The sequence below is a fragment of the Sebastes umbrosus genome, chromosome 12 (genome assembly GCF_015220745.1).
Source record: "Sebastes umbrosus isolate fSebUmb1 chromosome 12, fSebUmb1.pri, whole genome shotgun sequence".
Lineage (NCBI taxonomy): Eukaryota > Metazoa > Chordata > Actinopteri > Perciformes > Sebastidae > Sebastes > Sebastes umbrosus.
The window spans coordinates 33,149,436-33,221,524 of record NC_051280.1 but is presented as its reverse complement, the minus strand read 5'-3'; the positions used below and the strand labels follow the sequence as shown (position 1 = coordinate 33,221,524).

The 72,089-nt window shown below is 36.5% G+C and overlaps 6 protein-coding genes and 2 gene segments (V, D, J or C); 5 read left to right on the top strand and 3 right to left on the bottom strand.

The window, feature by feature from the left end:
* LOC119499314 overlaps positions 1 to 10,421 on the top strand; it is an 843,332-nt gene extending 832,911 nt beyond the window's left edge. Inside the window, exons 2-7 of the mRNA XM_037788587.1 lie at positions 3,111 to 3,344; positions 3,437 to 3,760; positions 6,509 to 6,643; positions 9,647 to 9,955; positions 10,088 to 10,162; positions 10,273 to 10,421. Of these exons, the coding sequence (XP_037644515.1) occupies positions 3,122 to 3,344; positions 3,437 to 3,760; positions 6,509 to 6,643; positions 9,647 to 9,955; positions 10,088 to 10,162; positions 10,273 to 10,421 (1,215 nt within the window). The 5' untranslated portion in view covers positions 3,111 to 3,121. The remainder of the gene's footprint in view (positions 1 to 3,110; positions 3,345 to 3,436; positions 3,761 to 6,508; positions 6,644 to 9,646; positions 9,956 to 10,087; positions 10,163 to 10,272) is intronic.
* A 5,256-nt stretch (positions 10,422 to 15,677) lies between these two features.
* Positions 15,678 to 24,100, bottom strand: LOC119499313. The gene is made up of 6 exons (XM_037788586.1): positions 23,704 to 24,100; positions 23,291 to 23,611; positions 20,399 to 20,542; positions 16,957 to 17,265; positions 16,750 to 16,824; positions 15,678 to 16,639 (listed from the first exon to the last, which is right to left on the bottom strand). Exons 1-6 carry the CDS (start codon positions 23,924 to 23,926, stop codon positions 16,491 to 16,493), a joined length of 1,221 nt encoding a protein of 406 aa, XP_037644514.1. The 5' UTR covers positions 23,927 to 24,100; the 3' UTR covers positions 15,678 to 16,490.
* A 5,468-nt stretch (positions 24,101 to 29,568) lies between these two features.
* On the top strand, positions 29,569 to 30,712 carry LOC119498487. The segment is given in 2 exon segments: positions 29,569 to 29,882; positions 29,975 to 30,712. Coding segments are annotated over 2 exon segments (555 nt in total).
* Positions 30,713 to 33,043: 2,331 nt separating this feature from the next.
* On the top strand, positions 33,044 to 37,105 carry LOC119499306 (immunoglobulin lambda-1 light chain-like; the record flags this gene model as incomplete). The annotated part of the gene is made up of 4 exons (XM_037788581.1): positions 33,044 to 33,191; positions 35,660 to 35,968; positions 36,101 to 36,175; positions 36,286 to 37,105. Coding segments are annotated over 4 exons (681 nt in total), but the record flags the coding sequence as incomplete, so codon positions are not given.
* A 4,543-nt stretch (positions 37,106 to 41,648) lies between these two features.
* Positions 41,649 to 50,066, bottom strand: LOC119499303. Its single transcript, XM_037788580.1, has 7 exons — positions 49,649 to 50,066; positions 49,228 to 49,556; positions 46,950 to 47,095; positions 45,874 to 46,007; positions 42,944 to 43,252; positions 42,737 to 42,811; positions 41,649 to 42,626 (listed from the first exon to the last, which is right to left on the bottom strand). The coding sequence occupies exons 1-7, from the start codon at positions 49,869 to 49,871 to the stop codon at positions 42,478 to 42,480; spliced, it is 1,365 nt and encodes a 454-aa protein (XP_037644508.1). The 5' UTR covers positions 49,872 to 50,066; the 3' UTR covers positions 41,649 to 42,477.
* A 5,883-nt stretch (positions 50,067 to 55,949) lies between these two features.
* LOC119498486 lies at positions 55,950 to 57,214 on the top strand. The segment is given in 2 exon segments: positions 55,950 to 56,358; positions 56,451 to 57,214. Coding segments are annotated over 2 exon segments (555 nt in total).
* A 432-nt stretch (positions 57,215 to 57,646) lies between these two features.
* LOC119499300 lies at positions 57,647 to 64,552 on the top strand. The gene is made up of 5 exons (XM_037788578.1): positions 57,647 to 57,667; positions 58,964 to 59,057; positions 62,943 to 63,248; positions 63,381 to 63,455; positions 63,566 to 64,552. Exons 1-5 carry the CDS (start codon positions 57,647 to 57,649, stop codon positions 63,712 to 63,714), a joined length of 645 nt encoding a protein of 214 aa, XP_037644506.1. The 3' UTR covers positions 63,715 to 64,552.
* Positions 64,553 to 68,158: 3,606 nt separating this feature from the next.
* The window catches only part of LOC119499298, a 9,555-nt gene continuing 5,624 nt past the window's right edge, over positions 68,159 to 72,089 (bottom strand). Inside the window, exons 4-6 of the mRNA XM_037788576.1 lie at positions 69,503 to 69,811; positions 69,356 to 69,370; positions 68,159 to 69,245 (exon numbers count right to left, since the gene is read on the bottom strand). Of these exons, the coding sequence (XP_037644504.1) occupies positions 69,097 to 69,245; positions 69,356 to 69,370; positions 69,503 to 69,811 (473 nt within the window). The 3' untranslated portion in view covers positions 68,159 to 69,096. The remainder of the gene's footprint in view (positions 69,246 to 69,355; positions 69,371 to 69,502; positions 69,812 to 72,089) is intronic.

The following is a 72,089-nucleotide window of genomic DNA, read 5'->3' as shown; positions in this document are numbered from 1 at the left end:
ATCGCATTTCAACGGAATTGCAACAGAATTGCGTTGCCTGGCAACAGTTTGGGTCCATGTTTACTTCCTGTCAGCTGATGACATTCACATTACACTGCAACCAGTAATAAACTGGGACACATTTGTTTCAAACGCACAGTTTCTGAATACGGGCTGTGTATATTTCTCTGTATATTTGAACGCTTCGATATTTTCACAGTATTTATAAAACACTTAAACCTACTCTATAACATAGATGAAAATCTTACTTTTTACAATACGGGACCTTTAAGGTTCCTCTGTTAACAGGGACAAAACAGACAACTCACAGCTCTGACTGGACAGTGGTGGGATGTAACTAAGTACATTCACTTAAGTACACATTTGAGGTACTTGTACTTTACTCGAGTATTTTATCCTCATGTAACTTAACACTTCTAACTTTACTCCATTACATCTCAGAGGGAAATATACTACTTCTTACTTATTTATTTGACAGCTTTAGTTACTTTACAGATAAATTATTTTTTTAAAAACCAAACATATGAAAAGATTCCAGATAAAGTTTGGAAAGAAAGGTTCCAGATTTAATAATATTAATGTATTAATAATAATAATGTTAATGTTTTAGTAATAATGTTAATTATTACTGCATTTCCTACACTTTTACTTGTTACAGAGTATTTTTTACAGTGTGGTATTACTACTAGTTACTGCAGTAAATGGATCTGAATACTTCCTCCACCACTGCTAAATGCATTAAATAAACGTTGAGTGACTTTTGATCAATACGTCATATTTGATCCACCAATGTAACATGTTTATTTTTTTTATGTTTTTTATCACTAAATGTATTGCAACATTACAATAATGTTCATTTTATACTTTCTGCTTTTTTAAATTTCTATAATATTTTTAAGACATTTAAATTCATTTCATCAAGCTCTGTGCATCATTGTTAATATATATATATATTTAAAAAAAGGGATTTCATGATTTTCTCTACACTCTGAAAAATGTAGACATAGATGTCAGTCTTCATACAAAAAAAATATAAAATATGTTGTTTTTTATATTGTAATTTTAATGTTTAATGTCTTTAAGGACGAGTTGTGGAAATGACATGTTTGCTAATATGTCAGATAAATGTCGAGGTGTGCTACGTACGTTAGCTTTGACTCTCAGCATCTAATATACACATTTACAGTGAGACCCAATTAATGTAATTCAACACTGTGTAGGGACCCCAGCATGCAGAAATATTCAAACACACCATTTTAGAATAGAATAAACTATCATTTATACTGCATGTGATTATCATAAAGTGGGCATGTCTGTAAAGGGGAGACTCGTGGGTACCCATAGAACCCATTTACATTCACACATCTGGAGGTCAGAGGTCAAGGGACCCCTTTGAAAATGGCCATGACAGTTTTTCCTCGCCAAGATTTAGTGTAGGTTTGGAGCGTTATTTAACCTCCTTCTCGACATGTTAGCATGAAAATGTACAAAAGGAGAAAATGAAATGCATGAATCTGAACACAAATGAGATCACTGAACAGAAGGAGATAAAAAAAAGAAACTTGTGTCACAAGATAAAAGTTCTTTGAGGAACAGACAAAAGGTTTTAGGCTGCTGTGTGTGTTTTTATCCACCAGATGTCACTGTGGTTCTCATGGCGACCATCATCAGCATCATCAGCATCATGTGGATGATGTCACACATGTTAGTCTGCTGATGAAGCTGCAAGATGTTGTCTGTCTTCAAACTGTTCAGAGTTATAGAACAAAAATTAAAAATAACTCAGAAAACATTAAATAAGCAAAAATAATTATTTTGAATGAAGAAAACTATACTTTATATACTACTACTGATAATAATAATAATAATAATAATAATAATAATAATAATAATAATAATAATGATAATTGGGGAGATGGTAGATTGTATTCATTTCACAAAATAGCTTCAGTTAATAAATTTAGATTATACCAAAACTAAATTATTCAGATTGTCCAAATATATTTAATTAAACTAGGGCAATCGATCAAAATACTTATTCACAAATAATCGAAAATTATTTTTTATTTTGCATATTGTTTTATGCTAAATGCAGTACCTGTGAGGGTTTCTGGACAATGTTTGTCATTGTTTTTTGTTGTTAATTGATCTCCATTTTTCAAATTTATTTATTTATCTATCTATTTATTTATTTTTTATCTATTCCATTTTCATTTTTTCCATTTATTTATCTATTTTGTATTTTCCATTCTTATTTTTATATTTATTTTTGATTTTTTCCATTTTTTTATGTTTATTTATTTATTCATTTTTCCTTTCAATTGTTATTTTTTATAGTTAATTATCTATCTGTTTATTTATTTTTATATTTATTTATTTATGTATTTCTATATATTTTATTATACATAAGTAAGTACATATACATATACATACACATTACACAAAAATACATGTGAGGGTTTATGGACAATATCTGTCATTGTTTTGTGATGTTAATCGATTTCCATTTATTTATTTATTTGTTTATTTATTTTTTCCTTTCAATTTTTATTTTTTATATATTTATTTTGTATCCGTTTATTTATTTTTTTATATTTATGTATGCATTTATATATTGTATTATACATAGGTAAGTACATATACTACATATACATTACACATAAGCACCAGTGAGAGTTTCTGGACAATATCTGTCATTGTTTTGTTAATTGATTTCCAATAATAAATATATTAATTTATTTACATAAAGCAGCATATTTGTCCACTCCCATATTGATAAGAGTATTAAATACTTGACTAATCTCCCTTTAAGGTTCATTTAGAACAGATAAAAAATGCATGATTAATTTGCGATTAATTTGCGATTAAATATTTTAATTGATTGACAGCCCTAATAAAAAATAAAACAATGATTCAGTACTTTAGAATACAGACAAACCAAAGCAGGTTTATAGGCGAGTGACTTTAGCTTATTACTCTTAAACACTGAAAATGAAAGAAAGAAACAAAATGAAATATGTTTCCTTTCTAAACTATTCCACAATAAACTCCTGTAACTGTTCTAATCTTTATTTTTAGTACGTTAGTAGTAACTTTGCTTTTCCTTCTAGGACGAGTCAACATGTCTGCAGTTGTCAGACAGCAGCGTTATCTGTCCACCGCAGGGGCTGATGGGAGGTGTGAGGAGCCTTCAGGAACCACGTGGCCCTCGTCTGATCTCACAGCTCGTCCTTGTTTGGCCTCAGCTGCATCAGAGCGCCACTTCTCCCCAGGTTCACCAGAGGAAACACCACTGCACACAATGCTTTTCCTCCCAGCTGCTGCTCTGTGCTGTCTGTGTTCAGGTGAGTGTTTCCAGCCAATCAGGAGCCAACAAAGTCCACCTGTAACAAACACTGTCACACTCACCTTCATCTACCTGTCTGTCTCTCTACAGCGCTGGTTGCCATGGCAGCAGAGCTGATTCAGGAGGATTTAACATTGACCAGGAGAGTTGGTGGGAAAGTTTCCTTCAGATGTCAAGGAACTAACCAGTGTGGTGATAATTTTGTATTCTGGTACCAGAAGAGAGACACAGAAACATTCACATTGATTCTGGTTATTGATAAGACAAATGGTGAAATAGCTTCAGGTTACAATCATCCTCAGAAAGATGATTTCTCAGCTGTGAATAAACAGAACGGCTGGGAGTTGGAGATCCAGAAGGTTAAACTCAATCATTCAGCCTCCTACTACTGCGCCTGTTGGATAGCTCTCCACAGTGATAAATGATGCCTGCAGCCTGTACAAAAACCATCAGAGGAACAGATGTCAAACAGTGGTTGTGACAGGAAGAGAGCAGTAAACCACAGCCCAGGTTCACATATTTCACCTCCATCTCAGCCACAGTCACACACACACTGAACTGAGGGATTCATTAGATTTGATATTCATTCATATTTCTATCAGATATTGCAGCAGGTTTATTGTTGTTCCACACAGTGAGGACAAACTAGTGGCACAGAGGCACAAGGATGAAATCATTTAAAGACATCAGACTAATAAATGGGATCAGTCCTCACTTATGTTGCTTAATGAAAATGAGAGACAAGATCCTGACCGACATATATCTATTTTGAAGTTTTCAACCAGTCTTACTTATTTGGGCATCAAAATAGTACCTCAAGAAAATATAGCCTTAATAAATTATGACCTTATAATGGATTCAACATTCAAATGTATAGAAAGATGGAAGCCTCTGCCTATTTCTCTGACAGGGAGAATAAACATATTAAAGATGAGCATATTACCTAAATTCACAAATGGATTTCAACATATCCCTTTGGCACCACCGGAAGGAATGTTTGTGAGAATTACGTCTCTCATTACAAAATGTATTTGCAATAAGAAGTGTCCTAGAGTTCGCTTGTCTCTGTTGTATCTTCCATTTGACACAGGGGGGTTGAAGTGCCCCATCTTTATTGGTATTATCTGGCTGCACAGCTGAGAACTATAATGTTCTATTTCTCTATTGCAGAGACTCCATCATGGGTGGATATAGAGGTGTGTGCCGTTCAGATACCATTAAATCTGTATCTGTACTCAGCCACTCCAAAACATCTAAGAGCTCAAACTACCCGCCCCATAGTGCTTAATATGATTAATGTCTGGTACGAGGTAAAGACATATATGAATACAGCTAACTCCTTGTCACAATATAGTCCCATTTGGGGAATGTTTCCTTCAAACCAGGCAAGCTGGATGCTGGATTCCAGTTATGGGCAAAGAAAGGGCTAAGTAAAATACCTGACCTTTATAAAGAAGAGGTTCTAATGACCTTTGAGGAACTCTCTCTAGTACATAACATCCCAAAGAAGCATTTCTTTAAATATGTGCAATGGAGAAGTTGTATCTCCTCTATGCAGAACCAGTCATTAGTAATTCCTGCACTTTCATCCTTAGAAGAAATTATTACCAAAAACTGCAATAGTAATGTTTTAAGTTCATTAATATACATCTGGCTTGCATCTGGCTCCAAGGAGACCTCAATATCCAAACTTGACGCATGGAGGTGGATTTAAAGGAGGACGTCTCAGATAATAATTGGAACATAGTCTTCAAGGAGGCTCAGACACAAACAGCCAACACTAATTTGAAGCTACTTCAATACAACTGGTTGATGCAGACTTATATAACCCCTGTCAAACTGAATAGATAGAACAGTAATATACCTGACTCTTGCTTTAAATGTAATGAGGCTCAAGGAACACTTATACATTGCATTTGGGAGTGTGACAAAATGAAGAAATTCTGGAGGGAGGTGATCAATAAAATCAGGATCATTGTGTCTGTAAACATTCCACTAGACCTCCAAATGATATTGCTACATCTGTACCCATCAGATCTCAATCTGAGAACCAGAGAATGTAAATGTATTGATTTAGCTATATTGCAGGCAAAACGAATGATTGCTTTTAACTGGAAGAAATCCGACGCACCTACATTGGACGCTTGGATTAAAAATATACACACTGTATGTCAATGGAGAGGATAACATATACCTTGAAAAACAAACTGTGTGTTTACGAGGAAATATGGAAATCATTTACTGATTTCATAAAAGTAGTGATATTGGAGAGCTTCTACAGGAGGAATAATTAAGATAGGATACGTACAAATTCACAATAGTGGTCGACCCTCAGAAGGGAATGAACTCTTGTTTTTGAAAATCTTTTTATTTTATTTATTATTTATTTTCTACATATTTACTTTCTGTTTATGTGTATCTTCATTTTGTTAAAGGTGCCATTTAACTGTTTAACTGTATGATTGATACTGTGAAGCTGTGTATTGATTTTGGCCCTGTGAGAAAGAGAACAGTAAAGAGAGAACGGGTGGGTGGGTGTGTGGGGGATGTTATGTTTGTTAAAGTAAATCCTGTAGTGAATATATTGCATAACAAAAAAAACAATAAAGACATTGTTAAAAAAAGAAAATGGGATCAAAACATCAACAAGTCCTTTTTGAAAAGCAGCGTCTGATTAAAAACATACATTAAAACAAAATGATCAAAATGATGAAGACAACAACAAGCTTCATCATTATGATGAAGATTCAAATCCTCTGCTTTGACCTGCTGCAGGAATAAAGTCCATTCCTCCTCACAATGCTGATCTGCTCTTAATGCAAACACTTCCTGTGTCTCCTTCACAATAAAAGCCTTCCAGACCAACTCTTTGTGCTCCAAATGAAAACAAGACTACAGTTCAACACACACTGGCTGTGTCACCAAGCGTCCTGTCATTTGATGCACAGACGTCATAAATCAAAGTAATGGACAATTTCAAATGTGACCTGATGATGGTGCTGGATAAAACCTGACCAAAGTCAGTAGGATTCATCCTCTGAGGAACATGAACGTGTGAACCAACGATCCACGGAGACACTCTGCTAGTGTGTCTAAAAAGACAATAAAAGAAGAGACAGTCATGTTAATATGAACATTAGAGGAACACATCATGGAGCTGAAATATCATTCTGCTTCATCATTTGGACTCGTTCACCTCAGCTGACACGCTCAACAGCAGACAGGTTTTTGTATTACTCTGTTTCACTGTGGGAGGATACGACATCTTTGGCTCTGGAACTCAACTTTATGTAACAGGTAAGAACAAACATTCATCTTCCTTCAGTTGTTTTATTGAACAAGTTGAAAATGTGTTTTAATGAGTTAGTTTTTTCATCATTAGTAGAGAGTTCTTGCAGCCATGCAGCTGTTGTTACATTAAAAAGGTTCATAATTGCTGAAACGATGTTTAAATCTCACTGAACAACTCAAGTTATTCTTTATTTCTGCAGATTAAACTGATTTATAGAGAAAAAGGTTGAAATATAAAAAGCGAATAACTTTAAATATGTTGTATTGAAAATTGATAAATCATCTTTAAATAATAAAATATACCTCATGTAGTACAAAATAAATGGTGGTAAATACTATGTATAATATTATATTATATTATATTATATTATATTATATTATATTATATTATATTATATCTTATTATTGTTTTACATTTGATCTAACATATCACTGTAGTTACATATAAAAGTTAAAATTGTTATGAAAAATGTTAAAAACTATTGATGTAATTATGTTTCTTTAGCAATTAGAGTAAAGTATATTAAATTGAAAATTGTGTTTTATGTGAAGATAAATGTTTAATTTATTATAATATGTGTATTAAGTTAATGAGAAATGAAAGGAAAATTGTTTTCATAATTCTTTCTTTTAATATCATCAAATCCTGTTATATTATATTATATTATATTATATGTCAATTTCATAATATATATATACTATGAAAATTATACAATATTTTTTTTTACTATTTATACTATTTTATACTAATTTATACTAAAATTATACGTATTATAATCTTAAAAATTACAACTCTATTTCACTTGAAAGTGAATCTATAATTTATTTTAAAAGTTCAGTTAAACTTGTTATGAAAAAAGTAATTAAATTATTGATGTGCTGATTTATTTCTTAAACCATTACAGTGATGTATATGGTGGTAGTAATAAGTATAGAGTATATAGTATATAGTATATAGTATAGAGTATGGTCTAAGACCTGCTCTATATATAAAGCATCTCGAGATAACTTCTGTTATGATTTGACGCTATATAAAAATAAATTGAAATTAAATTGAATTGAAGTAATTTATTATAATATGTGTATTAAGTTAACGTGAAAGGAAAAAAAAAATGTTCCTTTCTATTAAAATTAATACACTCATCTCCTGTTATATTATATTATATTATATTATATTATAATAAATTATATTATATTATATTATATTATATTATATTATTTACTAAAATATCATTGTAGTTTTGTATAAAAATTAAAATTGTCATGAAAAATGTTAAAATCTATTAACGTATTTTGTGTCTTTAGAAATTAGAATAAAGAATATGATGGTAAATATGTTAAATGGTCTATATTATAATACTTAAATTTATAATTGTGTTTTATGTGAAGATAAATGTTTAATTTATTATAATATGTGAATTAAATTAATGAGAAATGAAAGAAAAATTGTTTTCATAATTCTTTCTTTTAATATCATCAAATCCTGTTATATTATATTATATTATATTATTATATGTCAATTTCATAATATATATATACTATGAAACTTATACTACATTTATTTACTATTTATACTATTTTATACTAATTTATACTAAAATTATACGTATTATAATCTTCAAAATTACAACTCCATTTCACTTGAAAGTGAATCTATAATTTATTTTAAAAGTTCAGTTAAGGGCGGCTGGTTAGCTCAGTCGGTAGAGCGAGCGCCCATGTATCGCCAAGGCTCTGTCCCTTGCAGCGGTGGACCCGGGTTCGAATCCGGCCTGTGGTCCTTTCCGCATGTCAATTCTCTCTCTCCCCCTTTCAACACTGTCCTATCAATAAAATGCTTAAAAAATGCCCCCAAAAAAATAACATTTAAAAAAAAAAAGGTTCAGTTAAATTTGTTATGAAGAAAGTAATTAAATTATTGATGTACTGATTTATTTCTTAAACCATTACAGTGATGTATATGGTGGTAGTAATAAGTAATTTATTATAATATGTGTATTATGTTATTATATTATATTTAAATTTCCCCAGGGGGATCAATAAGGTTTTATCTTATTTTAAATAGCATTTTGTATTCACATGTCATATATCTTAACACGTCATTGTAGTTGTGTATAAAAGTTACAAATATATTTTAAAAACACTATTGATGTATTTATAGGTTTGTTGCTATACTATACAGTGGTAAAATATATACAGTATTATGATCTATGTATTGTAATCTATAAAATGTCACTTGACTCTATTCTATGTGAAGGTAAATATGTAATTTATTATATATTATTATCCCTAATATAAGGAATCAAATTTCTAATTATTATGAAATTATAGTGAATGAAGTTTGTACATAGAAATAAAGAATTATTAAATAAATAATGTTCTTTTGTCCCCATATAACCCATCAGAGCCGGCCCGCGGCATAGGTGGTATAGCTGAATGCTGGGTCTCTTTTTATCCAGAGGGGAGCCCCGATTGAGGGAAGACAAAAAAATCTAAATTTATAACTTTTACTATTTTTTACTAATATTATTGTAATACTATTATTTCAAAACATAACAAAAAGCCCACAACATCATCAGTACATAGTGTATTAAATAGGCTGTATTTTCTGGGTGGCCCGCAGCATCACCCCCCATCATTTTGAGCTACACAGTTTTTCTTGAGTGTGATCTGCATCGCTTAATGTCAAAACATGAAGCTCTGTAGTTTCTGTGTGAGTGTATGAACACAATGGTTGGTGGTGGAATGGGCTGCGATGCGAGAGGCACTGGCTGATCTCTTTCCTATGGCACCAGATTGGTCAGGACCGGCTCTGTAACCCATGCTGCCATTAGATGCTGAGTGTGTTCCATATGAAGCTGAATACAGTAGACTGTATGTAGTGAACTCTGAGTAGTTTAGTGATCACAGTCCATGTAGTTTCCAGGATCACACTGAATGCAGTGCAGTGCTGTAAGCTGACTGTGTCAATGTGTGTCTGTGCTGCTTGTTGCTGCTGTCAACCTTCAGATGAGCCGGTAGTGAAGCCCGTGGTGAGCGTGTACCCAGCAGCATCCAGAGCCCACCTGGAGGGGAAGAGCTCCCTGCTGTGTCTGGCCTCAGCCATGTTTCCTCCTCTGGTCCAGTTCTCCTGGAAAAGACGAAAGGACAACGGTCTTCTGGAGGAGCTGCCCCCTGCTGAGGGAGAGCAGCTGGAGCTCAGAGAGTCGGGACGCACCGCCGGCATCTTGCTGATCCGTCAGCCAGAGAACAGCACGTATAAATACCGCTGCTCCGTCCACCACGAGGGGGGCACAGTGGAGGCCCCAGCAGAACAAGGTAATGAAGGCTCGCTGACTGTGTTCAGCAGTGATTCAGCTTCATGTGGAGACGCTGTCAAAGAGAGCAGAGGAGCAGAGGACTGACATTTCTCACTGCAACTCCAAACATGTCACTCCTTTTGTGTTTTAGAGGTTCCAGCTCCAGCAGCCTCCTGTCCTCCAGAGAGAGAGCCAGCACACCTGCCAGCTCTGCAGCAAGCTGACTGTAAGATCACCTGCTGCCTCTCCTTCAACCACCATGTTTCCTTCAGCACTTCACCTTTTATTTCCAATGCTATCATTTAAAGTGTCTGTGTGTCTGTCTGTGTGTGTCAGTGTCCTTCCAGTCTCAGTGCAAGGTGAAGCTGCTCTGTGTGCTGTACACAGTGCTGATAGTGAAGAGTCTGGTGTACTGCTGTGGACTCTCTCTGCTGATGATCCTCAGAAACAAGGGACCGTCCACCAACTGCACACATGCTGACTGACTGGCCTTTTCTCACCATCAAATCTCATCAATTCATCTCATTCATCACTTTGATCACTATTCACATATATCAATGATGACGTTGAGGCGACCCCTGCTGTCGCCTATATAGCAGGGTTCCTGTTAACCTGCCATTAGGGCCTTCTGGGAACACCTGGGCCCAGTGTTCCCAGCCTATAAAGCCTAGGCTCATGACTCATTCTCTCTCTCTCTTTCCCCGCAGACACCATCGCTGGGCATGTGGCGGCCTTAGGTTCTCCTCGGTTAATCTTTTACTTGTTTTATACATTTTACAACATGCACACACCATTTATATTCTCAATGCACACCTTACACTACTGATACTACTGATATTCACACTCCATACCTTTTGATCCTTTTGTTCTGCATAATTTACTCTACTTTTGTTAAATAGATTAATTGATTTTATCGTCACCACGGTGTGTCTTCCTATTTGTCATGGCCTTGAGAGCCAGGTTGTGACAAATTGGGGGCTCGTCCGGGATTTGAACCCGGGACCTCTCACACGTTTTAAAATCTTTGTATGCAGGTTAGATACTGTCATCCTAAAAATATAAATACACACACAAACACACACACCCACACACACACACAAACACACACACACACACACACACACACACACACACACACACACACACACACAAACACACGCACACACACACACACACACACACACACACTCATATACTTGCAGTTCCTCTGTATAAATTCTGTGTAATGTTATTTTGATCCGTTTTATTTTCAATTTCTTTTAATTGTGACTTGTATAATAATAGAACATTAAGATGAATCATTAGCTGTCTGGTAGATATTTGATTGTTTACAGTGTTTTTCTGTTCTTGTGTTTCTTTTTAATACATTATACAGAATCAGATTTGTCAAATTCATTCAGTGTAACATTCTCAATAAAGTGTCTGTGTGTTATAAACATACTGTGTTCGTGGATTTCAGTTTGGCTTCATAGCAAATAATCAGAAACAGAATCAACGTCGTCGGCCGTGTTTGTTGACACCTACAAGTGATGTGACTCTGGTTTTTAGTAGCTCTGAATGCACTTTCACACAGCGCCAAGAGAGTGGAATATAATTACAATTCCCATCAGACAACTAAACACCTATAGATCTTTCAGTACCCAATTAAAACAATGGATGATTAATACATGTCAACACTAAACTCTCTTTTTGCTGCTTCTATCTGGATGTCCTGCTTGTCTGTAATGTCGTTTTATATGTATAAATGTCACTACTGTTTCTACTGCTTTAACAACTTTGTGTCCTTTTACAACTTTTAAACTGCATGTCCTGTTTTATGTTTTTGTTCTGATGTATTTTAGGATACCTTCTGTTACACCTTGGCCAGGAACAACAGATGGAAAATAGCCTTTTGACTAATTCTGGCATTGTTTATACCATGTGTATTTATTAATTAGCTCTGTCCCTTCACACATGAACTAAACTAAAGAACAAGGAAGACATGAATATAAGCATACTGCTAAACAATGACAACAAAGCTGAACAAAGAGCAAATATATACACACAGCTCTTCTATATGAGTCAGTAGGTGTGGGTGTCCCACCAGGTTCAGTGCTGACCCCCTTTTATAACTGTGTCAGTGTGGATGTAAACCTCTACACCAGCGCTGTCAAACTCAATTTCATCCCGGTTCACATCAGCATTATGGTTGCCCTCAAAGGGCCGGTTGTAACTGTAAGACTATATAAATATATCTACTCTTTATCATATTACATAATTGCCTCTGCATTCGATTATTATTGGTTTTAGTAATAACTTAATTAATAACTAGCTCTGAAAGCAGAAGTCTAGGAACTATTATTGCAAGCAGACATTCAAGTGTACAACTATTGTACAATTTATTTAAAAAATGAGTTCAGTAACAAAAACACATGATTGTGCATCGATATATATGCATGTACGTAGACAGAAAAATACTGAATGTGGGCACACACACACACTCACATTTCTACGTGTTATTATAACATAGATCCCATTAATTTATGAGATTAAGAAACCCTCATCATTACTCATCCATCAAAGATCAAAATTTTCACATGAATGATAAAGTTATTTTTTTTTGGTCACAGTTGAGAGCGGCAGAACGATGGTACAACAATGTGACGGAGTAGCCGTCACTGACGGTGGGCAGCGCACACACACATACCCCCAGGCCACACACACCAACATTTCTCCACTCTCTTCCTGATTCACTAAGGAGTTAAAACACCTTGCGACATATCCCTCTCCCCTAAACTGTTTTTCAGTAGTGAGACCAAGGGTGCACACTTGATTGTTCAGCTGTTTCCTGTACGCATATATTCACACAAACATTATTCTTGGACATTTTGGCGACCACATCACTCTGCTAGAGTGCCGCTGCTGGAAATGGCTGATACTGAGACGCTTCAGTGTGCAGGTAACAAACTCGAGATGCATTGTGGGACATGTAGTTTATGGACACCGTACTTCTGTAATGCAGCATAGAATTGTATGATAAGCAAATGATATTCTTTGCAAGCTCTCGCGGGCCATATAAAATGCTGGATTCGGCCCGTGGGCCTTGAGTTTGACACGTGCTCTACGCTGATGACACTGTTGTTAACACACATGAACAAACAGCAAAGCTGCTTTGAAGCTACAACTGCTATAAAATGATGACACATCGGCTCCATAAGTCGGGATGAAGGCTGAATGTTAAATTTAACTTTGGACTAGTTTTATTTTCTAGTTGAGACAAACCTTAAATCATTTCATTGGACATATTTGATGTGGATTTTATTGAAAATGAAAGAAACTTGCTGCACTGTAACAAACAGAACAACTGACTTAATATTGAGCATGTTGTTAATATGCATCAATAATAATTCACTGCAAATAATGACATGACAACATAGCTTCTGATTTTAAATGGTTTATATTTCACAGTTCTTTGTGCTGTGAAAATGCTCTCAGGAACTATCTAAAGCTCCTGATTTAGTTCCTGAGTTCAGCTCCTGGAGCTCCTCACTTCTACGACTATTTGATCAAAAAGCATTTAGAGCTGCTGAACCTGAACAATAATCTATTTGCACGACCACGGTCCTCCAACCAGATGGTTTAAGGGACCAAGCAGACGTTAACCGTTGATGGACGGCCCGGTGGAAAAAAGGCTTCCAGACAACAAGAGGAAAGACAAAGAGCTGCAGAGAGGAAGAGGAGTTGATGAGTGTGTACAGCAGCAGATATGAATCTGTTCTCAGTGGTTATTAGGACTCGTAAAAAAACTGTTGACAGAGAATCAACACTTCCTTTCCTGCAGCAGACAGGCTGTGTGGGTTTCCGCTCTGCAGTCTTTCTCACATTAATAACACAACGACAGTTACAACCATCCACTCTGGTTAAACAATCATTCCAGGAACTACAGCTTGATTTCAGCGCTCAGTACTCTCAGTCTCAGCTTTGGGCCCTGTCTACACCTATACAGATGTTTCTAAAAACTGATCCTCTCCGTTTAAGACAATCTGTCCACATGACCTTCGTGTTACTAAATATCTCCGTCCACACTGGAACGCAAAAACGACTCCAAATGCTCCACAAAGTCACCACCAGTGAGATCACAAGTTAAGGGTCAAAGGATTTAGTTAGCACCCTTCTCTCTCCCTTTCCTTCAGCTTCATTACAGTCAGTGTGATAACAGTCATTGTTGGTGGGGGAGATTCCTGTCATCACTCTGCTGTCATCAACTGTCTCTTTACATGATAAATGAGGAAAGGAGTCATACTCTAAGGATTTATCTAACATTGAGTCTGTTGAGATGTCTCAAGAGTCAACTACCAACTTCCTGTGATTGATTGTTGATGAGAGCTCGAGTTGGAGAGAACAGATTGACTGGGTTAGTAGAAAGATAAATAAATCTATTGGTATAATAAGAAGGGTTAGTCCTCTTGTCACCACAAACTGTCTCCTTACTCTTTATCACAGTCTAATTTATTCCTCCAAAAATGTTTTGTGAGGATTACAACTCGATCAGAGTCACACATCTCCTCTGCTCCTCTATTTCACAAACTCCACATTCTTATTATTTATCACATCAATATTTCTCACATAAGTGTTTTTATTTATAAGATACTTTCTGGTGGGAATATTCCTGAGCAGTTGTTTCAGAGCAAATTCTCAGGTCCATTCTTACTCAACCCGTCAGTCTCTAGATCTTCATCCTCCTAAACTCCTCACTAGTAGAGGTCAGTTTTTGATAAGATTTAGAGGAACCACATTATGAAGTAGCTTTTCACATCTATCATAAAACTGTTCATCTATTAAATGTTTCAAAAGATGCTTAAAGGGTCATTTAATTACTGTTTTGTAATTGCTTTTCTTCATGTTGTCCATGTATCACCACACTCATAGTGTGATGTTTGATTTCTATTGTCCAGAAGTCAATGTGGATGTTTAAACCAATATCTCCCTCACAAACACAAACCATACACTTACACACATCACGCACATTTCTTGTCTTTTTTTTATATGTTTATTGTTATTGTTGTTATTATATATATATCATGTTCTAATTGTTTGTCATCACTATTATGTAGTCATATATTAACCTTGTCTCTGGGTGAAGTCTTCAGATAAACCCAGTGGGTTTTCTGCCTCTTCCTTCACTGTATATTATTTATTTATTTATTTGTTATGTTTGTGTTGTCTTCATTTGTGCAAAATAAATAAACAATAAACAATAAGGGAGGTCATTCAGGTTTATGTCCATCTCCCTTCTGAGTGCTCCAAACCTCTCCTTCAATCCCCATTCAGCCTCCACATGTTTAATGTGTTCCTGCTTTGGCCTCTTGTGACTGGAACATGTTTCAGATGTAAAGTAGTAATTAGTCCGAGCAGTGCTAACAAAACTTTAAAAATAAGCCAATAGTCCGCCGCTCATTACACAAAGCAGCAATGGGCGCCAAATGAGGAGAGGACACCATCGTTTCTCAAACGCTCCGTTTTACACGTCCACACAGATACGAAGTAACCGCAGTTTTTAAAAATTAAATTTAAAACAATCTGTCCACATGACCTTCATTTTACTAAATATATCCATCCACACTGGAACGTAAATACGACTCCAAATGTTCTCCAGAAAGTCACCACTAGTGAGATCACAAGTTAAGGGTCAAGGGATTTAGACATGAAAACAAGTATGTTTATAATACACAGACACTTTATTGAGAATGTTACACTGAATAAATTTGACAAATCTGACTCTGTATAATGTATTAAAAAGAAACACAAGAACAGAAAAATACTGTAAACAATCAAATATCTACCAGACAGCTAATGATTCATCTTAATGTTCTATTATTATACAAGTCACAATTAATAAACAGCATCAAAATAACACCACACAGAATTTACACCGAGTAACTGCAAATATATGTGTGTGTGTGTTTGTGTGTGTGTGTGTGTGTGTGTGTGTATGTATTTATATTTTTAGGATGACAGTATCTAACCTGCATGTAAAGATTTTAAAACATGCGAGAGGTCCCGGGTTCAAATCCCGGACGAGCCCCCAACTTATCACAACCTGGCTCTCAAGACCATGACAAATAGGAAGACACACCGTGGTAACGATAAAATCAATTAATCTATTTAACAAAAGTAGAGTAAATTATGCAGAACAAAAGGATCAAAAGGTATGGAGTGTGAATATCAGTAGTATCAGTAGTGTAAGGTGTGCATTGAGAATATAAATGGTGTGTGCATGTTGTAAAATGTATAAAACAAGCAAAAGATTAACCAAGGAGAACCTAAGGCCGCCACATGCCCAGCGATGGTGTCTGCGGGGAAAGAGAGAGAGAGAATGAGTCATGAGCCTAGGCTTTATAGGCTGGGAACACTGGGCCCAGGTGTTCCCAGAAGGCCCTAATGGCAGGTTAACAGGAACCCTACTATATAGACGACAGCAGGGGTCGCCACAACGTCATCATTGATATTTGTGAATAGTGATCAAAGTGATGAATGAGATGAATTGATGAGATTTGATGGTGAGAAAAGGCCAGTCAGTCAGCATGTGTGCAGTTGGTGGACGGTCCCTTGTTTCTGAGGATCATCAGCAGAGAGAGTCCACAGCAGTACACCAGACTCTTCACTATCAGCACTGTGTACAGCACACAGAGCAGCTTCACCTTGCACTGAGACTGGAAGGACACTGACACACACAGACAGACACACAGACACTTTAAATGATAGCATTGAAAATAAAAGGTGAAGTGCTGAAGGAAACATGGTGGTTGAAGGAGAGGCAGCAGGTGATCTTACAGTCAGCTTGCTGCAGAGCTGGCAGGTGTGCTGGCTCTCTCTCTGGAGGACAGGAGGCTGCTGGAGCTGGAACCTCTGAAACACAAAAGGAGTGACATGTTTGGAGTTGCAGTGAGAAATGTCAGTCCTCTGCTCCTCTGCTCTCTTTGACAGCGTCTCCACATGAAGCTGAATCACTGCTGAACACAGTCAGCGAGCCTTCATTACCTTGTTCTGCTGGGGCCTCCACTGTGCCCCCCTCGTGGTGGACGGAGCAGCGGTATTTATACGTGCTGTTCTCTGGCTGACGGATCAGCAAGATGCCGGCGGTGCGTCCCGGCTCTCTGAGCTCCAGCTGCTCTCCCTCAGCAGGGGGCAGCTCCTCCAGAGGACCGTTGTCCTTTCGTCTTTTCCAGGAGAACTGGACCAGAGGAGGAAACATGGCTGAGGCCAGACACAGCAGGGAGCTCTTCCCCTCCAGGTGGGCTCTGGATGCTGCTGGGTACACGCTCACCACGGGCTTCACTACCGGCTCATCTGAAGGTTGACAGCAGCAACAAGCAGCACAGACACACATTGACACAGTCAGCTTACAGCACTGCACTGCATTCAGTGTGATCCTGGAAACTACATGGACTGTGATCACTAATCTACTCAGAGTTCACTACATACAGTCTACTGTATTCAGCTTCATATGGAACACACTCAGCATCTAATGGCAGCATGGGTTACAGAGCCGGTCCTGACCAATCTGGTGCCATAGGAAAGAGATCAGCCGGTGCCTCTCGCATCGCAGCCCATTCCACCACCAACCATTGTGTTCATACACTCACACAGAAACTACAGAGCTTCATGTTTTGACATTAAGCGATGCAGATCACACTCAAGAAAAACTGTCTAGCTCAAAATGATGGGGGGTGATGCTGCGGGCCACCCAGAAAATACAGCCTATTTAATACACTATGTACTGATGATGTTATGGGCTTTTTGTTATGTTTTGAAATAATAGTATTAAAATAATATTAGTAAAAAATAGTAAAAGTTATAAATTCTGATTTTTTTGTCTTCCCTCAATCGGGGCTCCCCTCTGGATAAAAGGAGACCCAGCATTCAGCTATACCACCTATGCCGCGGGCCGGCTCTGATGGGTTATATGGGGACAAAAGAACATTATCTATTTAATAATTCTTTATTTCTATGTACAAACTTCATTCACTATAATTTCACAATATTTTTAAATTTGATTCCTTATATTAGGGATAATATACATATAATAAATTACATATTTACCTTCACATAGAATAGAGTCAAGTGACATTTTATAGATTACAGTACATAGATCATAATACTGTATATATTTTACCACTGTATAGTATAGCAACAAACCTATAAATACATCAATAATGTTTTTTAAATATATTTTAAACTTTTATTCACAACTACAATGTCGTGTTAAGATATATGACATGTGAATACAAAATGCTATTTAAAATAAGATAAAACCTTATTGATCCCCCTGGGGAAATTTAAATATAATATAATAACTTAATACACATATTATAATAAATTACTTATTACTACCACCATATACATCACTGTAATGGTTTAAGAAATAAATCAGTACATCAATAATTTAATTACTTTCTTCATAACAAATTTAACTGAACTTTTAAAATAAATTATAGATTCACTTTCAAGTGAAATAGAGTTGTAATTTTTAAGATTATAATACGTATAAGTTTAGTATAAATTAGTATAAAATAGTATAAATAGTAAATACATGCAGTATAATTGTCATAGTATATATATATTATGAAATTGACATATAATATAATATAATATAATATAACAGGATTTGATGATATTAAAAGAAAGAATTATGAAAACAATTTTCCTTTCATTTCTCATTAACTTAATACACATATTATAATAAATTAAACATTTATCTTCACATAAAACACAATTATAAATTTAACTGTTATAATATAGACCATATAACATATTTACCATCATATTCTTTATTTCAATTTATAAAGACGCAAAAATACGATAACAGTTTTATTTTTTATACAAACTACAATGATATTTTAGTAAGTAACATAATATAATATAAGATAATATAATATAATATAATATAATATAATATAATTTGATATAATATAATACATTGTATTTACCACCACTTACTTTTTACTACGAGGTATATTTTGCCATTTAAAAATGATTTATTAATTTATTCAACATATTTAAAGTTATTTGTTTTTCAAGATACATTTCCTGACACATATTAAATAGTGTGTAATATCATACACACATATACATATTTTCCTTCACATGAAATAGAGTCAAGTGTCATTTTAAAGATTACAATATATAAAACATGTAAAATATTTAAGACTGTATAGTTTACTCTAATTGCTAAACAAAACTATAAATGCATCAATATTTTTTTTTGTTTAACTTTTATACACAACTACAATGATGTGTTAAGATATGTGACATGTGAATAAAAACTGCTATTTAAAATAAGATAAAACCTTATTGATCCCCCTGGTGAATTTAATATAATATAATATAATATAATATAATATGATATAATATGATATAATATTATATCATATTATATCATATTATATAATATAATATAATATAATAGGAGATGAGAGTTTTTTGTTCCTTTCACGTTAACTTAATACACATTTTATAATAAATTATATACCACCACATACATCACTGTAATTCCTAAAGAAATAAATCAGTACATCAATTATTGAATTATTACTTTTTACTTACTATTTTCATAACAATGTTAACTTAACTTTTTAAATACATTTTTTATTTCCCCTCCAAGTTAAACTGAGTGGTAATTTAAAAAATTTCAATTTGATTACATTTATATTTATATGTCTTATTATCTAATAACTTATTGATCCCCATGGGGAAATTGACATGTAATATAATATAATATAATATAATATAATATTAGTTATTCGTATTAACTCTAATAGAGAAAAACAATTTTCCATTCCTTACCCAAATACAGATATTATAATTAATTAAACATTTATCTTCATATAAATTACAATTGTAAATTTAACTATTATAATATATATATAACATATAAAATATTTACCATCATATACTTTACTCTAATTACTAAAGAAGCACAAATACATCAATAGTTTTTAATGTTTTTCATAACAATTTTAGCTTTTATACACGACTACCGTCATACGTTAGATCAAATGTTAAACAGTAATAAGATTTAATATCATATAATATCATATAATATAATATACAGTAATATAATATAATATAATATAATATAATATAATACATAGTATTTACCACCATTTACTTTGTACTACATGAGGTATATTTTGACATTTAAAAATGATTTATTAATTTTCTATACAACATATTTAAAGTTATTTGCTTTTTATATTTCAACCTTTTTCTCTATAAATCAGTTTAATCTGCAGAAATAAAGAATAACTTGAGTTGTTCAGTGAGATTTAAACATCGTTTCAGCAATTATGAACCTTTTTAATGTAACAACAGCTGCATGGCTGCAAGAACTCACTACTAATGATGAAAAAACTAACTCATTAAAACACATTTTCAACTTGTTCAATAAAACAACTGAAGGAAGATGAATGTTTGTTCTTACCTGTTACATAAAGTTTAGTTCCAGAGCCAAAGATCCAGACGTATCGTCCTCCTCCCACAGTGAAACAGAGTAATACAAAAACCTGTCTGCTGTTGAGCGTGTCAGCTGAGGTGAACGAGTCCAAATGATGAAGCAGAATGATATTTCAGCTCCATGATGTGTTCCTCTAATGTTCATATTAACATGACTGTCTCTTCTTTTATTGTCTTTTTAGACACACTAGCAGAGTGTCTCCGTGGATCGTTGGTTCACACGTTCATGTTCCTCAGAGGATGAATCCTACTGACTTTGGTCAGGTTTTATCCAGCACCATCATCAGGTCACATTTGAAATTGTCCATTACTTTGATTTATGACGTCTGTGCATCAAATGACAGGACGCTTGGTGACACAGCCAGTGTGTGTTGAACTGTAGTCTTGTTTTCATTTGGAGCACAAAGAGTTGGTCTGGAAGGCTTTTATTGTGAAGGAGACACAGGAAGTGTTTGCATTAAGAGCAGATCAGCATTGTGAGGAGGAATGGACTTTATTCCTGCAGCAGGTCAAAGCAGAGGATTTGAATCTTCATCATAATGATGAAGCTTGTTGTTGTCTTCATCATTTTGATCATTTTGTTTTAATGTATGTTTTTAATCAGACGCTGCTTTTCAAAAAGGACTTGTTGATGTTTTGATCCCATTTTCTTTTTTTAACAATGTCTTTATTGTTTTTTTTGTTATGCAATATATTCACTACAGGATTTACTTTAACAAACATAACATCCCCCACACACCCACCCACCCGTTCTCTCTTTACTGTTCTCTTTCTCACAGGGCCAAAATCAATACACAGCTTCACAGTATCAATCATACAGTTAAACAGTTAAATGGCACCTTTAACAAAATGAAGATACACATAAACAGAAAGTAAATATGTAGAAAATAAATAATAAATAAAATAAAAAGATTTTCAAAAACAAGAGTTCATTCCCTTCTGAGGGTCGACCACTATTGTGAATTTGTACGTATCCTATCTTAATTATTCCTCCTGTAGAAGCTCTCCAATATCACTACTTTTATGAAATCAGTAAATGATTTCCATATTTCCTCGTAAACACACAGTTTGTTTTTCAAGGTATATGTTATCCTCTCCATTGACATACAGTGTGTATATTTTTAATCCAAGCGTCCAATGTAGGTGCGTCGGATTTCTTCCAGTTAAAAGCAATCATTCGTTTTGCCTGCAATATAGCTAAATCAATACATTTACATTCTCTGGTTCTCAGATTGAGATCTGATGGGTACAGATGTAGCAATATCATTTGGAGGTCTAGTGGAATGTTTACAGACACAATGATCCTGATTTTATTGATCACCTCCCTCCAGAATTTCTTCATTTTGTCACACTCCCAAATGCAATGTATAAGTGTTCCTTGAGCCTCATTACATTTAAAGCAAGAGTCAGGTATATTACTGTTCTATCTATTCAGTTTGACAGGGGTTATATAAGTCTGCATCAACCAGTTGTATTGAAGTAGCTTCAAATTAGTGTTGGCTGTTTGTGTCTGAGCCTCCTTGAAGACTGTGTTCCAATTATTATCTGAGACGTCCTCCTTTAAATCCACCTCCATGCGTCAAGTTTGGATATTGAGGTCTCCTTGGAGCCAGATGCAAGCCAGATGTATATTAATGAACTTAAAACATTACTATTGCAGTTTTTGGTAATAATTTCTTCTAAGGATGAAAGTGCAGGAATTACTAATGACTGGTTCTGCATAGAGGAGATACAACTTCTCCATTGCACATATTTAAAGAAATGCTTCTTTGGGATGTTATGTACTAGAGAGAGTTCCTCAAAGGTCATTAGAACCTCTTCTTTATAAAGGTCAGGTATTTTACTTAGCCCTTTCTTTGCCCATAACTGGAATCCAGCATCCAGCTTGCCTGGTTTGAAGGAAACATTCCCCAAATGGGACTATATTGTGACAAGGAGTTAGCTGTATTCATATATGTCTTTACCTCGTACCAGACATTAATCATATTAAGCACTATGGGGCGGGTAGTTTGAGCTCTTAGATGTTTTGGAGTGGCTGAGTACAGATACAGATTTAATGGTATCTGAACGGCACACACCTCTATATCCACCCATGATGGAGTCTCTGCAATAGAGAAATAGAACATTATAGTTCTCAGCTGTGCAGCCAGATAATACCAATAAAGATGGGGCACTTCAACCCCCCTGTGTCAAATGGAAGATACAACAGAGACAAGCGAACTCTAGGACACTTCTTATTGCAAATACATTTTGTAATGAGAGACGTAATTCTCACAAACATTCCTTCCGGTGGTGCCAAAGGGATATGTTGAAATCCATTTGTGAATTTAGGTAATATGCTCATCTTTAATATGTTTATTCTCCCTGTCAGAGAAATAGGCAGAGGCTTCCATCTTTCTATACATTTGAATGTTGAATCCATTATAAGGTCGTAATTTATTAAGGCTATATTTTCTTGAGGTACTATTTTGATGCCCAAATAAGTAAGACTGGTTGAAAACTTCAAAATAGATATATGTCGGTCAGGATCTTGTCTCTCATTTTCATTAAGCAACATAAGTGAGGACTGATCCCATTTATTAGTCTGATGTCTTTAAATGATTTCATCCTTGTGCCTCTGTGCCACTAGTTTGTCCTCACTGTGTGGAACAACAATAAACCTGCTGCAATATCTGATAGAAATATGAATGAATATCAAATCTAATGAATCCCTCAGTTCAGTGTGTGTGTGACTGTGGCTGAGATGGAGGTGAAATATGTGAACCTGGGCTGTGGTTTACTGCTCTCTTCCTGTCACAACCACTGTTTGACATCTGTTCCTCTGATGGTTTTTGTACAGGCTGCAGGCATCATTTATCACTGTGGAGAGCTCTACAGGAGCAGTAGTAGGAGGCTGAATGACTGAGTTTAACCTTCTGGATCTCCAACTCACAGCCGTTCTGTTTATTCACAGCTGAGAAATCATCTTTCTGAGGATGATTGTAATCTGAATCTATTGTACCATCTGTCTTATCAATATCAAGAATCAATGTGAATGTTTCTGTGTCTCCCTTCTGGTACCAGTATACATAATTACCGCTACACTGGTTAGTTCCTCGACAGCTGAAGGAAACTTTCCCACCAACTCTCCTGGTCAATGTTAAATCCTCCTGAATCAGCTCTGCTGCCATGGCAACCAGCGCTGTAGAGAGACAGACAGGTAGATGAAGGTGAGTGTGACAGTGTTTGTTACAGGTGGACTTTGTTGGCTCCTGATTGGCTGGAAACACTCACCTGAACACAGACAGCACAGAGCAGCAGCTGGGAGGAAAAGCATTGTGTGCAGTGGTGTTTCCTCTGGTGAACCTGGGGAGAAGTGGCGCTCTGATGCAGCTGAGGCCAAACAAGGACGAGCTGTGAGATCAGACGAGGGCCACGTGGTTCCTGAAGGCTCCTCACACCTCCCATCAGCCCCTGCGGTGGACAGATAACGCTGCTGTCTGACAACTGCAGACATGTTGACTCGTCCTAGAAGGAAAAGCAAAGTTACTACTAACGTACTAAAAATAAAGATTAGAACAGTTACAGGAGTTTATTGTGGAATAGTTTAGAAAGGAAACATATTTTATTTTGTTTCTTTCTTTCATTTTCAGTGTTTAAGAGTAATAAGCTAAAGACACTCGCCTATAAACCTGCTTTGGTTTGTCTGTATTCTAAAGTACTGAATCATTGTTTTATTTTTTATTAGGGCTGTCAATCAATTAAAATATTTAATCACGATTAATCACACATTTTTTATCTGTTCTAAATGAACCTTAAAGGGAGATTAGACGAGTATTTAATCCTCTTATCAACATGGGAGTGGACAAATATGCTGCTTTATGTAAATATATGAATATATTTATTTTTGGAAATCAATTAACAAAACAATGACAGATATTGTCCAGAAACCCTCACAGGTACTTATGTGTAATGTATATGTAGAATATGTACTTACCAATGTATGTAAATAAATAAATAAATAAATATAAAAAAATAAATAAACAGATAAATAATTAACTATAAAAATAAAAATTGAATGGAAAAATGAATAAATAAATAAACATCATAAATAGAACATCAAAAATAAATATAAAAATAAGAATGGAAAATAAAAAATAGTTAAAAAAGTGAAAATAGATAAAAAATGGAATAGATCAAAAATAAATAAATAGATAGATAAATAAATAAATATAAAAAATGGAAATCAATGAACAACACAAAACAATGACAGATATTGTCCAGAAACTCTCACAGGTACTGCATTTAGTTTGGGTATAATCTGAACTTATTAACTGAAGCTATTTTGTGAAATGAATAAAATCTACCATCTCCCCTATTATTATGATTATTATTATTATTATCATCATTATTATTATTATTAATATTTTTATTATTAGTATTATTATTGTTATTAGTAGTATTAGTATTAGTAGTAGTAGTAGTAGTAGTATATAAAGTATAGTTTTCTTCATTCAAAATAATTATTTTTGCTTATTTAATGTTTTCTGAGTTATTTTTTAATTTGTGTTCTATAACTCTGAACAGTTTGAAGACAGACAACATCTTGCAGCTTCATCAGCAGACTAACATGTGACATCATCCACATGATGCTGATGATGCTGATGATGGTCGCCATGAGAACCACAGTGACATCTCGTGGATAAAAACACACACAGCAGCCTAAAACCTTTTGTCTGTTCCTCAAAGAACTTTTATCTTGTGACACAAGTTTCTTTTTTTTATCTCCTTCTGTTCAGTGATCTCATTTGTGTTCAGATTCATGCATTTCATTTTCTCCTTTTGTACGTTTTCATGCTAACATGTCGAGAAGGAGGTTAAATAACGCTCCAAACTTACACTACATCTTGGCGAGGAAAAACTGTCATGGCCATTTTCAAAGGGGTCCCTTGACCTCTGACCTCCAGATGTGTGAATGTGTGAGGGATTTTGTCCAAAAAAATATAAAAAGTCTAAAAAATGTTCGAAAAAAAGGTCCAAAAACTGTCCAAAGAAAAGTCTGAAAAACGTCTGAAGAAAAAGTCTGAAAAAAATGTCTTAAAAAAAGTCTCTGAAAAAAAAAAAGTGTAAACAATGTCTGAAAAAGGTAAATGTAAATCTCACAATCTATTGGTGCATGTAGATAGGCAGTTTGGACATCCATCTGATGTCAAACCAGGTTTTCCTGTGCAGCTTTTTGCATCAACACTCTGATACTGGTCAGGTTAGCAGTAGGAGAAAATGTCTCCTCATAGTCCACACCGATCTTTTGGCTGTATCCTCTGGCTACATATCGTGCCTTGTGTTTGTCAGATCCATCAACATTGTTCTTGATTGCATACACCCATCTACCCCCCACTGCTTTCTTACCCTCAGGCAAGTTGGTTAAGGTAAATGTGTCCTTTTCTCTCAGCGATTGAATTTCATCGTCCATCGCATCAAGCCACTCCTTTGAGTTAGATGAAGTTACACATTACACAAATGACACATATTCACTTAAATAACCTGGCTTCTTCCTCTCTCTAGAAGGCTATCTTGTAGACTCATGGTTAGTCTCACTTATCTGTGTTGGGCTGCTCACCTCAGGCACAATTACTGGAACCTGGCCCCGTCCTGGACTCACATCAGTGTTCAGCCCGGTCTGGTTAGCTCTGTTCTGCGCCTCAAAATCATCCTCATCAGGTGTCATCTCAGTCTGTGTCTGTCGCTCTGCAACTGTTTTGGTCACAAACTTCACCAGTCTGTGCTTTTGCACTTTCCCACTGTCAGGACAGTAGACCAAGTAGGCCGGGCTATTCTCGTCGTAACCGACAAAGATTCCCTTCTCACACCTTGAGTCTAGCTTTCTCTTGTCCTGTTTATAGGCATAACACACTGACCCAAACGTTTGCATCCTGGAAATGTTAGGCCGTCTGCCTGTCAGCATTAAGTAAGGTGTCTGTTTTGTGTTGTTAAAGCATCTGTTCCTCACTACAGCTGCTGTCTGCACTGCATAGCTCCATAACTCCTTTGACAACTCGCTCTCTATTAGCATACACCTAGCCACGTCAAACAGGGTGCGCCAACTTCGCTCAGCAGTACCATTCTGGTGTGGCGAGTACGGTGCTGAAGTCTCATGTCTGATCCCATTTCTGCTGAGTAGTGCCTGGTGATTCCTTCCTGTGAATTCTGCACCATGGTCAGACCTGATGAATCTTTCTATGGGGTAGTATCAGCAAGAAACTTCTCTGTTGCTTGCACTGTGTCACTCTTCTGGTTTAGAAAATACACAACTACTGCACTGGAATAGTCATCAGTGAATGATAACGTGAACCTATACCCGTCTCTGGACTCTGGGTCTATTGGTCCTGCTAGATCTGTGTGTACCAACTCTAGAGCTGCTTTGGCTCGTACATCAGGCTCCCTGTTCCTAGTTTGGATAAACTTTCCCTGTGAGCACACTTCACATTGTACATCAGGTTTGTCTGTTTTACCCTTAATTGTCATACCATTAACAACATTCTGTAATCTCTGAATATCATCATCATTACAGTTGTTAAAGTCACTGAGGACAATAACTAAGGAGTCCAGAGGTCTGGACTACGAAGCAGGATTTGTGGTTATCGAGGTAACTTCAGGGTTTTCCGTCCTACGAAGGTGGATCACTTCTTACCAGGTAGATCACCATGGTAACTGATGCTGAAGGAGCAGGTTATGTTCCAGATCAGAGATCAACTCGTATAAAAGCACCTCCTGCTGACCAATCAGAGCTCAGTGTGGTGATTGTATGATAATATCACACACACATGAAGAAGTTTAAATCATAATCCAGACTAAAAACAACACAGTTTAACCTGACAGATGCAGGAAGGACAGCTGGATTCATGCTGTGGGTGTTTACCGCTTTGATTTCTATTTCTTAACTTCCTCTTGAGTCTGTTTCAGACCTCCAGAGAGGACACAGCTGAGAGAAGGTTAAATAATGATAGACGACACATGTTACACAGAGTAAAAAGATGAGTAATCCATTCATCTATTATTCTCTTAAACACTTTTTATATCTAGACGAGTATATCTGACTTCTGAGTGTTCCGTTAAATTAATAAATCTGTTAGTTTATTCACACATCTGGAGTTTTTTCTTTCACCAGCTGTTCTTCCTGCATTTAGCAGCTTCAACTGAGTTAATGTTAGTCTGGATTAAGAGATTAACTTCTTCATGTCTGTCTCATATAGTTTACTCTTCCTTTGTTAAATGTGTCTCTCTGTCTGTCTGTCTGTCTGTCTGTCTGTCTGTCTCTCTGCCTGTCTGTCTGTCTGTCTGTCTGTCTGTCTGTCTGTCTGTCTGTCTGTCTCTCTGCCTGTCTGTCTCTCTGTCTGTCTGTCTGTCTCTCTGTCTGTCTGTCTCTCTGTCTGTCTGTCTGTCTGTCTGTCTCTCTGTCTGTCTCTCTGTCTGTCTGTCTCTCTCTCTGTCTGTCTGTCTGTCTGTCTGCCTGTGGACTTGTCCATGTCTGTGGACTTGTCCATGTCTGTGGTCTTGTCCATGTCTGTGGTCTTGTCCATGTCTGTGATTGGTCAGATGCTGTAAACACCTCCCCGTTCATGTGAATCACAGCCAGACTGAGAAGCTCTGGGTTGATTTACTGAGTTGATGAGCAGCTTCGTAGGACCGTTTAGTGAGATCTCTGTTGTTAGAGTTAGTGAAGCCAGATAACCAGAAGATACTCTGGAGATGTTGAACTCACTTCGTAGTACAGACCTCTGGTTTGTCTGCTCCACACATACAACTAGAAGTAGTGGTGATATTAGTAATAGTATAATTTACTGTGTTGTATTAGCTGCAGTAGAAATAGTCCCTGAATTACTTTTTAGAAATATGAACAATAATACCAGTGATCCATTTACTGCTGTGTGTTTTTATCCACTAGATGTCACTGTGGTTGTCATGGCGACCATCAGCAGCATCACCTGGATACCCCTGCACTTCCTCCCACTAACCACAGGGTGGAGCTCTTTCTCCATCATGTTTAATGTCAGAGCCAGCAGCAAACACAGAAATCCACCATGTGATCACGTTCAGTTTGAAATGTGTCACACAGCTGAGTTGGAAGAGCTCATTTATTGGTGTGACACCTCTCTGAGACGCTAAACAGACGTGTGATGTCTCACATGTTTGTCTGCTGACATGTTGTCATTCTTCCAGCAGTGTTTCATGGTGACGATGATCAAACTGTGGCGGTGTTGATTCCCCAGATTTCAGCTGATCAGGAAGAAGAGCCAGTTCCCAAACACATAATTGTCATAGCCCGGCTCCTAGGCCATGACAAATACGGGAAAGGACGCAGTGATTGATTCTAAATTAAAGATATTTATTACAAATAACTTAAGGATATACAGAAATAACTACAAATGTGGAGTGTGTCAGTCAGTAACATCAGTAATGTAGATGTGGATGTGTGAGCATGATGAAGTGTGAGGTGTTGTGAGTGGAAACTAAAGAAAAGCCAAACAAAGGCAGCCCGGCAGGTTCTGACAGGGATGAGTCCAGGTGAAGGAAAAGAGACCAGAGCAGCGCTTGATTGGGGCTTTTATGCTCAGGACACGCCAGCATCAGGTGCTCTGCATCAGGCATCCTCTCCTGTGATACCTTCAAGGACACAGGGAAAGAATGAATGGCAAATCTACACTGGCATCTCAGTAGTGAGGCAGGGGCCGTCACACAGTTATTTATTTATGTTTATTTAATTGTTGATATTTATTTATTTATTTATTTATTCATTTATGTATTCCTATATATTTTATTATACATAGGTAAGTACATATACTACATAAACATTACACATAAGTACCAGTAAGAATAAATATATTCATACATTTCCATAAAGCAGCATATTTGTCCACTGCCATGTTGATAAGAGTATTAAATACTTGATAAATCTCCCTTTAAGGTTCATTTAGAACGAATAAAAACGTGATTAAATATTTTAATTGATTGACAGCCCTAATAAAAAAATAAAACAATGATTCAGTACTTTAGAATACAGACAAACCAAAGCAGGTTTATAGGCGAGTGACTTTAGCTTATTACTCTTAAACACTGAAAATGAAAGAAAGAAACAAAATGAAATATGTTTCCTTTCTAAACTATTCCACAATAAACTCCTGTAACTGTTCTAATCTTTATTTTTAGTACGTTAGTAGTAACTTTGCTTTTCCTTCTAGGACGAGTCAACATGTCTGCAGTTGTCAGACAGCAGCGTTATCTGTCCACCGCAGGGGCTGATGGGAGGTGTGAGGAGCCTTCAGGAACCACGTGGCCCTCGTCTGATCTCACAGCTCGTCCTTGTTTGGCCTCAGCTGCATCAGAGCGCCACTTCTCCCCAGGTTCACCAGAGGAAACACCACTGCACACAATGCTTTTCCTCCCAGCTGCTGCTCTGTGCTGTCTGTGTTCAGGTGAGTGTTTCCAGCCAATCAGGAGCCAACAAAGTCCACCTGTAACAAACACTGTCACACTCACCTTCATCTACCTGTCTGTCTCTCTACAGCGCTGGTTGCCATGGCAGCAGAGCTGATTCAGGATGATTTAACATTGACCAGGAGAGTTGGTGGAAAAGTTTCCTTCAGCTGTCGAGGAACTAACCAGTGTGGTGATAATTATGTATACTGGTACCAGAAGGGAGACACAGAAACATTCACATTGATTCTTGATATTGATAAGAGAGATGGTACAATAGATTCAAGTTACAATCATCCTCAGAAAGATGATTTCTCAGCTGTGAATAAACAGAACGGCTGTGAGTTGGAGATCCAGAAGGTTAAACTCAGTCATTCAGCCTCCTACTACTGCGCCTGTTTTGTTCTCCACAGTGATAAATGATGCCTGCAGCCTGTACAAAAACCATCAGAGGAACAGATGTCAAACAGTGGTTGTGACAGGAAGAGAGCAGTAAACCACAGCCCAGGTTCACATATTTCACCTCCATCTCAGCCACAGTCACACACACACTGAACTGAGGGATTCATTAGATTTGATATTCATTCATATTTCTATCAGATATTGCAGCAGGTTTATTGTTGTTCCACACAGTGAGGACAAACTAGTGGCACAGAGGCACAAGGATGAAATCATTTAAAGACATCAGACTAATAAATGGGATCAGTCCTCACTTATGTTGCTTAATGAAAATGAGAGACAAGATCCTGACCGACATATATCTATTTTGAAGTTTTCAACCAGTCTTACTTATTTGGGCATCAAAATAGTACCTCAAGAAAATATAGCCTTAATAAATTACGACCTTATAATGGATTCAACATTCAAATGTATAGAAAGATGGAAGCCTCTGCCTATTTCTCTGACAGGGAGAATAAACATATTAAAGATGAGCATATTACCTAAATTCACAAATGGATTTCAACATATCCCTTTGGCACCACCGGAAGGAATGTTTGTGAGAATTACGTCTCTCATTACAAAATGTATTTGCAATAAGAAGTGTCCTAGAGTTCGCTTGTCTCTGTTGTATCTTCCATTTGACACAGGGGGGTTGAAGTGCCCCATCTTTATTGGTATTATCTGGCTGCACAGCTGAGAACTATAATGTTCTATTTCTCTATTGCAGAGACTCCATCATGGGTGGATATAGAGGTGTGTGCCGTTCAGATACCATTAAATCTGTATCTGTACTCAGCCACTCCAAAACATCTAAGAGCTCAAACTACCCAACCCCATAGTGCTTAATATGATTAATGTCTGGTACGAGGTAAAGACATATATGAATACAGCTAACTCCTTGTCACAATATAGTCCCATTTGGGGAATGTTTCCTTCAAACCAGGCAAGCTGGATGCTGGATTCCAGTTATGGGCAAAGAAAGGGCTAAGTAAAATACCTGACCTTTATAAAGAAGAGGTTCTAATGACCTTTGAGGAACTCTCTCTAGTACATAACATCCCAAAGAAGCATTTCTTTAAATATGTGCAATGGAGAAGTTGTATCTCCTCTATGCAGAACCAGTCATTAGTAATTCCTGCACTTTCATCCTTAGAAGAAATTATTACCAAAAACTGCAATAGTAATGTTTTAAGTTCATTAATATACATCTGGCTTGCATCTGGCTCCAAGGAGACCTCAATATCCAAACTTGACGCATGGAGGTGGATTTAAAGGAGGACGTCTCAGATAATAATTGGAACACAGTCTTCAAGGAGGCTCAGACACAAACAGCCAACACTAATTTGAAGCTACTTCAATACAACTGGTTGATGCAGACTTATATAACCCCTGTCAAACTGAATAGATAGAACAGTAATATACCTGACTCTTGCTTTAAATGTAATGAGGCTCAAGGAACACTTATACATTGCATTTGGGAGTGTGACAAAATGAAGAAATTCTGGAGGGAGGTGATCAATAAAATCAGGATCATTGTGTCTGTAAACATTCCACTAGACCTCCAAATGATATTGCTACATCTGTACCCATCAGATCTCAATCTGAGAACCAGAGAATGTAAATGTATTGATTTAGCTATATTGCAGGCAAAACGAATGATTGCTTTTAACTGGAAGAAATCCGACGCACCTACATTGGACGCTTGGATTAAAAATATACACAATGTATGTCAATGGAGAGGATAACATATACCTTGAAAAACAAACTGTGTGTTTACGAGGAAATATGGAAATCATTTACTGATTTCATAAAAGTAGTGATATTGGAGAGCTTCTACAGGAGGAATAATTAAGATAGGATACGTACAAATTCACAATAGTGGTCGACCCTCAGAAGGGAATGAACTCTTGTTTTTGAAAATCTTTTTATTTTATTTATTATTTATTTTCTACATATTTACTTTCTGTTTATGTGTATCTTCATTTTGTTAAAGGTGCCATTTAACTGTTTAACTGTATGATTGATACTGTGAAGCTGTGTATTGATTTTGGCCCTGTGAGAAAGAGAACAGTAAAGAGAGAACGGGTGGGTGGGTGTGTGGGGGATGTTATGTTTGTTAAAGTAAATCCTGTAGTGAATATATTGCATAACAAAAAAAACAATAAAGACATTGTTAAAAAAAAATGAATGGGATCAAAACATCAACAAGTCCTTTTTGAAAAGCAGCGTCTGATTAAAAACATACATTAAAACAAAATGATCAAAATGATGAAGACAACAACAAGCTTCATCATTATGATGAAGATTCAAATCCTCTGCTTTGACCTGCTGCAGGAATAAAGTCCATTCCTCCTCACAATGCTGATCTGCTCTTAATGCAAACACTTCCTGTGTCTCCTTCACAATAAAAGCCTTCCAGACCAACTCTTTGTGCTCCAAATGAAAACAAGACTACAGTTCAACACACACTGGCTGTGTCACCAAGCGTCCTGTCATTTGATGCACAGACGTCATAAATCAAAGTAATGGACAATTTCAAATGTGACCTGATGATGGTGCTGGATAAAACCTGACCAAAGTCAGTAGGATTCATCCTCTGAGGAACATGAACGTGTGAACCAACGATCCACGGAGACACTCTGCTAGTGTGTCTAAAAAGACAATAAAGAAGAGACAGTCATGTTAATATGAACATTAGAGGAACACATCATGGAGCTGAAATATCATTCTGCTTCATCATTTGGACTCGTTCACCTCAGCTGACACGCTCAACAGCAGACAGGTTTTTGTATTACTCTGTTTCACTGTGGGAGGAGGAGGACTGGGGTACTGGATCTTTGGCTCTGGAACTAAACTTTATGTAACAGGTAAGAACAAACATTCATCTTCCTTCAGTTGTTTTATTGAACAAGTTGAAAATGTGTTTTAATGAGTTAGTTTTTTCATCATTAGTAGTGAGTTCTTGCAGCCATGCAGCTGTTGTTACATTAAAAAGGTTCATAATTGCTGAAACGATGTTTAAATCTCACTGAACAACTCAAGTTATTCTTTATTTCTGCAGAATAAACTGATTTACAGAGAAAAAGGTTGAAATATAAAAAGTAAATAACAATAATAGAAAATTAATAAATCATTTTTAAATGGCAAAATATACCTCATGTAGTACAAAGTAAATGGTGGTAAATACTATGTATTATATTATATTATATTATATTATATTATATTATATTATATTATATGATATTATATTATATTATATTATATTATTGTTTAACATTTGATCTAACGTATGACGGTAGTCGTGTATAAAAGCTAAAATTGTTATGAAAAACATTAAAAACTATTGATGTATTTGTGCTTCTTCAGTAATTAGAGTAAAGTATATGATGGTAAATATTTTATATGTTATATATATATTATAATAGTTAAATTTACAATTGTAATTTATGTGAAGATAAATGTTTAATTAATTATAATATGTGTATTTGGGTAAGGAATGGAAAATTGTTTTCCTCTATTAGAGTTAATACGAATAACTAATATTATATTATATTATATTATATTATATTATATTATATTATATTACTTGTCTATTTCCCCATGGGGATCAATAAGATATTAGATAATAAGACATATAAATATATATGTAATCAAATTGAATTTTTTAAAATTACCACTCAATTTTACTTGGAGGTAAATAAAAAATGTATTTAAAAAGTTAAGTTAACATTGTTATGAAAAAAGTAAGTAAAAAGTAATAATTCAATAATTGATGTACTGATTTATTTATTTCGTAATTTCAGTGATGTATATGGTGATATGCAATTTATTATAATATGTGTATTAAGTTAACGTGAAAGGAATAAAAAACTCTCATCTCCTATTATATTATTTTATATTATATTATATTATATTATATTATTTATTAAAATATCATTGTAGTTTTGTATAAAAATTAAGATTGTTATGAAATATGTTAAAATCTATTGACGTATTTTTGTGTCTTTAGAAATTAGAATAAAGAATATGATGGTAAATATGTTACATGGTCTATATTATAATAGTTACATTTATAATTGTGTTTTATGTAAAGATAAATGTTTAATTTTCTTATAATATGTGTATTAAGTTATTGAGAAATGAAAGGAAAATTGTTTTCATAATTCTTTCTTTTAATATTATCAAATCCTGTTATATTATATTATATTATATTATATGTCAATTTCATAATATATATATACTATGAAAATTATACTACATTTATTTACTATGTATACTATTTTATACTAATTTATACTAAAATTATACGTATTATAATCTTAAAAAGTACAACTCTATTTCACTTGAAAGTGAATCTATAATTTATTTTAAAAGTTCAGTTAAATTTGTTATGAAGAAAGTAATTAAATTATTGATGAACTGATTTATTTCTTAAATCATTACAGTGATGTATATGGTGGTAGTAATAAATAATTTATTATAATATGTGTATTAAGTTATTATATTATATTTAAATTTCCCCAGGGGGATCAATAAGGTTTTATCTTATTTTAAATAGCAGTTTGTATTCACATGTCATATATCTTAACACGACATTGTAGTTGTGTATAAAAGATTAAAAAATTATAAATTATTGATATTTTTATAGTTTTGTTTAGCAATTAGAGTAAAATGTATAGTGGTAAAAATATAATATGTTTTATGTTTTGTAATCTTTAAAATTATACTTTTCTCTATTCTATGTGAAGGTAAATATGTTATTTATTATATGTATATTATCCCTAATATAGGAAATCAAATTTAAAAATACTGTGAAATTATAGTGAATGAAGTTTGTACATAGAAATGAAGAATTATTAAATAAATAATGTTCTTTTGTCCCCATATAACCCATCAGAGCCGGCCCACGGCATAGGTGGTATAGGCTGTATGTTCTGGGTGACCCGCAGCATCACCCCCCATCATTTTGAGCTACACAGTTTCTCTTGAGTGTGATCTGCATCGCTTAATGTCAAAACATGAAGCTCTGTAGTTTCTGTGTGAGTGTATGAACACAATGGTTGGTGGTGGAATGGGCTGCGATGCGAGAGGCACCGGCTGATCTCTTTCCTATGGCACCAAATTGGTCAGGACCGGCTCTGTAACCCATGCTGCCATTAGATGCTGAGTGTGTTCCATATGAAGCTGAATACAGTAGACTGTATGTAGTGAACTCTGAGTAGTTTAGTGATCACAGTCCATGTAGTTTCCAGGATCACACTGAATGCAGTGCAGTGCTGTAAGCTGACTGTGTCAATGTGTGTCTGTGCTGCTTGTTGCTGCTGTCAACCTTCAGATGAGCCGGTAGTGAAGCCCGTGGTGAGCGTGTACCCAGCAGCATCCAGAGCCCACCTGGAGGGGAAGAGCTCCCTGCTGTGTCTGGCCTCAGCCATGTTTCCTCCTCTGGTCCAGTTCTCCTGGAAAAGACGAAAGGACAACGGTCCTCTGGAGGAGCTGCCCCCTGCTGAGGGAGAGCAGCTGGAGCTCAGAGAGCCGGGACGCACCGCCGGCATCTTGCTGATCCGTCAGCCAGAGAACAGCACGTATAAATACCGCTGCTACGTCCACCACGAGGGGGGCACAGTGGAGGCCCCAGCAGAACAAGGTAATGAAGGCTCGCTGACTGTGTTCAGCAGTGATTCAGCTTCATGTGGAGACGCTGTCAAAGAGAGCAGAGGAGCAGAGGACTGACATTTCTCACTGCAACTCCAAACATGTCACTCCTTTTGTGTTTCAGAGGTTCCAGCTCCAGCAGCCTCCTGTCCTCCAGAGAGAGAGCCAGCACACCTGCCAGCTCTGCAGCAAGCTGACTGTAAGATCACCTGCTGCCTCTCCTTCAACCACCATGTTTCCTTCAGCACTTCACCTTTTATTTCCAATGCTATCATTTAAAGTGTCTGTGTGTCTGTCTGTGTGTGTCAGTGTCCTTCCAGTCTCAGTGCAAGGTGAAGCTGCTCTGTGTGCTGTACACAGTGCTGATAGTGAAGAGTCTGGTGTACTGCTGTGGACTCTCTCTGCTGATGATCCTCAGAAACAAGGGACCGTCCACCAACTGCACACATGCTGACTGACTGGCCTTTTCTCACCATCAAATCTCATCAATTCATCTCATTCATCACTTTGATCACTATTCACATATATCAATGATGACGTTGAGGCGACCCCTGCTGTCGCCTATATAGCAGGGTTCCTGTTAACCTGCCATTAGGGCCTTCTGGGAACACCTGGGCCCAGTGTTCCCAGCCTATAAAGCCTAGGCTCATGACTCATTCTCTCTCTCTCTTTCCCCGCAGACACCATCGCTGGGCATGTGGCGGCCTTAGGTTCTCCTCGGTTAATCTTTTGCTTGTTTTATACATTTTACAACATGCACACACCATTTATATTCTCAATGCACACCTTACACTACTGATACTACTGATATTCACACTCCATACCTTTTGATCCTTTTGTTCTGCATAATTTACTCTACTTTTGTTAAATAGATTAATTGATTTTATCGTCACCATGGTGTGTCTTCCTATTTGTCATGGCCTTGAGAGCCAGGTTGTGACAAATTGGGGGCTCGTCCGGGATTTGAACCCGGGACCTCTCACACGTTTTAAAATCTTTGTATGCAGGTTAGATACTGTCATCCTAAAAATATAAATACACACACAAACACACACACCCACACACACACAAACACACACACACACACACACACACACACACACACACACACACACAAACACACACACACACACACACACACACACACACACACTCATATACTTGCAGTTCCTCTGTATAAATTCTGTGCAATGTTATTTTCATCCATTTTATTTTCAATTTCTTTTAATTGTGACTTGTATAATAATAGAACATTAAGATGAATCATTAGCTGTCTGGTAGATATTTGATTGTTTACAGTGTTTTTCTGTTCTTGTGTTTCTTTTTAATACATTATACAGAATCAGATTTGTCAAATTCATTCAGTGTAACATTCTTATTAAAGTGTCTGTGTGTTATAAACATACTGTGTTCGTGGATTTCAGTTTGGCTTCATAGCAAATAATCAGAAACAGAATCAACGTCGTCGGCCATGTTTGTTGACACCTACAAGTGATGTGACTCTGGTTTTTAGTAGCTCTGAATGCACTTTCACACAGCGCCAAGAGAGTGGAATATAATTACAATTCCCATCAGATAACTAAACACCTATAGATCTTTCAGTACCCAATTAAAACAATGGATGATTAATACATGTCAACACTAAACTCTCTTTTTGCTGCTTCTATCTGGATGTCCTGCTTGTCTGTAATGTCGTTTTATATGTATAAATGTCACTACTGTTTCTACTGCTTTAACAACTTTGTGTCCTTTTACAACTTTTAAACTGCATGTCCTGTTTTATGTTTTTGTTCTGATGTATTTTAGGATTTCTTCTGTAACACCTTGGCCAGGAACAGCAGATGAAAAATAGCCTTTTGACTAATTCTGGCATTGTTTATACCATGTGTATTTATTAATTAGCACTGTCCCTTCACACGTGAACTAAACTAAAGAACAAGGAAGACATGAATATAAGCATACAGCTAGACAATGACAACAAAGCTGAACAAAGAGCAAATATATACACACAGCTCTTCTATACAAGTCAGTAGGTGTGGGTGTCCCACCAGGTTCAGTGCTGACCCCCTTTTATAACTGTGTCAGTGTGGATGTAAACCTCTACACCAGGGCTGTCAAACTCAATTTCATCCCGGGCCACATCAGCATTATGGTTGCCCTCAAAGGGCCGGTTGTAACTGTAAGACTATATAAATATATCTACTCTTTATCATATTACATAATTGCCTCTGCATTCGATTATTATTGGTTTTAGTAATAACTTAATTAATAACTAGCTCTGAAAGCAGAAGTCTAGGAAAAATTATTGCAAGCAGACATTCAAGTGTACAACTATTGTACAATTTATTTAAAAAATGAGTTCAGTAACAAAAACACATGCTTGTGCATCGATATATATGCATGTACGTAGACAGAAAAATACTGAATGTGGACACACACACACTCACATTTCTATGTGTTATTATAACATAGATCCCATTAATTTATGAGATTAAGAAACCCTCATCATTACTCATCCATTAAAGATCAAAATTTTCACATGAATGATAAAGTTATTTTTTTTTGATCACAGTTGAGAGCGGCAGAACGATGGTACAACAATGTGACGGAGTAGCCGTCACTGACGGTGGGCAGCGCACACACACATACCCCCAGGCCACACACCAACATTTCTCCACTCTCTTCCTGATTCACTAAGGAGTTAAAACACCTTGCGACATATCCCTCTCCCCTAAACTGTTTTTCAGTAGTGAGACCAAGGGTGCACACTTGATTGTTCAGCTGTTTCCTGTACGCATATATTCACACAAACATTATTCTTGGACATTTTGGCGACCACATAATTCTGCTAGAGTGCCGCTGCTGGAAACGGCTGATACTGAGACGCTTCAGTGTGCAGGTAACAAACTCGAGATGCATTGTGGAACATGTAGTTTATGGACACCATACTTCTGTAATGCAGCATAGAATTGTATGATAAGCAAATGATATTCTTTGCAAGCTCTGGCGGGCCACATAAAATGCTGGATTCGGCCCGCGGGCTTTGAGTTTGACACGTGCTCTACGCTGATGACACTGTTGTTTACACACATGAACAAACAGCAGAGCTGCTTTGAAGCTACAACTGATATAAAATGATGACACATCGGCTCCATAAGTCGGGATGAAGGCTGAATGTTAAATTTAACTTTGGACTAGTTTTATTTTCTAGTTGAGACAAACCTTAAATCATTTCATTGGACATATTTGATGTGGATTTTATTGAAAATGAAAGAAACTTGCTGCACTGTAACAAACAGAACAACTGACTTAATATTGAGCATGTTGTTAATATGCATCAATAATAATTCACTGCAAATAATGACACGACAACATAGCTTCTGCTTTTAAATGGTTTATATTTCACAGTTCTTTATGCTGTGAAAATGCTCTCAGGAACAATCTAAAGCTCCTGATTTAGTTCCTGAGTTCAGCTCCTGGAGCTCCTCACTTCTACGACTATTTGATCAAAAAGCATTTAGAGCTGCTGAACCTGAACAATAATCTATTTGCACGACCACGGTCCTCCAACCAGATGGTTTAAGAGACCAAGCAGACGTTAACCGTTGATGGAGGGCCGGGTGGAAAAAAGGCTTCCAGACAACAAGAGGAAAGACAAAGAGCTGCAGAGAGGAAGAGGAGTTGATGAGTGTGTACAGCAGCAGATATGAATCTGTTCTCAGTGGTTATTAGGACTCATAAAAAAACTGTTGACAGAGAATCAACACTTCCTTTCCTGCAGCAGACGGGCTGTGTGGGTTTCCGCTCTGCAGCCTTTCTCACATTAATAACACAACGACAGTTACAACCATCCACTCTGGTTAAACAATCATTCCAGGAACTACAGCTTGATTTCAGCGCTCAGTACTCTCAGTCTCAGCTTTGGGCCCTGTCTACACCTATACAGATGTTTCTAAGAACTGATCCTCTCCGTTTAAAACAATCTGTCCACATGACCTTCGTTTTACTAAATATCTCCGTCCACACTGGAACGCAAAAACGACTCCAAATGCTCCACAAAGTCACCACCAGTGAGATCACAAGTTAAGGTCAAGGGATTTAGTTAGCACCCTTCTCTCTCCCTTTCCTTCAGCTTCATTACAGTCAGTGTGATAACAGTCATTGTTGGTGGGGGGATTCCTGTCATCACTCTGCTGTCATCAACTGTCTCTTTACATGATAAATGAGGAAAGGAGTCATACTCTAAGGATTTATCTAACATTGAGTCTGTTGAGATGTCTCAAGAGTAAACTACCAACTTCCTGTGATTGATTGTTGATGAGAGCTCGAGTTGGAGAGAACAGATTGACTGGGTTAGTAGAAAGATAAATAAATCTATTGGTATAATAAGAAGGGTTAGTCCTCTTGTCACCACAAACTGTCTCCTTACTCTTTATCACAGTCTAATTTATTCCTCCAAAAACGTTTTGTGAGGATTACAACTCGATCAGAGTCACACATCTCCTCTGCTCCTCTATTTCACAAACTCCACATTCTTACTATTTATCACATCAATATTTCTCACATAAGTGTTTTTATTTATAAGATACTTTCTGGTGGGAATATTCCTGAGCAGTTGTTTCAGAGCAAATTCTCAGGTCCATTCTTACTCAATCCGTCAGTCTCTAGATCTTCATCCTCCTAAATTCCTCACTAGTAGAGGTCAGTTTTTGATAAGATTTAGAGGAACCACATTATGAAGTAGCTTTTCACATCTATCATAAAACTGTTCAACCATTAAATGTTTCAAAAGATGCTTAAAGGGTCATTTAATTACTGTTTTGTAATTGCTTTTCTTCATGTTGTCCATGTATCACCACACTCATAGTGTGATGTTTGATTTCTATTGTCCAGAAGTCAATGTGGATGTTTAAACCAATATCTCCCTCACAAACACAAACCATACACGTACACACATCACGAACATTTATTGTCTTTTTTTTATATGTTTATTGTTATTGTTGTTATTATATATATATCATGTTCTAATTGTTTGTCATCACTATTATGTAGTCATATATTAACCTTGTCTCTAGGTGAAGTCTTCAGATAAACCCAGTGGGTTTTCTGCCTCTTCCTTCACTGTATATTATTTATTTATTTATTTGTTATGTTTGTGTTGTCTTCATTTGTGCAAAAATAAATAAACAATAAACAATAAGAGAGGTCATTCAGGTTTATGTCCATCTCCCTTCTGAGTGCACCAAACCTCTCCTTCAATCCCCATTCAGCCTCCACATGTTTAATGTGTTCCTGCTTTGGCCTCTTGTGACTGGAACATGTTTCAGATGTAAAGTAGTAATTAGTCCGAGCAGTGCTAACAAAACGTTAAAAAAAGCCGGTAGTCCGCCGCTCATTACACAAAGCAGCAATGGGCGCCAAATGAGGAGAGGACGCCATCGTTTCTCAAACGCTCCGTTTTACACGTCCACACAGATACGAAGTAACCGGAGTTTTTAAAAATTAAATTTAAAACAATCTGTCCACATGACCTTCATTTTACTAAATATCTCCGTCCATACTTGAATGCAAAAACGACTCCAAATGCTGCACAAAGTCACCACCAGTGAGATCACAAGTTAAGGGTCAAAGGATTTAGACATGAACACAAGTATGTTTATAAAACACAGATACTTTATTGAGAATGTTACACTGAATGAATTTGACAAATCTGACTCTGTATAATGTATTAAAAAGAAACACAAGAACATAAAAACACTGTAAACAATCAAATATCTACCAGACAGCTAATGATTCATCTTAATGTTCTATTATTATACAAGTCAATAAACAGCATCAAAATAACACTACACAGAAATTATACAGAGGAACTGCAAATATATGTGTGTGTGTGTTTGTGTGTGTGTGTGTGTGTGTGTGTATGTATTAGGATTTTTAGGATGACAGTATCTAACCTGCATAAAAATATTAAAACGTGCGAGAGGTCCCGGGTTCAAATCCCGGACGAGCCCCCAACTTATCACAACCTGGCTCTCAAGGCCATGACAAATAGGAAGACACACCGTGGTGATGATAAAATCAATTAATCTATTTAACAAAAGTAGAGTAAATTATGCAGAACAAAAGGATCAAAAGGTATGGAGTGTGAATATCAGTAGTATCAGTAGTGTAAGGTGTGCATTGAGAATATAAATGGTGTGTGCATGTTGTAAAATGTATAAAACAAGCAAAAGATTAACCAAGGAGAACCTAAGGCCGCCACATGCCCAGCGATGTTGTCTGCGGGGAAAGAGAGAGAGAGAATGAGTCATGAGCCTAGGCTTTATAGGCTGGGAACACTGGGCCCAGGTGTTCCCAGAAGGCCCTAATGGCAGGTTAACAGGAACCCTACTATATAGGCGACAGCAGGGGTCGCCTCAACGTCATCATTGATATTTGTGAATAGTGATCAAAGTGATGAATGAGATGAATTGATGAGGTTTGATGGTGAGAAAAGGCCAGTCAGTCAGCATGTGTGCAGTTGGTGGACGGTCCCTTGTTTCTGAGGATCATCAGCAGAGAGAGTCCACAGCAGTACACCAGACTCTTCACTATCAGCACTGTGTACAGCACACAGAGCAGCTTCACCTTGCACTGAGACTGGAAGGACACTGACACACACAGACAGACACACAGACACTTTAAATGATAGCATTGAAAATAAAAGGTGAAGTGCTGAAGGAAACATGGTGGTTGAAGGAGAGGCAGCAGGTGATCTTACAGTCAGCTTGCTGCAGAGCTGGCAGGTGTGCTGGCTCTCTCTCTGGAGGACAGGAGGCTGCTGGAGCTGGAACCTCTGAAACACAAAAGGAGTGACATGTTTGGAGTTGCAGTGAGAAATGTCAGTCCTCTGCTCCTCTGCTCTCTTTGACAGCGTCTCCACATGAAGCTGAATCACTGCTGAACACAGTCAGCGAGCCTTCATTACCTTGTTCTGCTGGGGCCTCCACTGTGCCCCCCTCGTGGTGGACGTAGCAGCGGTATTTATACGTGCTGTTCTCTGGCTGACGGATCAGCAAGATGCCGGCGGTGCGTCCCGACTCTCTGAGCTCCAGCTGCTCTCCCTCAGCAGGGGGCAGCTCCTCCAGAGGACCGTTGTCCTTTCGTCTTTTCCAGGAGAACTGGACCAGAGGAGGAAACATGGCTGAGGCCAGACACAGCAGGGAGCTCTTCCCCTCCAGGTGGGCTCTGGATGCTGCTGGGTACACGCTCACCACGGGCTTCACTACCGGCTCATCTGAAGGTTGACAGCAGCAACAAGCAGCACAGACACACATTGACACAGTCAGCTTACAGCACTGCACTGCATTCAGTGTGATCCTGGAAACTACATGGACTGTGATCACTAAACTACTCAGAGTTCACTACATACAGTCTACTGTATTCAGCTTCATATGGAACACACTCAGCATCTAATGGCAGCATGGGTTACAGAGCCGGTCCTGACCAATCTGGTGCCATAGGAAAGAGATCAGCCGGTGCCTCTCGCATCGCAGACCATTCCACCACCAACCATTGTGTTCATACACTCACACAGAAACTACAGAGCTTCATGTTTTGACATTAAGCGATGCAGATCACACTCAAGAAAAACTGTGTAGCTCAAAATGATGGGGGGTGATGCTGCGGGCCACCCAGAAAATACAGCCTATTTAATACACTATGTACTGATGATGTTGTGGGCTTTTTGTTATGTTTTGAAATAATAGTATTAAAATAATATTAGTAAAAAATAGTTAAAGTTATAAATTTAGATTTTTTTTTCTTCCCTCAATCGGGGCTCCCCTCTGGATAAAAGGAGACCCATCATTCAGCTATACCACCTATGCCGCGGGCCGGCTCTGATGGGTTATATGGGGACAAAAGAACATTATTTATTTAATAACTCTTTATTTCTATGTACAAACTTCATTCACTATAATTTAACAATAATTTGAAATTTGATTTCCTATATTAGGGATAATATACATATAATAAATTACATATTTACCTTCACATAGAATAGAGAAAAGTATAATTTTAAAGATTACAAAACATAAAACATATTATATTTTTACCACTGTACATTTTACTCTAATTGCTAAACAAAACTATAAAAATATCAATAATTTATAATTTTTTAATCTTTTATACACAACTACAATGACGTGTTAAGATATATGACATGTGAATACAAACTGCTATTTAAAATAAGATAAAAGCTTATTGATCCCCCTGGGGAAATTTAAATATAATATAATAACTTAATACAAATATTATAATAAATTATTTATTACTACCACCATATACATCACTGTAATGATTTAAGAAATAAATCAGTTCATCAATAATTTAATTACTTTCTTCATAACAAATTTAACTGAACTTTTAAAATAAATTATAGATTCACTTTCAAGTGAAATAGAGTTGTAATTTTTAAGATTATAATACGTATAATTTTAGTATAAATTAGTGTAAAATAGTATAAATAGTAAATAAATTTAGTATAATTTTCATAGTATATATATATTATGAAATTGACATATAATATAATATAATATAATGTAACAGGATTTGATGATATTAAAAGAAAGAATTATGAAAACAATTTTCCTTTCATTTCTCATTAACTTAATACACATATTATAAGAAAATTAAACATTTATCTTTACATAAAACACAATTATAAATGTAACTATTATAATATAGACCATGTAACATATTTACCATCATATTCTTTATTCTAATTTCTAAAGACACAAAAATACGTTAATACATTTTAACATATTTCATAACAATCTTAATTTTTATACAAAACTACAATGATATTTTAATAAATAATATAATATAATATAATATAATATAATATAATATAAAATAATATAATAGGAGATGAGAGTTTTTTATTCCTTTCACGTTAACTTAATACACATATTATAATAAATTGCATATCACCATATACATCACTGAAATTACGAAATAAATAAATCAGTACATCAATTATTGAATTATTACTTTTTACTTACTTTTTTCATAACAATGTTAACTTAACTTTTTAAATACATTTTTTATTTACCTCCAAGTAAAATTTCAATTTGATTACATATATATTTCTATGTCTTATTATCTAATATCTTATTGATCCCCATGGGGAAATTAACAAGTAATATAATATAATATAATATAATGTTAATTATTCGTATTAACTCTAATAGAGGAAAACAATTTTCCATTCCTTATCCAAATACACATATTATAATTAATTAAACATTTATCTTCACATAAATTACAATTGTAAATTTAACTATTATAATATATATAACATATAAAATATTTACCATCATATACTTTACTCTAATTACTAAAGAAGCACAAATACATCAATAGTTTTTAATGTTTTTCATAACAATTTTAGCTTTTATACACGACTACCGTGATACGTTAGATCAAATGTTAAACAATAATATAATATAATATAATATAATATAATATCATATAATATAATATAATATAATATAATATAATATAATATAATATAATATAATATAATATAATACATAGTATTTACCACCATTTATTTTGTACTACATGAGGTATATTTTGCCATTTAAAAATGATTTATTAATTTTCTATTATTGTTATTTACTTTTATATTTCAACCTTTTTCTCTATAAATCAGTTTAATCTGCAGAAATAAAGAATAACTTGAGTTGTTCAGTGAGATTTAAACATCGTTTCAGCAATTATGAACCTTTTTAATGTAACAACAGCTGCATGGCTGCAAGAACTCACTACTAATGATGAAAAAACTAACTCATTAAAACACATTTTCAACTTGTTCAATAAAACAACTGAAGGAAGATGAATGTTTGTTCTTACCTGTTACATAAAGTTTAGTTCCAGAGCCAAAGCTCAAGTATACTCCTCCTCCCACAGTGAAACAGAGTAATACAAAAACCTGTCTGCTGTTGAGCGTGTCAGCTGAGGTGAACGAGTCCAAATGATGAAGCAGAATGATATTTCAGCTCCATGATGTGTTCCTCTAATGTTCATATTAACATGACTGTCTCTTCTTTTATTGTCTTTTTAGACACACTAGCAGAGTGTCTCCGTGGATCGTTGGTTCACACGTTCATGTTCCTCAGAGGATGAATCCTACTGACTTTGGTCAGGTTTTATCCAGCACCATCATCAGGTCACATTTGAAATTGTCCATTACTTTGATTTATGACGTCTGTGCATCAAATGACAGGACGCTTGGTGACACAGCCAGTGTGTGTTGAACTGTAGTCTTGTTTTCATTTGGAGCACAAAGAGTTGGTCTGGAAGGCTTTTATTGTGAAGGAGACACAGGAAGTGTTTGCATTAAGAGCAGATCAGCATTGTGAGGAGGAATGGACTTTATTCCTGCAGCAGGTCAAAGCAGAGGATTTGAATCTTCATCATAATGATGAAGCTTGTTGTTGTCTTCATCATTTTGATCATTTTGTTTTAATGTATGTTTTTAATCAGACGCTGCTTTTCAAAAAGGACTTGTTGATGTTTTGATCCATTTATTAGTCTGATGTCTTTAAATGATTTCATCCTTGTGCCTCTGTGCCACTAGTTTGTCCTCACTGTGTGGAACAACAATAAACCTGCTGCAATATCTGATAGAAATATGAATGAATATCAAATCTAATGAATCCCTCAGTTCTCTATCGTATCGAGACTATCTCTCCAGCTTACATATTCCATATGTATGGGGAATGATCTCACCTGGGTCAGGTGACCTGGATACTTTTTAAGACACACCGGCACTGCCGGCCACGCCCAGACGCGAGTCTATAAAGCGCATGCGCTGGCGTGGGATCATTGCCATTTTGATCTCCACTTTGGTGCAGAGCGTGTGATACAGAGAAAAAAAAAACTAACTCAAACCAGAACATCAGGGTTACAGCATCGAGTCCACTTACCTGGTGTAAGGAGCGGGCGTCTGTCTCTGGCAGCCTCCCCGGACTGCTGTTGTTCCTGTCTGGTTACCGTGTCTACCGGTGTGCTGCGTGGCGGCTAATCCGGTTGACCGAGGTACCGGGGCTTCCAGGACGTATTGCGGGAGCCGCTAACGTGTCCAGAGGCAGTTTGTCAGCTGTGCCGTTAAATCGTCTACAGCGGCGAACGTTGACCGGTGTGTGTGTGTTCCGGTCCTGCTCCGGCGGGTACGGAACACACAGGCAGCGGCTACACGCTGTAGTCACAGCAAGCAGAGAGCTGTTAAGAGAAGTTCCCATCTCTCTCCCGAACGATAAAAAGATTTTCAAAAACAAGAGTTCATTCCCTTCTGAGGGTCGACCACTATTGTGAATTTGTACGTATCCTATCTTAATTATTCCTCCTGTAGAAGCTCTCCAATATCACTACTTTTATGAAATCAGTAAATGATTTCCATATTTCCTCGTAAACACCCAGTTTGTTTTTCAAGGTATATGTTATCCTCTCCATTGACATACATTGTGTATATTTTTAATCCAAGCGCCCAATGTAGGTGCGTCGGATTTCTTCCAGTTAAAAGCAATCATTCGTTTTGCCTGCAATATAGCTAAATCAATACATTTACATTCTCTGGTTCTCAGATTGAGATCTGATGGGTACAGATGTAGCAATATCATTTGGAGGTCTAGTGGAATGTTTACAGACACAATGATCCTGATTTTATTGATCACCTCCCTCCAGAATTTCTTCATTTTGTCACACTCCCAAATGCAATGTATAAGTGTTCCTTGAGCCTCATTACATTTAAAGCAAGAGTCAGGTATATTACTGTTCTATCTATTCAGTTTGACAGGGGTTATATAAGTCTGCATCAACCAGTTGTATTGAAGTAGCTTCAAATTAGTGTTGGCTGTTTGTGTCTGAGCCTCCTTGAAGACTGTGTTCCAATTATTATCTGAGACGTCCTCCTTTAAATCCACCTCCATGCGTCAAGTTTGGATATTGAGGTCTCCTTGGAGCCAGATGCAAGCCAGATGTATATTAATGAACTTAAAACATTACTATTGCAGTTTTTGGTAATAATTTCTTCTAAGGATGAAAGTGCAGGAATTACTAATGACTGGTTCTGCATAGAGGAGATACAACTTCTCCATTGCACATATTTAAAGAAATGCTTCTTTGGGATGTTATGTACTAGAGAGAGTTCCTCAAAGGTCATTAGAACCTCTTCTTTATAAAGGTCAGGTATTTTACTTAGCCCTTTCTTTGCCCATAACTGGAATCCAGCATCCAGCTTGCCTGGTTTGAAGGAAACATTCCCCAAATGGGACTATATTGTGACAAGGAGTTAGCTGTATTCATATATGTCTTTACCTCGTACCAGACATTAATCATATTAAGCACTATGGGGCGGGTAGTTTGAGCTCTTAGATGTTTTGGAGTGGCTGAGTACAGATACAGATTTAATGGTATCTGAACGGCACACACCTCTATATCCACCCATGATGGAGTCTCTGCAATAGAGAAATAGAACATTATAGTTCTCAGCTGTGCAGCCAGATAATACCAATAAAGATGGGGCACTTCAACCCCCCTGTGTCAAATGGAAGATACAACAGAGACAAGCGAACTCTAGGACACTTCTTATTGCAAATACATTTTGTAATGAGAGACGTAATTCTCACAAACATTCCTTCTGGTGGTGCCAAAGGGATATGTTGAAATCCATTTGTGAATTTAGGTAATATGCTCATCTTTAATATGTTTATTCTCCCTGTCAGAGAAATAGGCAGAGGCTTCCATCTTTCTATAGATTTGAATGTTGAATCCATTATAAGGTCGTAATTTATTAAGGCTATATTTTCTTGAGGTACTATTTTGATGCCCAAATAAGTAAGACTGGTTGAAAACTTCAAAATAGATATATGTCGGTCAGGATCTTGTCTCTCATTTTCATTAAGCAACATAAGTGAGGACTGATCCCATTTATTAGTCTGATGTCTTTAAATGATTTCATCCTTGTGCCTCTGTGCCACTAGTTTGTCCTCACTGTGTGGAACAACAATAAACCTGCTGCAATATCTGATAGAAATATGAATGAATATCAAATCTAATGAATCCCTCAGTTCAGTGTGTGTGTGACTGTGGCTGAGATGGAGGTGAAATATGTGAACCTGGGCTGTGGTTTACTGCTCTCTTCCTGTCACAACCACTGTTTGACATCTGTTCCTCTGATGGTTTTTGTACAGGCTGCAGGCATCATTTATCACTGTGGAGAGTATCACAGGCGCAGTAGTAGGAGGCTGAATGACTGAGTTTAACCTTCTGGATCTCCAACTCACAGCCGTTCTGTTTATTCACAGCTGAGAAATCATCTTTCTGAGGATGATTGTAACTTGAATCTATTGTACCATCTCTCTTATCAATATCAAGAATCAATGTGAATGTTTCTGTGTCTCCCTTCTGGTACCAGTATACATAATTATCACCACACTGGTTAGTTCCTCGACAGCTGAAGGAAACTTTTCCACCAACTCTCCTGGTCAATGTTAAATCATCCTGAATCAGCTCTGCTGCCATGGCAACCAGCGCTGTAGAGAGACAGACAGGTAGATGAAGGTGAGTGTGACAGTGTTTGTTACAGGTGGACTTTGTTGGCTCCTGATTGGCTGGAAACACTCACCTGAACACAGACAGCACAGAGCAGCAGCTGGGAGGAAAAGCATTGTGTGCAGTGGTGTTTCCTCTGGTGAACCTGGGGAGAAGTGGCGCTCTGATGCAGCTGAGGCCAAACAAGGACGAGCTGTGAGATCAGACGAGGGCCACGTGGTTCCTGAAGGCTCCTCACACCTCCCATCAGCCCCTGCGGTGGACAGATAACGCTGCTGTCTGACAACTGCAGACATGTTGACTCGTCCTAGAAGGAAAAGCAAAGTTACTACTAACGTACTAAAAATAAAGATTAGAACAGTTACAGGAGTTTATTGTGGAATAGTTTAGAAAGGAAACATATTTTATTTTGTTTCTTTCTTTCATTTTCAGTGTTTAAGAGTAATAAGCTAAAGTCACTCGCCTATAAACCTGCTTTGGTTTGTCTGTATTCTAAAGTACTGAATCATTGTTTTATTTTTTTATTAGGGCTGTCAATCAATTAAAATATTTAATCACGATTAATTACACATTTTTTATTCATTCTAAATTAACCTTAAAGGGAGATTTATCAAGTATTTAATACTCTTATCAACATGGCAGTGGACAAATATGCTGCTTTATGGAAATGTATGAATATATTTATTCTTACTGGTACTTATGTGTAATGTATATGTAGTATATGTACTTACCTATGTATAATAAAATATATAGGAATACATAAATGAATAAATAAATAAATAAATATCAACAAATAAATAAACATAAATAAATAACTGTGTGACGGCCCCTGCCTCACTACTGAGATGCCAGTGTGGATTTGCCATTCATTCTTTCCCTGTGTCCTTGAAGGTATCCCGGGAGAGGATGTCTGATGCAGAGCACCTGATGCTGGTGCGTCCTGAGCATAAAAGCCCCAATCAAGCGCTGCTCTGGTCTCTTTTCCTTCACCTGGACTCATCCCTGTCAGAACCTGCCGGGCTGCCTTTGTTTGGCTTTTCTTTAGTTTTCACTCACAACACCTCACACTTCATCATGCTCACACATCCACATCTACATTACTGATGTTACTGACTGACACACTCCACATTTGTAGTTATTTCTGTATATCCTTAAGTTATTTGTAATAAATATCTTTAATTTACAATCATTCACTGCGTCCTTTCCCGTATTTGTCATGGCCTAGGAGCCGGGCTATGACAATTATGTGGTTGGGAACTGGCTCTTCTTCCTGATCAGCTGAAATCTGGGGAATCAACACCGCCACAGTTTGATCATCGTCACCATGAAACACTGCTGGAAGAATGACAACATGTCAGCAGACAAACATGTGAGACATCACACGTCTGTTTAGCGTCTCAGAGAGGTGTCACACCAATAAATGAGCTCTTCCAACTCAGCTGTGTGACACATTTCAAACTGAACGTGATCACATGGTGGATTTCTGTGTTTGCTGCTGGCTCTGACATTAAACATGATGGAGAAAGAGCTCCACCCTGTGGTTAGTGGGAGGAAGTGCAGGGGTATCCAGGTGATGCTGCTGATGGTCACCATGACAACCACAGTGACATCTAGTGGATAAAAACACACAGCAGTAAATGGATCACTGGTATTATTGTTCATATTTCTAAAAAGTAATTCAGGGACTATTTCTACTGCAGCTAATACAACACAGTAAATTATACTATTACTAATATCACCACTACTTCTAGTTGTATGTGTGGAGCAGACAAACCAGAGGTCTGTACTACGAAGTGAGTTCAACATCTCCAGAGTATCTTCTGGTTATCTGGCTTCACTAACTCTAACAACAGAGATCTCACTAAACGGTCCTACGAAGCTGCTCATCAACTCAGTAAATCAACCCAGAGCTTCTCAGTCTGGCTGTGATTCACATGAACGGGGAGGTGTTTACAGCTTCTGACCAATCACAGACATGGACAAGACCACAGACATGGACAAGACCACAGACATGGACAAGGCCACAGACATGGACAAGGCCACAGACATGGACAAGACCACAGACATGGACAAGTCCACAGACATGGACAAGTCCACAGACATGGACAAGTCCACAGACATGGACAAGGCCACAGACATGGACAAGTCCACAGACATGGACAAGTCCACAGACATGGACAAGACCACAGACAGACAGACAGACAGACAGAGAGACAGACAGACAGACAGACAGACAGACAGACAGAGAGACAGACAGACAGACAGACAGACAGACAGACAGACAGACAGAGAGAAAGACAGACAGACAGACAGACAGACAGACAGGCAGACAGACAGGCAGACAGACACAGAGACAGACAGACAGACAGACAGAGAGACAGACAGACAGACAGACAGACAGACAGACAGAGAGACAGACAGACAGACAGACAGACAGACAGACAGACACATTTAACAAAGGAAGAGTAAACTATATGAGACAGACATGAAGAAGTTAATCTCTTAATCCAGACTAACATTAACTCAGTTGAAGCTGCTAAATGCCGGAAGAACAGCTGGTGAAAGAAAAAACTCCAGATGTGTGAATAAACTAACAGATTTATTAATTTAACGGAACACTCAGAAGTCAGATATACTCGTCTAGATATAAAAAGTGTTTAAGAGAATAATAGATGAATGGATTACTCATCTTTTTACTCTGTGTAACATGTGTCGTCTATCATTATTTAACCTTCTCTCAGCTGTGTCCTCTCTGGAGGTCTGAAACAGACTCAAGAGGAAGTTAAGAAATAGAAATCAAAGCGGTAAACACCCACAGCATGAATCCAGCTGTCCTTCCTGCATCTGTCAGGTTAAACTGTGTTGTTTTTAGTCTGGATTATGATTTAAACTTCTTCATGTGTGTGTGATATTATCATACAATCACCACACTGAGCTCTGATTGGTCAGCAGGAGGTGCTTTTATACGAGTTGATCTCTGATCTGGAACATAACCTGCTCCTTCAGCATCAGTTACCATGGTGATCTACCTGGTAAGAAGTGATCCACCTTCGTAGGACGGAAAACCCTGAAGTTACCTCGATAACCACAAATCCTGCTTCGTAGTCCAGACCTCTGGACTCCTTAGTTATTGTCCTCAGTGACTTTAACAACTGTAATGATGATGATATTCAGAGATTACAGAATGTTGTTAATGGTATGACAATTAAGGGTAAAACAGACAAACCTGATGTACAATGTGAAGTGTGCTCACAGGGAAAGTTTATCCAAACTAGGAACAGGGAGCCTGATGTACGAGCCAAAGCAGCTCTAGAGTTGGTACACACAGATCTAGCAGGACCAATAGACCCAGAGTCCAGAGACGGGTATAGGTTCACGTTATCATTCACTGATGACTATTCCAGTGCAGTAGTTGTGTATTTTCTAAACCAGAAGAGTGACACAGTGCAAGCAACAGAGAAGTTTCTTGCTGATACTACCCCATAGAAAGATTCATCAGGTCTGACCATGGTGCAGAATTCACAGGAAGGAATCACCAGGCACTACTCAGCAGAAATGGGATCAGACATGAGACTTCAGCACCGTACTCGCCACACCAGAATGGTACTGCTGAGCGAAGTTGGCGCACCCTGTTTGACGTGGCTAGGTGTATGCTAATAGAGAGCGAGTTGTCAAAGGAGTTATGGAGCTATGCAGTGCAGACAGCAGCTGTAGTGAGGAACAGATGCTTTAACAACACAAAACAGACACCTTACTTAATGCTGACAGGCAGACGGCCTAACATTTCCAGGATGCAAACGTTTGGGTCAGTGTGTTATGCCTATAAACAGGACAAGAGAAAGCTAGACTCAAGGTGTGAGAAGGGAATCTTTGTCGGTTACGACGAGAATAGCCCGGCCTACTTGGTCTACTGTCCTGACAGTGGGAAAGTGCAAAAGCACAGACTGGTGAAGTTTGTGACCAAAACAGTTGCAGAGCGACAGACACAGACTGAGATGACACCTGATGAGGATGATTTTGAGGCGCAGAACAGAGCTAACCAGACCGGGCTGAACACTGATGTGAGTCCAGGACGGGGCCAGGTTCCAGTAATTGTGCCTGAGGTGAGCAGCCCAACACAGATAAGTGAGACTAACCATGAGTCTACAAGATAGCCTTCTAGAGAGAGGAAGAAGCCAGGTTATTTAAGTGAATATGTGTCATTTGTGTAATGTGTAACTTCATCTAACTCAAAGGAGTGGCTTGATGCGATGGACGATGAAATTCAATCGCTGAGAGAAAAGGACACATTTACCTTAACCAACTTGCCTGAAGGTAAGAAAGCAGTGGGGGGTAGATGGGTGTATGCAATCAAGAACAATGTTGATGGATCTGACAAACACAAGGCACGATATGTAGCCAGAGGATACAGCCAAAAGATGGGTGTGGACTATGAGGAGACATTTTCTCCTACTGCTAACCTGACCAGTATCAGAGTGTTGATGCAAAAAGCTGCACAGGAAAACCTGGTTTGACATCAGATGGATGTCCAAACTGCCTATCTACATGCACCAATAGATTGTGAGATTTACATTTACCTTTTTCAGACATTTTTCAGACTTTTTTTTTTTCAAACTTTTTTTTTCCAGCATTTTTAAAACTTTTTTTAAGACATTTTTTTCAGACTTTTTCTTCAGACGTTTTTCAGACATTTCTTTGGACAGTTTTTGGACCTTTTTTTCGAACATTTTTTAGACTTTTTATATTTTTTTGGACAAAATCCCTCACACATTCACACATCTGGAGGTCAGAGGTCAAGGGACTCCTTTGAAAATGGCCATGACAGTTTTTCCTCGCCAAGATTTAGTGTAGGTTTGGAGCGTTATTTAACCTCCTTCTCGACATGTTAGCATGAAAACGTACAAAAGGAGAAAATGAAATGCATGAATCTGAACACAAATGAGATCACTGAACAGAAGGAGATAAAAAAAGAAACTTCTGTCACAAGATAAAAGTTCTTTGAGGAACAGACAAAAGGTTTTAGGCTGCTGTGTGTGTTTTTATCCACGAGATGTCACTGTGGTTCTCATGGCGACCATCATCAGCATCATCAGCATCATGTGGATGATGTCACATGTTAGTCTGCTGATGAAGCTGCAAGATGTTGTCTGTCTTCAAACTGTTCAGAGTTATAGAACAACAATTAAAAAATAACTCAGAAAACATTAAATAAGCAAAAATAATTATTTTGAATAAAGAAAACTATACTTTATATACTACTACTACTACTACTACTAATAATAATAATAATAATAATAATAATAATAATAATAATAATGATAATTGGGGAGGAAGTACATTTTATTCATTTCCCAAAATAGCTTCAGTTAATAAATTCAGATTATACCAAAACTAAATTATTCAGATTGTACAAATATATAAATATATTTAATTAAACTAGGGCAATCGATCAAAATAGTTATTCATAAATAATCGAAAATATGTTTTTATTTTGCATATTTATTTATGCTAAATGCAGTACCTGTGAGAGTTTCTGGACAATGTTTGTCATTGTTTTGTGTTGTTAATTGATCTCCATTTTTCATATTTATTTATTTATCTATCTATTTATTTATTTTTTATCTATTCCATTTTCATTTTTTCCATTTATTTATCTATTTTGTATTTTCCATTATTATTTTTATATTTATTTTTGATTTTTAAAATTTTTTTATGTTTATTTATTTATTAATTTTTCCTTTCAATTGTTATTTTTTATAGTTAATTATCTATCTGTTTATTTCTTTTTTATATTTATTTATTTATGTATTTCTATATATTTTATTATACATAGGTAAGTACATATACTACATATACATACACATTACACAAAAATACCTGTGAGGGTTTATGGACAATATCTGTCATTGTTTTGTGATGTTAATTGAATTCCATTTATTTATTCATTTATTTGTTTATTTATTTATTTATTTTTTCCTTTCAATTTTTATTTTTTATATATGTATTTTTTATCCGTTTATTTATTTTTTTATATTTATGTATGTATTTATATATTGTATTATACATAGGTAATTACATATACTACATATACATTACACATACACACCAGTGAGAGTTTCTGGACAATATCTGTCATTGTTTTGTTAATTGATTTCCAATAATAAATATATTCATACATGTTCATAAAGCAGAATATTTGTCCACTCCCATGATGATATGAGTATTAAATACTTGTCTAATCTCCTTTTAAGGTTCATTTAGAACGGATAAAAAATATTTGATTAATTTGCGATTAATCGTGATTAAATATTTTAATTGATTGACAGCCCTAATAAAAAAATAAAACAATTATTCAGTACTTTAGAATACAGACAAACCAAAGCAGGTTTATAGGCGAGTGACTTTAGCTTATTACTCTTAAACACTGAAAATGAAAGAAAGAAACAAAATAAAATATGTTTCCTTTCTAAACTATTCCACAATAAACTCCTGTAACTGTTCTAATCTTTATTTTTAGTACGTTAGTAGTAACTTTGCTTTTCCTTCTAGGACGAGTCAACATGTCTGCAGTTGTCAGACAGCAGCGTTATCTGTCCACCGCAGGGGCTGATGGGAGGTGTGAGGAGCCTTCAGGAACCACGTGGCCCTCGTCTGATCTCACAGCTCGTCCTTGTTTGGCCTCAGCTGCATCAGAGCGCCACTTCTCCCCAGGTTCACCAGAGGAAACACCACTGCACACAATGCTTTTCCTCCCAGCTGCTGCTCTGTGCTGTCTGTGTTCAGGTGAGTGTTTCCAGCCAATCAGGAGCCAACAAAGTCCACTTGTAACAAACACTGTCACACTCACCTTCATCTACCTGTCTGTCTCTCTACAGCGCTGGTTGCCATGGCAGCAGAGCTGATTCAGGAGGATTTAACATTGACCAGGAGAGTTGGTGGAAAAGTTTCCTTCAGCTGTCGAGGAACTGACCAGTGTAGCTATAATTATGTATTCTGGTACCAGAAGACAGACACAGAAACATTCAGAGTGATTCTTTATATTGATAAGAGAGATGGTCAAATAGATTCAAGTTACAATCATCCTCAGAAAGATGATTTCTCAGCTGTGAATAAACAGAACGGCTGTGAGTTGGAGATCCAGAAGGTTAAACTCAATCATTCAGCCTCCTACTACTGCTCCTGTTTTGTTCTCCACAGTGATAAATGATGCCTGCAGCCTGTACAAAAACCATCAGAGGAACAGATGTCAAACAGTGGTTGTGACAGGAAGAGAGCAGTAAACCACAGCCCAGGTTCACATATTCCACCTCCATCTCAGCCACAGTCACACACACACTGAACTGAGGGATTCATTAGATTTGATATTCATTCATATTTCTATCAGATATTGCAGCAGGTTTATTGTTGTTCCACACAGTGAGGACAAACTAGTGGCACAGAGGCACAAGGATGAAATCATTTAAAGACATCAGACTAATAAATGGGATCAGTCCTCACTTATGTTGCTTAATGAAAATGAGAGACAAGATCCTGACCGACATATATCTATTTTGAAGTTTTCAACCAGTCTTACTTATTTGGGCATCAAAATAGTACCTCAAGAAAATATAGCCTTAATAAATGACGACCTTATAATGGATTCAACATTCAAATGTATAGAAAGATGGAAGCCTCTGCCTATTTCTCTGACAGGGAGAATAAACATATTAAAGATGAGCATATTACCTAAATTCACAAATGGATTTCAACATATCCCTTTGGCACCACCGGAAGGAATGTTTGTGAGAATTACGTCTCTCATTACAAAATGTATTTGCAATAAGAAGTGTCCTAGAGTTCGCTTGTCTCTGTTGTATCTTCCATTTGACACAGGGGGGTTGAAGTGCCCCATCTTTATTGGTATTATCTGGCTGCACAGCTGAGAACTATAATGTTCTATTTCTCTATTGCAGAGACTCCATCATGGGTGGATATAGAGGTGTGTGCCGTTCAGATACCATTAAATCTGTATCTGTACTCAGCCACTCCAAAACATCTAAGAGCTCAAACTACCCGCCCCATAGTGCTTAATATGATTAATGTCTGGTACGAGGTAAAGACATATATGAATACAGCTAACTCCTTGTCACAATATAGTCCCATTTGGGGAATGTTTCCTTCAAACCAGGCAAGCTGGATGCTGGATTCCAGTTATGGGCAAAGAAAGGGCTAAGTAAAATACCTGACCTTTATAAAGAAGAGGTTCTAATGACCTTTGAGGAACTCTCTCTAGTACATAACATCCCAAAGAAGCATTTCTTTAAATATGTGCAATGGAGAAGTTGTATCTCCTCTATGCAGAACCAGTCATTAGTAATTCCTGCACTTTCATCCTTAGAAGAAATTATTACCAAAAACTGCAATAGTAATGTTTTAAGTTCATTAATATACATCTGGCTTGCATCTGGCTCCAAGGAGACCTCAATATCCAAACTTGACGCATGGAGGTGGATTTAAAGGAGGACGTCTCAGATAATAATTGGAACACAGTCTTCAAGGAGGCTCAGACACAAACAGCCAACACTAATTTGAAGCTACTTCAATACAACTGGTTGATGCAGACTTATATAACCCCTGTCAAACTGAATAGATAGAACAGTAATATACCTGACACTTGCTTTAAATGTAATGAGGCTCAAGGAACACTTATACATTGCATTTGGGAGTGTGACAAAATGAAGAAATTCTGGAGGGAGGTGATCAATAAAATCAGGATCATTGTGTCTGTAAACATTCCACTAGACCTCCAAATGATATTGCTACATCTGTACCCATCAGATCTCAATCTGAGAACCAGAGAATGTAAATGTATTGATTTAGCTATATTGCAGGCAAAACGAATGATTGCTTTTAACTGGAAGAAATCCGACGCACCTACATTGGGCGCTTGGATTAAAAATATACACAATGTATGTCAATGGAGAGGATAACATATACCTTGAAAAACAAACTGGGTGTTTACGAGGAAATATGGAAATCATTTACTGATTTCATAAAAGTAGTGATATTGGAGAGCTTCTACAGGAGGAATAATTAAGATAGGATACGTACAAATTCACAATAGTGGTCGACCCTCAGAAGGGAATGAACTCTTGTTTTTGAAAATCTTTTTATCGTTCGGGAGAGAGATGGGAACTTCTCTTAACAGCTCTCTGCTTGCTGTGACTACAGCGTGTAGCCGCTGCCTGTGTGTTCCGTACCCGCCGGAGCAGGACCGGAACACACACACACCGGTCAACGTTCGCCGCTGTAGCCGATTTAACGGCACAGCTGACAAACTGCCTCTGGACACGTTAGCGGCTCCCGCAATACGTCCTGGAAGCCCCGGTACCTCGGTCAACCGGATTAGCCGCCACGCAGCACACCGGTAGACACGGTAACCAGACAGGGACAACAGCAGTCCGGGGAGGCTGCCAGAGACAGACGCCCGCTCCTTACACCAGGTAAGTGGACTCGATGCTGTAACCCTGATGTTCTGGTTTGAGTTAGCTTTTTTTTCTCTGTATCACACGCTCTGCACCAAAGTGGAGATCAAAATGGCAATGATCCCACGCCAGCGCATGCGCTTTATAGACTCGCGTCTGGGCGTGGCCGGCAGTGCCGGTGTGTCTTAAAAAGTATCCAGGTCACCTGACCCAGGTGAGATCATTCCCCATACATATGGAATATGTAAGCTGGAGAGATAGTCTCGATACGATAGAGAACTGAGGGATTCATTAGATTTGATATTCATTCATATTTCTATCAGATATTGCAGCAGGTTTATTGTTGTTCCACACAGTGAGGACAAACTAGTGGCACAGAGGCACAAGGATGAAATCATTTAAAGACATCAGACTAATAAATGGATCAAAACATCAACAAGTCCTTTTTGAAAAGCAGCGTCTGATTAAAAACATACATTAAAACAAAATGATCAAAATGATGAAGACAACAACAAGCTTCATCATCATGATGAAGATTCAAATCCTCTGCTTTGACCTGCTGCAGGAATAAAGTCCATTCCTCCTCACAATGCTGATCTGCTCTTAATGCAAACACTTCCTGTGTCTCCTTCACAATAAAAGCCTTCCAGACCAACTCTTTGTGCTCCAAATGAAAACAAGACTACAGTTCAACACACACTGGCTGTGTCACCAAGCGTCCTGTCATTTGATGCACAGACGTCATAAATCAAAGTAATGGACAATTTCAAATGTGACCTGATGATGGTGCTGGATAAAACCTGACCAAAGTCAGTAGGATTCATCCTCTGAGGAACATGAACGTGTGAACCAACGATCCACGGAGACACTCTGCTAGTGTGTCTAAAAAGACAATAAAAGAAGAGACAGTCATGTTAATATGAACATTAGAGGAACACATCATGGAGCTGAAATATCATTCTGCTTCATCATTTGGACTCGTTCACCTCAGCTGACACGCTCAACAGCAGACAGGTTTTTGTATTACTCTGTTTCACTGTGGGAGGAGGAGTATACTTGAGCTTTGGCTCTGGAACTAAACTTTATGTAACAGGTAAGAACAAACATTCATCTTCCTTCAGTTGTTTTATTGAACAAGTTGAAAATGTGTTTTAATGAGTTAGTTTTTTCATCATTAGTAGAGAGTTCTTGCAGCCATGCAGCTGTTGTTACATTAAAAAGGTTCATAATTGCTGAAACGATGTTTAAATCTCACTGAACAACTCAAGTTATTCTTTATTTCTGCAGATTAAACTGATTTATAGAGAAAAAGGTTGAAATATAAAAAGCGTATAACTTTAAATATGTTTTATTGAAAATTGATAAATCATCTTTAAATAATAAAATATACCTCATGTAGTACAAAATAAATGGTGGTAAATACTATGTATTATATTATATTATATTATATTATATTATATTATATTATATTATATTATATCTTATTATTGTTTTACATTTGATCTAACATATCACTGTAGTTACATATAAAAGTTAAAATTGTTATGAAAAATGTTAAAAACTATTGATGTAATTATGTTTCTTTAGCAATTAGAGTAAAGTATATTAAATTGAAAATTGTGTTTTATGTGAAGATAAATGTTTAATTTATTATAATATGTATATTAAGTTAATGAGAAAGGTAAGGAAAATTGTTTTCATAATTCTTTCTTTTAATATCATCAAATCCTGTTATATTATATTATATTATATTACATGTCAATTTCATGATATATATATACTATGAAAATTATACAATATTTTTTTTACTATTTATACTATTTTATACTAATTTATACTAAAATTATACATATTGTAATCTTAAAAATTACAACTCTATTTCACTTGAAAGTGAATCTATAATTTATTTTAAAAGTTGAGTTAAACTTGTTATGAAGAAAGTAATTAAATTATTGATGTGCTGATTTATTTCTTAAACCATTACAGTGATGTATATGGTGGTAGTAATAAGTATAGAGTATATAGTATATAGTATATAGTATAGAGTACGGTCTAAGACCTGCTCTATATATAAAGCATCTCGAGATAACTTCTGTTATGATTTGACGCTATATAAAAATAAATTGAAATTAAATTGAATTGAAGTAATTTATTATAATATGTGTATTAAGTTAACGTGAAAGGAAAAAAAAAATGTTCCTTTCTATTAAAATTAATACACTCATCTCCTGTTATATTATATTATATTATATTATATTATAATAAATTATATTATATTATATTATATTATATTATATTATATTGTATTATATTATATTATTTATTAAAATATCATTGTAGTTTTGTATAAAAATTAAAATTGTCATGAAAAATGTTAAAATCTATTAACGTATTTTGTGTCTTTAGAAATTAGAATAAAGAATATGATGGTAAATATGTTAAATGGTCTATATTATAATACTTAAATTTATAATTGTGTTTTATGTGAAGATAAATGTTTAATTTATTATAATATGTGTATTAAATTAATGAGAAATGAAAGAAAAATTGTTTTCATAATTCTTTCTTTTAATATCATCAAATCCTGTTATATTATATTATATTATATTATTATATGTCAATTTCATAATATATATATATACTATGAAACTTATACTACATTGATTTACTATTTATGCTATTTTATACTAATTTATACTAAAATTATACGTATTATAATCTTAAAAATTACAACTCTATTTCACTTGAAAGTGAATCTATAATTTATTTTAAAAGTTCAGTTAAATTTGTTATGAAGAAAGTAATTAAATTATTGATGTACTGATTTATTTCTTAAACCATTACAGTGATGTATATGGTGGTAGTAATAAGTCATTTATTATAATATGTGTATTAAGTTATTATATTATATTTAAATTTCCACAGGGGGATCAATAAGGTTTTATCTTATTTTAAATAGCATTTTGTATTCACATGTCATATATCTTAACACGTCATTGTAGTTGTGTATACAAGTTACAAATATATTTTAAAAACACTATTGATGTATTTATAGGTTTGTTGCTATACTATACAGTGGTAAAATATATACATTATTATGATCTATGTATTGTAATCTATAAAATGTCACTTGACTCTATTCTATGTGAAGGTAAATATGTAATTTATTATATATTATTATCCCTAATATAAGGAATCAAATTTCTAATTACTATGAAATTATAGTGAATGAAGTTTGTACATAGAAATAAAGAATTATTAAATAAATAATGTTCTTTTGTCCCCATATAACCCATCAGAGCCGGCCCGCGGCATAGGTGGTATAGCTGAATGCTGGGTCTCCATTTATCCAGAGGGGAGCCCCGATTGAGGGAAGACAAAAAAATCTAAATTTATAACTTTTACTATTTTTTATTAATATTATTTAAATACTATTATTTCAAAACATAACAAAAAGCCCACAACATCATCAGTACATAGTGTATTAAATAGGCTGTATTTTCTGGGTGGCCCGCAGCATCACCCCCCATCATTTTGAGCTATACAGTTTTTCTTGAGTGTGATCTGCATCGCTTAATGTCAAAACATGAAGCTCTGTAGTTTCTGTGTGAGTGTATGAACACAATGGTTGGTGGTGGAATGGGCTGCGATGCGAGAGGCACCGGCTGATCTCTTTCCTATGGCACCAGATTGGTCAGGACCGGCTCTGTAACCCATGCTGCCATTAGATGCTGAGTGTGTTCCATATGAAGCTGAATACAGTAGACTGTATGTAGTGAACTCTGAGTAGTTTAGTGATCACAGTCCATGTAGTTTCCAGGATCACACTGAATGCAGTGCAGTGCTGTAAGCTGACTGTGTCAATGTGTGTCTGTGCTGCTTGTTGCTGCTGTCAACCTTCAGATGAGCCGGTAGTGAAGCCCGTGGTGAGCGTGTACCCAGCAGCATCCAGAGCCCACCTGGAGGGGAAGAGCTCCCTGCTGTGTCTGGCCTCAGCCATGTTTCCTCCTCTGGTCCAGTTCTCCTGGAAAAGACGAAAGGACAACGGTCCTCTGGAGGAGCTGCCCCCTGCTGAGGGAGAGCAGCTGGAGCTCAGAGAGTCGGGACGCACCGCCGGCATCTTGCTGATCCGTCAGCCAGAGAACACGTATAAATACCGCTGCTACGTCCACCACGAGGGGGGCACAGTGGAGGCCCCAGCAGAACAAGGTAATGAAGGCTCGCTGACTGTGTTCAGCAGTGATTCAGCTTCATGTGGAGACGCTGTCAAAGAGAGCAGAGGAGCAGAGGACTGACATTTCTCACTGCAACTCCAAACATGTCACTCCTTTTGTGTTTCAGAGGTTCCAGCTCCAGCAGCCTCCTGTCCTCCAGAGAGAGAGCCAGCACACCTGCCAGCTCTGCAGCAAGCTGACTGTAAGATCACCTGCTGCCTCTCCTTCAACCACCATGTTTCCTTCAGCACTTCACCTTTTATTTTCAATGCTATCATTTAAAGTGTCTGTGTGTCTGTCTGTGTGTGTCAGTGTCCTTCCAGTCTCAGTGCAAGGTGAAGCTGCTCTGTGTGCTGTACACAGTGCTGATAGTGAAGAGTCTGGTGTACTGCTGTGGACTCTCTCTGCTGATGATCCTCAGAAACAAGGGACCGTCCACCAACTGCACACATGCTGACTGACTGGCCTTTTCTCACCATCAAACCTCATCAATTCATCTCATTCATCACTTTGATCACTATTCACAAATATCAATGATGACGTTGAGGCGACCCCTGCTGTCGTCTATATAGTAGGGTTCCTGTTAACCTGCCATTAGGGCCTTCTGGGAACACCTGGGCCCAGTGTTCCCAGCCTATAAAGCCTAGGCTCATGACTCATTCTCTCTCTCTCTTTCCCCGCAGACACCATCGCTGGGCATGTGGCGGCCTTAGGTTCTCCTCGGTTAATCTTTTGCTTGTTTTATACATTTTACAACATGCACACACCATTTATATTCTCAATGCACACCTTACACTACTGATACTACTGATATTCACACTCCATACCTTTTGATCCTTTTGTTCTGCATAATTTACTCTACTTTTGTTAAATAGATTAATTGATTTAATCGTCACCACGGTGTGTCTTCCTATTTGTCATGGCCTTGAGAGCCAGGTTGTGACAAGTTGGGGGCTCGTCCGGGATTTGAACCCGGGACCTCTCGCACGTTTTAAAATATTTGTATGCAGGTTAGATACTGTCATCCTAAAAATATAAATACACACACACACACACACACACACACAAACACACACACATATATATTTGCAGTTACTCGGTGTAAATTCTGTGTAGTGTTATTTTGATGCTGTTTATTAATTGTGACTTGTATAATAATAGAACATTAAGATGAATCATTAGCTGTCTGGTAGATATTTGATTGTTTACAGTGTTTTTCTGTTCTTGTGTTTCTTTTTAATACATTATACAGAGTCAGATTTGTCAAATTCATTCAGTGTAACATTCTCAATAAAGTTTCTGTGTATTATAAACATACTTGTGTTTATTTCTAAATCCTTTGACCCTTAACTTGTGATCTCACTGGTGGTGACTTTGTGGAGCATTTGGAGTCGTTTTTGCATTCGAGTATGGACGGATATATTTAGTAAAACGAAGGTCATGTGGACAGATTGTTTTAAATTTAATTTTTAAAAACTGCGGTTACTTCGTATCTGTGTGGACGTGTAAAACGGAGCGTTTGAGAAACGATGGCATCCTCTCCTCATTTGGCGCCCATTGCTGCTTTGTGTAATGAGCGGCGGACTACGGGCTTATTTTAAAGTTTTGTTAGCACTGCTCGGACTAATTACTACTTTACATCTGAAACATGTTCCAGTCACAAGAGGCCAAAGCAGGAACACATTAAACATGTGGAGGCTGAATGGGGATTGAAGGAGAGGTTTGGAGCACTCAGAAGGGAGATGGACATAAACCTGAATGACCTCCCTTACTGTTTATTGTTTATTTATTTTGCACAAATGAAGACAACACAAACATAACAAATAAATAAATAAGTCTTCAGAAAACCCACTGGGTTTATCTGAAGACTTCACCTAGAGACAAGGTTAATATACAGACATAATATGACTACATAATAGTGATGACAAACAATTAGAACATGATATATATATAATAACAACAATAACAATAAATATATAAAAAAAAAGACAAGAAATGTGCGTGATGTGTGTAAGTGTATGGTTTGTGTTTGTGAGGGAGATATTGGTTTAAACATCCACATTGACTTCTGGACAATAGAAATCAAACATCACACTATGAGTGTGGTGATACATGGACAACATGAAGAAAAGCAATTACAAAACAGTAATTAAATGACCCTTTAAGCATCTTTTGAAACATTTAATAGATGAACAGTTTTATGATAGATGTAAAAAGCTACTTCATAATTTGGTTCCTCTAAATCTTATCAAAAACTGACCTCTACTAGTGAGGAGTTTAGGAGGATGAAGATCTAGAGACTGACGGGTTGAGTAAGAATGGACCTGAGAATTTGCTCTGAAACAACTGCTCAGGAATATTCCCACCAGAAAGTATCTTATAAATAAAAACACTTATGTGAGAAATATTGATGTGATAAATAATAAGAATGTGGAGTTTGTGAAATAGAGGAGCAGAGGAGATGTGTGACTCTGATCGAGTTGCAATCCTCACAAAACGTTTTTGGAGGAATAAATTAGACTGTGATAAAGAGTAAGGAGACAGTTTGTGGTGACAAGAGGACTAACCCTTCTTATTATACCAATAGATTTATTTATCTTTCTACTAACCCAGTCAATCTGTTCTCTCCAACTCAAGCTCTCATCAACAATCAATCACAGGAAGTTGGTAGTTGACACTTGAGACATCTCAACAGACTCAATGTTAGATAAATCCTTAGAGTATGCCTCCTTTCCTCATTTATCATGTAAAGAGACAGTTGGTGACAGCAGAGTGATGACAGGAATCCCCCCCCACCAACAATGACTGTTATCACACTGACTGTAATGAAGCTGAAGGAAAGGGAGAGAGAAGGGTGCTAACTAAATCCCTTGACCCTTAACTTGTGATCTCACTGGTGGTGACTTTGTGGAGCATTTGGAGTCGTTTTTGCGTTCCAGTGTGGACGGAGATATTTAGTTAAACGAAGGTCATGTGGACAGATTGTTTTAAACGGAGAGGATCAGTTCTTAGAAACATCTGTATAGGTGTAGACAGGGCCCAAAGCTGAGACAGAGAGTACTGAGCGCTGAAATCAAGCTGTAGTTCCTGGAATGATTGTTTAACCAGAGTGGATGGTTGTAACTGTCGTTGTGTTATTAATGTGAGAAAGGCTGCAGAGCGGAAACCCACACAGCCTGTCTGCTGCAGGAAAGGAAGTGTTGATTCTCTGTCAACAGTTTTTTTATGAATCCTAATAACCACTGAGAACAGATTCATATCTGCTGCTGTACACACTCATCAACTCCTCTTCCTCTCTGCAGCTCTTTGTCTTTCCTCTTGTTGTCTGGAAGCCTTTTTTCCACCGGGCCCTCCATCAACGGTTAACGTCTGCTTGGTCCCTTAAACCATCTGGTTGGAGGACCGTGGTCGTGCAAATAGATTATTGTTCAGGTTCAGCAGCTCTAAATGCTTTTTGATCAAATAGTCGTAGAAGTGAGGAGCTCCAGGAGCTGAACTCAGGAACTAAATCAGGAGCTTTAGATTGTTCCTGAGAGCATTTTCACAGCACAAAGAACTGTGAATATAAACCATTTAAAATCAGAAGCTATGTTGTCATGTCATTATTTGCAGTGAATTATTATTGATGCATATTAACAACATGCTCAATATTGAGTCAGTTGTTCTGTTTGTTACAGTGCAGCAAGTTTCTTTCATTTTTAATAAAATCCACATCAAATATGTTCAATGAAATGATTTACAGTTTGTCTCAACTAGAAAATAAAACTAGTCCCAAGTTAAATTTAACATTCAGCCTTCATCCCGACTGATGGAGCCGATGTATCATCATTTTATAGCAGTTGTAGCTTCAAAGCAGCTCTGCTGTTTGTTCATGTGTGTTAACAACAGTGTCATCAGCGTACATGCATATATATCGATGCACAAGCATGTGTTTTTGTTACTGAACTCATTTTTTAAATAAATTGTACAATAGTTGTACACTTGAATGTCTGCTTGCAATAATTTTTCCTAGACTTCTGCTTTCAGATTTAGTTATTAATTAAGTTATTACTAAAACCAATAATAATCAAATGCAGAGGCAATTATGTAATATGATAAAGAGTAGATATATTTATATAGTCTTACAGTTACAACCGGCCCTTTGAGGGCAACCATAATGCTGATGTGAACCGGGATGAAATTGAGTTTGACAGCCCTGGTGTAGAGGTTTACATCCACACTGACACAGTTATAAAAGGGGGTCAGCACTGAACCTGGTGGGACACCCACACCTACTGACTCATATAGAAGAGCTGTGTGTATATATTTGCTCTTTGTTCAGCGTTGTTGTCATTGTCTAGCTGTATGCTTATATTCATGTCTTCCTTGTTCTTTAGTTTAGTTCATGTGTGAAGGGACAGTGCTAATTAATAAATACACATGGTATAAACATTGCCAGAATTAGTCAAAAGGCTATTTTTCATCTGTTGTTCCTGGCCAAGGTGTTACAGAAGGTATCCTAAAATACATCAGAACAAAAACATAAAACAGGACATGCAGTTTAAAAGTTGTAAAAGGACACACAGTTGTTAAAAGCAGTAGAAACAGTAGTGACATTTATACATATAAAACGACATTACAGACAAGCAGGACATCTAGATAGAAGCAGCAAAAAGAGAGTTTAGTGTTGACATGTATTAATCATCCATTGCTTTAATTGGGTACTGAAAGATCTATAGGTGTTTAGTTATCTGATGGGAATTGTAATTATATTCCACTCTCTTGGCGCTGTGTGAAAGTGCATTCAGAGCTACTAAAAACCAGAGTCACATCACTTGTAGGTGTCAACAAACACGGCCGACGACGAGGATTCTGTTTCTGGTTATTTGCTATGAAGCCAAACTGAAATCCACAAACACAAGTATGTTTATAACACACAGACACTTTATTGAGAATGTTACACTGAATGAATTTGACAAATCTGACTCTGTATAATGTATTAAAAAGAAACACAAGAACAGAAAAACACTGTAAACAATCAAATATCTACCAGACAGCTAATGAGTCATCTTAATGTTCTATTATTATACAAGTCACATTAAAATGGAAATACAGCATCAAAATAACACTACACAGAATTTATACTGAGGAACTGTAAATATATGTGTGTGTGTGTGTGTGTGTGTGTGTGTGTGTGTGTGTGTGTTTGTGTGTGTGTGTGTGTGTGTGTGTGTGTTTGTGTGTGTGTGTGTGTGTGTGTGTGTGTGTGTGTGTGTGTGTGTATGTTTTTATGTTTTTAGAATGACAGTATCTAACCTGCATAAAAAGATTTTAAAACGTGTGAGAGGTCCCGGGTTCAAATCCCGGACGAGCCCCAATTTATCACAACCTGGCTCTCAAGGCCATGACAAATAGGAAGACACACCGTGGTAATGATAAAATCATTTAATCTATTTAACAAAAGTAGAGTAAATTATGCAGAACAAAATGATCAAAAGGTATGGAGTGTGAATATCAGTAGTATCAGTAGTGTAAGGTGTGCATTGAGAATATAAATGGTGTGTGCATGTTGTAAAATGTATAAAACAAGTAAAAGATTAACCAAGGAGAACCTAAGGCCGCCACATGCCCAGCGATGTTGTCTGCGGGGAAAGAGAGAGAGAGAATGAGTCATGAGCCTAGGCTTTATAGGCTGGGAACACTGGGCCCAGGTGTTCCCAGAAGGCCCTAATGGCAGGTTAACAGGAACCCTACTATATAGGCGACAGCAGGGGTCGCCTCAACGTCATCATTGATATTTGTGAATAGTGATCAAAGTGATGAATGAGATGAATTGATGAGATTTGATGGTGAGAAAAGGCCAGTCAGTCAGCATGTGTGCAGTTGGTGGACGGTCCCTTGTTTCTGAGGATCATCAGCAGAGAGAGTCCACAGCAGTACACCAGACTCTTCACTATCAGCACTGTGTACAGCACACAGAGCAGCTTCACCTTGCACTGAGACTGGAAGGACACTGACACACACAGACAGACACACAGACACTTTAAATGATAGCATTGGAAATAAAAGGTGAAGTGCTGAAGGAAACATGGTGGTTGAAGGAGAGGCAGCAGGTGATCTTACAGTCAGCTGGAACCTCTGAAACACAAAAGGAGTGACATGTTTGGAGTTGCAGTGAGAAATGTCAGTCCTCTGCTCCTCTGCTCTCTTTGACAGCGTCTCCACATGAAGCTGAATCACTGCTGAACACAGTCAGCGAGCCTTCATTACCTTGTTCTGCTGGGGCCTCCACTGTGCCCCCCTCGTGGTGGACGTAGCAGCGGTATTTATACGTGCTGTTCTCTGGCTGACGGATCAGCAAGATGCCGGCGGTGCGTCCCGGCTCTCTGAGCTCCAGCTGCTCTCCCTCAGCAGGGGGCAGCTCCTCCAGAGGACCGTTGTCCTTTCGTCTTTTCCAGGAGAACTGGACCAGAGGAGGAAACATGGCTGAGGCCAGACACAGCAGGGAGCTCTTCCCCTCCAGGTGGGCTCTGGATGCTGCTGGGTACACGCTCACCACGGGCTTCACTACCGGCTCATCTGAAGGTTGACAGCAGCAACAAGCAGCACAGACACACATTGACACAGTCAGCTTACAGCACTGCACTGCATTCAGTGTGATCCTGGAAACTACATGGACTGTGATCACTAAACTACTCAGAGTTCACTACATACAGTCTACTGTATTCAGCTTCATATGGAACACACTCAGCATCTAATGGCAGCATGGGTTACAGAGCCGGTCCTGACCAATCTGGTGCCATAGGAAAGAGATCAGCCGGTGCCTCTCGCATCGCAGCCCATTCCACCACCAACCATTGTGTTCATACACTCACACAGAAACTACAGAGCTTCATGTTTTGACATTAAGCGATGCAGATCACACTCAAGAAAAACTGTGTAGCTCAAAATGATGGGGGGTGATGCTGCGGGCCACCCAGAAAATACAGCCTAATACACTATGTACTGATGATGTTGTGGGCTTTTTGTTATGTTTTGAAATAATAGTATTAAAATAATATTAGTAAAAAATAGTAAAAGTTATAAATTTAGATTTTTTTGTCTTCCCTCAATCGGGGCTCCCCTCTGGATAAAAGGAGACCCAGCATTCAGCTATACCACCTATGCCGCGGGCCGGCTCTGATGGGTTATATGGGGACAAAAGAACATTATTTATTTAATAACTCTTTATTTCTATGTACAAACTTTATTCACTATAATTTCACAATATTTTGAAATTTGATTTCCTATATTAGGGATAATATACATATAATTAATTACATATTTACCTTCACATAGAATAGAGTCAAGTGACATTTTATAGATTACAGTACATAGATCATAATACTGTATATATTTTACCACTGTATAGTATAGCAACAAACCTATAAATACATCAATAGTGTTTTAAATATATTTTAAACTTTTATACACAACTACAATGTCGTGTTAAGATATATGACATGTGAATACAAAATGCTATTTAAAATAAGATAAAAGCTTATTGATCCCCCTGGGGAAATTTAAATATAATATAATAACTTAATACACATATTATAATAAATTACTTATTACTACCACCATATACATCACTGTAATGGTTTAAGAAATAAATCAGTACATCAATAATTTAATTACTTTCTTCATAACAAATTTAACTGAACTTTTAAAATAAATTATAGATTCACTTTCAAGTGAAATAGAGTTGTAATTTTTAAGATTATAATACGTATAATTTTAGTATAAATTAGTATAAAATAGTATAAATAGTAAATACATGCAGTATAATTGTCATAGTATATATATATTATGAAATTGACATATAATATAATATAATATAATATAACAGGATTTGATGATATTAAAAGAAAGAATTATGAAAACAATTTTCCTTTCATTTCTCATTAACTTAATACACATATTATAATAAATTAAACATTTATCTTCACATAAAACACAATTATAAATTTAACTGTTATAATATAGACCATATAACATATTTACCATCATATTCTTTATTTCAATTTATAAAGACGCAAAAATACGATAACAGTTTTATTTTTTATACAAACTACAATGATATTTTAGTAAGTAGCATAATATAATATAAGATAATATAATATAATATAATATAATATAATATAATTTGATATAATATAATACATTGTATTTACCACCACTTACTTTTTACTACGAGGTATATTTTGCCATTTAAAAATGATTTATTAATTTATTCAACATATTTAAAGTTATTTGTTTTTCAAGATACATTTCCTGACACATATTAAATAGTGTGTAATATCATACACACATATACATATTTTCCTTCACATGAAATAGAGTCAAGTGTCATTTTAAAGATTACAATATATAAAACATGTAAAATATTTAAGACTGTATAGTTTACTCTAATTGCTAAACAAAACTATAAATGCATCAATATTTTTTTTTGTTTAACTTTTATACACAACTACAATGATGTGTTAAGATATGTGACATGTGAATAAAAACTGCTATTTAAAATAAGATAAAACCTTATTGATCCCCCTGGGGAAATTTAAATATAATATAATAACTTAATACACATATTATAATAAATTACTTAGTACTACCACCATATACATCACTGTAATGGTTTAAGAAATAAATCAGTACATCAATAATTTAATTACTTTCTTCATAACAAATTTAACTGAACTTTTAAAATAAATTATAGATTCACTTTCAAGTGAAATAGAGTTGTAATTTTTAAAATGATAATACTTATAATTTTAGTATAAATTAGTATAAATAGTAAATAAATTTAGTATAATTGTCA

What these genes read in the sequence shown, in the direction of transcription:
- LOC119499313 (XM_037788586.1), bottom strand. Translation starts at nt 23,926, where the DNA reads ATGTCTGCAGTTGTCAGACAGCAGCGTTATCTGTCCACCGCAGGGGCT. An exon ending in TCTGTGCTGTCTGTGTTCAG is followed by an intron (nt 23,612 to 23,703) that starts GTGAGTGTTTCC and finishes GTCTCTCTACAG; the next exon opens with CGCTGGTTGCCATGGCAGCA. An exon ending in AACTAAACTTTATGTAACAG is followed by an intron (nt 17,266 to 20,398) that starts GTAAGAACAAAC and finishes GTCAACCTTCAG; the next exon opens with ATGAGCCGGTAGTGAAGCCC.
- LOC119499303 (XM_037788580.1), bottom strand. Translation starts at nt 49,871, where the DNA reads ATGTCTGCAGTTGTCAGACAGCAGCGTTATCTGTCCACCGCAGGGGCT. An exon ending in TCTGTGCTGTCTGTGTTCAG is followed by an intron (nt 49,557 to 49,648) that starts GTGAGTGTTTCC and finishes GTCTCTCTACAG; the next exon opens with CGCTGGTTGCCATGGCAGCA. An exon ending in ATACTCTCCACAGTGATAAA is followed by an intron (nt 47,096 to 49,227) that starts TGATGCCTGCAG and finishes TGGACACGTTAG; the next exon opens with CGGCTCCCGCAATACGTCCT.
- LOC119499300 (XM_037788578.1), top strand. Translation starts at nt 57,647, where the DNA reads ATGATTAATGTCTGGTACGAG. An exon ending in ACGCCCGCTCCTTACACCAG is followed by an intron (nt 59,058 to 62,942) that starts GTAAGTGGACTC and finishes GTCAACCTTCAG; the next exon opens with ATGAGCCGGTAGTGAAGCCC. An exon ending in GGAGGCCCCAGCAGAACAAG is followed by an intron (nt 63,249 to 63,380) that starts GTAATGAAGGCT and finishes TTTGTGTTTCAG; the next exon opens with AGGTTCCAGCTCCAGCAGCC.